This window comes from Triticum aestivum, chromosome 5A, assembly GCF_018294505.1.
Source record: "Triticum aestivum cultivar Chinese Spring chromosome 5A, IWGSC CS RefSeq v2.1, whole genome shotgun sequence".
Taxonomy (NCBI): Eukaryota; Viridiplantae; Streptophyta; class Magnoliopsida; order Poales; family Poaceae; genus Triticum; species Triticum aestivum.
The window spans coordinates 579582103-579654191 of record NC_057806.1 but is presented as its reverse complement, the minus strand read 5'-3'; the positions used below and the strand labels follow the sequence as shown (position 1 = coordinate 579654191).

Genomic DNA, 72089 nt, shown 5'->3' with positions numbered 1-72089 from the left:
GTAAACGGATCGTGTTGGGTACTATGTACACAGTGTGCGATGTTTTCAAGGGAAATGAAATGCGCGAGTGTTTGATGGTGGAAGATGGCGTGATCCTGGACAGGGAGTCAAGTTGAGGTTAGGCTTGATAGAGGCGGCGTCGGGCTAGAGTGGCGAGGTAGTGATGGTGCATGCATGGGCCCGTATTTGAATCTCTAACCCGGTGCCAAATCGACGGCCCGTCCTTTTGACTCTGACTTGATCGTCGGCAAAGCTCGATCTCTCGATTTCCATCTTAGACTTATAGTGGGAGTAAATTAGCTAGTAACATAACGCATTTTAAGAAATTTTTGCTTATGTGGCAAGTATTTAATGTGAGATAGTAACATAATATGTTACTGTAACATAACGCTTCTCAAGACAACATGATTCTACAAGCTAATAAATAAAGCCATATATGACACTACTATTATGTTACTTTGCATTATGAAGATAGTAATTTAAACTAGTGTCATGCATATGATACTAGTCTAAGTTACTCCCCACTATGACCAGCCTTTAGTCCAACTTATGTGCGGGGACCGGATACCAGGATACGTGGTGCAGCAACCATGTACGTATGACTGTGTGAAAGCCCATGCCGTCACGTGGTATTTGCGAGACTGCCACTGCTGGGCGCTGGCTGAGTGGCTCCAGCATTCTGATTGGAACCGTGCATGGCCGCGGAGCTCCCGTAATCCGGCCTCGCTGCTTGATTGGTTTTCAGGATGCTGCTAGTGCTCCTCTGTAGGGCTCTAGGCACACAGGTGGACATTACAGTTCAACCCTAGCCCAGTGGTCACATTGCCTACGTGGCCCGGAGCAGCTGCTGGTCCCGTCCATGCAGACCCGTCGGATCCCATGTCCCCTCAGCACGAGAACCGGGAAATCGGCGACCACGCACGGCGTGCGACGACGACGACGACACGCGACAAGCGCGGACGGACGGCCAGCTCGCGGCGAACTGGAACCCAATTCCACCCTCGTGCAGCCACCTCGATTTCCGTTTGAACTGCTCACCCACCACGCAGTGCCACTGTGCAGCGGTAGGCGGCACTGCGCCCGTACGTACACAGCTGAATACGGTGAGATATTTTTTTTCTCACGTCATGTCAGGCTTGTAGATCCGCGGTTGCTAGGCTTTGAAATTTTATGTATCAAGCGGTCACGTCATGTCAGGTTTGTATAGTGCAGATGCTATTAGCCCCTCAATAATACGCTGATACTTACGTTTACTTTCCCATACGGTCCAGGTTATCTGGACAGACCGGGAGTCATTTTCGGATGCCGTGGTGAGAGAGAGATGTGGTAGTACGTACTTGGTACAACGGCGTCTCACGCAAGGAGATGTTTAAGGCGGGTTAGCTAAAAGTGGACGATCGAAGATCAATTAGTGGCTTCTTAAGGCAAAATCACGGCTGTCATGCACTGTGCACGGTGGTGCTCCTATGCAGTATAGCTCAAGGCTGGCTAGATTGGGCTGCTGAAAGACAAGCATAGCTGCAAAAATAGACGAGTTCACACTTATCTTTCAGTCGCAGCATTCACGTACGAATAAACACACATGTCCAGTTCCTGTCAATTTCCAGCTGCATGTTCTCTTGATTAGCCCTTTCACGTATCCAGCCAACATGCATTCCATCGTAGGAACGGCCGCCCTGTTCATACTTCACAGTTCACACTGAAAAACACATAGCATTTCGCGTCAATATATCGAAAGTTGAAAACTATATATTGCGGACTAGCTCTGTCTTCGGCAGCCCTCCGCTCCACGGCTCTTCTCCTGGAGCGGCCGGAGCGGAGCGACCTGTAGTGCATTTTTCTGAAGTTGGAAAACTGACGCTCCGTCCGCTCCCATATTATACGGAGCTGAAGAGCTGCCGAACAGGGCCTAGACATTTGTGCCCTGTGTTCAAGATGATCGATCAAAGCGGTCACATGTCAACCCCTTTCAATTCCGGTAGTTAATCAACTGAAAGAAAACCAGTAGCAACACATTCTGCCATTTCTTAGGGCGTCTGACACTTTTTACTCTCCATAAGTTTCTTGAGAAGTTTTCTCTTTTTTTAGGAAACCTCTCAACTTTATTAAATCACTTACATAAAAAAAACTTGATTAAATCACTTTAGCTATATGTAAATCGTCTAAAAATTGATTATAGGTACGTCGATTTTTTGGTCATTGATTTGGCTTTGAGATCTGTGCTCGTCTTTTCCTAGGCTGTTTTGCGAGCTGGGTTGGGCATTTTTCTTACTGAGCACATTTTTGGGTCAGTCAATGTGCTACTAGGCTGACGCCCATTAGCTGGGACGAGACTTGCCTGCTCCTTTCCCATACTCCCATCTGTGCTCCCGCATACGTGGTTTAATTTGATTGGAACAAAATAAGGCCCAGCCCCATCCCCCTTAAAATTTGGAGGGGGGGGAGATGATTAGATTAGAAAGAGAAAAAAAAACAGTCGTAGGATGAAGCGGAAGTACGGATGGGAGCATGAGGAGAGAGCAGGCAAGCCGAATCCCATTAGGTGTGCCGCCCAACCCTGCCCTCTCTTCATTTTCCCCCTGTTTTTATGTGTATCTCCTTTTGTTTTTAGCTTTTTTATTAGTTGCTATTCTAGGTATTTATGGGATGTTGGATGAGTATAAATGTATACATAGAAATACGTGTGAAATTACACGATTATATTATGGGTTGTTGCATACTACAAAAAGTGCAATTTTATTGCAAAGTAGCGAGAAAGTTTGTGCAACATTTTTTTATATTTTTTCTTTCTTTTAAAGAGTAAAGGCATCTCCAATGCTAGCCCCTAAAAGGACACTGCAAATGTCCTTTTTTCGGTCCGGGCATGGTCCGTGGACATGATGCGGGAGGGAGTCATCCAATCCTTAATAAAAAAATACATATTTGTTCGGTTTGGAGGAGAGAGAGAGAAGAAGAGGTGGAGCATGCATGTGGTGGATATATGTGTGTGGTGTGAAGTTGGAAGGAGAGAGAGAGAGAGAGATAACAGAGTAGGACCATAGTCAAGTGGATGCCCGGACTCCCACATAGGTACTCCCAAGTTGCCGCTGGTCTGCGGGAAAACGAACGTCTAAACCACCCCGCGGACTAATAAGGGTCTCATTGGATTACAAAAGTTGACAAAAATGGGTCGGACACCAGAATCCAAACATATAGCGGAGCTTTGTGGGTTAGATGCCCTAATACCAATGCCACTAATTCATTGCTCCTTATAAAACTTGATTGCTTTGATATTGCCTTAGTATTATTTTATTTTCTTTATTCTCTATATAAGGGTAAGACCAATGCCACAAATTCAATTATTCTTAGGAAACTTTTTTCTTCTGAAATGTCCACTATTATATGCTTACTTTCTCATACTTTTAAAGTGTAATTCTTTTGTATATTGTGCACACATTTTGTCATTGTTTGTTTTTATTTTATTTTATTTTATTTCAAAGGGCAGTACAACTGCCACCAATTCATTCTTTATTAGAAAACCTCATTATTTTGATTATTTTGTTTTTCGTTTTTATTTCATTTTTTTTCTTAAAGGGTAATACCAATGACTCTAATATTCATTCTTTCCTAGAAATTATTATTGTTGTTGTTGTTGTTTTACTTTATTTCTTATTGAATGGTAATACGAATTTCATCGGTTCATTCCTTCTTAGGAAACTATCATTTTGCGACAATTCCACTATCGTATGCTTATCCTTCAATATTATAAAAAGAACTCATAATTTGGGTGGATATTGTGTGAAAATTTTGTCAGTACTTGTTTTATTAATTTCATTTTCTTTCTTCTCAAAGGGTAATACCATTGACACTATGTTATTCCTTCTAAGGAAACTTTTATTTTGTGAAAAATTATATTATTATATGCCTATTCAAGCATATTATAAAAAATTACAATTTCTTGGTATGTTATGTGGACATTTTGTCATTATTTATTTTCACCTCTTCCTTTTCTTTCGTCTTAAAGGGTAATATGAATGCTGCTAATACTTTATTTTCTTTAATATTATATATATATATATATATATATATATATATATATATATATATATATATATATTCTTTGTTCTTAAAGTGCAATAGCAATGCCACTAATTCATTCCTTCTTTGAAAACTTTTTTTTTGCAAAAATGCTACTATTGCATATTTATTTTTGCACATTATAAAAGCGCAGTTCCTGTGTAAATTGTATACTATTTTTTGTCAATATTTGTTTTAGTTGTTTCCATTTTATTTTGTTTCAAACGGTAATATCAATGCCACTAATTCACTCTACCTTAGAAAACTTCATTGTTATCAATTTATTTTAGTTTTAAATTTATTTATTTTTCTAGTTTGAGTGTAAAACCAATTCCACTAATTCGTGTTCTTAGAGATTGCACTTTTTTAATCAAAAAATCCAGAATTATGTATTTGCTCTTGTATATTGTAAACCCCCAAATTTTTTGTCATTATTTGTTTGAGTTTTTTTGTTTCTCTTGAGGGGTAATAGCAATGCCACCCAATATATTCTTCCTTAAAAAGTGTTTTTTATTTTATTTTATTTTAGTTTTATTTTCTTCTTCTTTTAAGGGTGATATCAATGTCATTATTTCACTTTCATTATTTCGTGGTGGTATTACATGATCTACCAGTTCGCCGACGGGACGAACATGGCAACTAATTTCATTCGTCGGTTGCTAGGTGACAGACGTGACTATTGGCTCTTGTCCTTTCTGTAAAAGACACATCTTGTAACACAACCTTTTTTTTGAGTAAATTGTAACACAACCTTTGAGAGGGTATAAATACCCACATCAATGAATAAGAAACAAACGGTTCACTATTATTGTTCTCTGTCTCTTTACTGCGCTCGCTGTCGCAACTTGGCAAAGCTAAGGCCTTCTTTGGTTCATATGATAGGAATTTTATAAGAATAGAAAAATCATAGGAAGTGAGATGAAATGCATGTCAATTCCTATAGAGAAAGAGATGTCATTTGATGCATAGGATAGGATTTTTTTTCATTAAGTCTAGGCTAATGTTTTTTTCCTCCAAAACATGAAGGATTGATTCCTATCCTACATAAAAATAAAAATCCATTCTTACAAATCAAAGGACTTTAAAGGAATTTTTTCTTTGCAAATCATATCCTATAGAATTCCTACAAAAATCCTACAAACCAAACAAATATTCCACGGATGAGCTGACAGCGGCAGCCGAGGACGAAGCCGCCGATGGATAATTCGTTTTCCCGGGGCCGGGTTTATTATCTCGCCATGCACCCGGTGACTGATCGATGTGGCCGGCGAACAGATTCGTTCCGGCCAGTCCTGGGGTCCGGATAAAGGCCGTACGTCTTTGAGACCTCACCTCGTCGGCTCCAGCATCCAGATCTAATGCTATGCTATCTGAGACGGAATAGGTTCGGCGTCGAGTTTTGCAGGAATAAAATCCCCTCTCTGTTCGTCGATGCCAACAGTTTGGATCGACTTCTCGAGCTGAATATGTTCCTGTACAAAACGCATCGCGTATGGATAAGTAGAGGCGGCCGGCTAGCAGAGTTAAAAGTGATGGCCTGATACGACAGTAGTGCGGATCGACCGATCGGTGGTAGACAACGAGTCATTGTCAGCCATTGCTTTAGTATAAAAAGTACGTAGAGTAGTTAAAGCAAACTACTTGACGTGCACGCACCGGCCCGTTGGAAAGGCTGGGTTTATCTGAAGTGGATTTTCATCTCGATCATCGCATTTCTACGTGCTATTCCTCGAGGCTTGAGTAGTGGCTCAGCTGGCACGTACGAAATGAAGCGCCTAGCAACAGCGGGGAGTTGCAACAGTGGTTACGTGGCAGAGTGATGCACGCCGTGCTTGCGTAATCAGGCCTCCTAAACTGATTTTGAATCTCTTTCTCTTTGAGACTTCACCTTTTCATGTAGACTACTTGTTGCAGGTAGGTGGAGGCCGTGGCCACTCATGTGTCTATAGGGAATAGGGTTCTGGGCACGCACTCCGTTTAATGTGAATGGACAGATCTCGCACGCCCTGCATGTTCGGCGCGTGAAACAAGAAACAAGACGAGGAGGCATGGACTGCTTGCTCTGTCAAGTCTTCCTTCTACCCTCACAATCATCGGTGCATGCATGAAACGATCGAGCAAGAAAAGTACTATACCAAGACGATTCGACTAGACCAGCGAAGCCGGCCAGCTCGTTGCGAACTGGAACGCGACCAAATGAAACCACCGGCTGTCCTACACCCACCCAGTTTGCCTGCCGTTTTCAACCGCAACGATGCAGCTGCCGTCCTACAGTGCAGCTGGAGCGGGCAGGTACGCACTAGTACGCACTCCCTTGCAAAGACGAGTAGCAGTGCGTAAGCTTTGACAAAGTCGGCCTTGACATTGTGCCAACTCCCAAAGCAGCACGTACGTGCATGCATGCACGGCAATTTCGTCCCGAGCAGGCAGGCGAGCCCGGCCTCGGCCGTGGTTTAAACCAAACTCGTTGATGATGGCACAGATCGGAACATTCTCTCACACTGATCCACATATCTTTTCACTGGCTATGTTCATTCGGTTGGATCGGGAGTCCTTATCGGTTAGCAATGCACGGCGACAGGGAAAGGGATTGCGCGCGTGGTACGTGCGGTGCACATCCATCACGATTACTTCGTCGTAGATGTGCAGTGCGCCAAAGTGCGCTGCGCCCTGGCTAGCTATATGCTATAGCTGCCTTGAGCCCTAGTGGTTGACAGTTATACGGATGCCGACCGTGTCCACGGACGGATCTGTGAGCGAACGTGATTACTCCTTCCGTTTCTAAATATTTGTCCTTCTAGACATTTCAAATGACTACTATATACAGATGTATGTAGACATATTTTAGAATATAAATTCACTTATTTTGCTTTGTATGTAGTCACTTGTTGAAATGCCTAGAAAGACAAATATTTAGGAACGAAAGGAGTACATTGGTGGTATTTCTTGCAAACCAGTAAAACGGATCATGATGGTTACTATGCACACAGTATGCGATGTTTGCAAGGGAAATGCGCGAGTGTTTGATGGGGGGCAGACACATGGAATTAAGCTGAGGTTAAGCTTGAGAGGAGACCGGAATGTGTGCATGGCCCATCCTGGAATCTCTGACCCTGGTGCCCGATGATGGCCCGTCGTCGTTTGACGATCATTGGCTTGGCTCAGCAGAATGCAAAGCTCGTTCTCTCCTCTCCCGTCCTAGTCCAACTCGTCCGTGGAGGACCGGATATGTTGTGCAGGAAGGCCATGGACGACTGTGGGAACGCCCATGCCGTCACGTGGTATTTGCGAAACTGCCACTGCTGGGAGCTGGCTGATTGCCGAGACAGGATTGCGAGACTGCCACTGCATGGGCATGGCCGCAGCGCTCCCGTAATCCGGCCTAGCTGCTTGATTGGTTTGGTTCTATTCTGCTCTCGATGCTGCTAGTACGTGCTCCTGTGTAGGGCTCTAGGCACACAGGTGACATTCCAGCTCAATCCGGTCCATGCGGTCGCATTGCCTGCGTGGCCCGAAACGTAACGTCACAGCAGCTGCTGGTTGCGTCCATGCTGACCTGTCGCCTCAGCACGAGAACCGGGAAATCGGCGACCATGCACGGCGTACGACGACGACGACGACGACACTAGACATGCGCGGACGGACGGACCACCGCTGGCGTCCTCGGCCAGCTCGCGGCGAACTGGAACCCAATCCCTCGTGCAACCACGTCGATTTCCGTTTGTACTGCCCACCCACCACGCAGTGCTACTGTGCAGCGGTAGGCGGCACGCCCGTACGTACATAACTCAATACGGCCAGGGCCCTTTTTCACATCATGTTGTAGATCCAGTTGCTACATTTTAAATGTGTACTAGGTAATTGCTACGTGAGCATATGATCTAGTTATTCTACCATGTATACTTAAGTTGACAGGATATGGAAACTGAGTTACAGACATTTAAAAATGTAAATCAAAGCATACTTTTGTTTGGACAATTGTACAGTTTGATCACACAGTAAACTTTCACGCTGATATGATATACTGTACATCAAGGACCTTTCCAGAGGAAATATTACAGTTGTCAACTTATCATGGGTCAGTGGAAGTTATTCACAGCAACACACCAAGATTATGGAACCCCAGAATCAAGCCATGCATGAATAAACATGTGAAAAAATCCCGGAATTTTGACTTCGGGTTCACTTCATGCTTTCATGGCTGCCGTAGGGCAGTTGCATATGCACCTGCGACGCCACACAAAAATCATTAGAGGAACAAGCTAGCAAAAGCTACACTAGTGCAGAACCGGGCAATAGCACCGGTTCGTAAGGCCCTTTAGTGCCGGTTCAGTAACCGGCACTAAATTATGGGCACTAAAGCCCCCCCTCTCCTTTAGTACCGGTTCAGCACGAACCAGTGCTAAAGGGCAACCACGTGGCACGAGGCAGCTCCGTGCGCGCATAGGACATTAGTACCGGTTGATAACACCAACCGGTACTAAATATTTGGGTGTGTTTTGGTTTTATTTTTTATTTTTACTTTAATTTTGTGTTTTCAATTTAATTTAATGATTGTTTTACATTATAATGAGTTGTTAAATCATTAGATGAATGTACCGCAGATTACTTTGACTGGATGCGTGGATACTAGCTAAGTCATCAAGTATATGTCATATCCATATTATATATACTTGATCACCTAATTAAGTGATCGAGATAATATGGATATGGCATATACTTGATCACTTAGCTAGAATCCATCCAGTTAAAACTAATATGCAATTTCTTTCATAAATGATATATTAACTCATCATCATCATATTAATATAAAAACTCTTGCATCATATATATCATCACCAACGGTTTTCATAGCAAAGATATTATCGAGTTCAACATGGTAATGATATTATACGCGTTCATAACACCACAAAAGCAAATCACTCTTTGAGATTAAGTTCAGGACGAAGAACACGGACATGAGAGGACAAGTACTAAGAGCATGAACTAGCTAAGTAATCACTTCTGCTGCTCTCTCTCAGGTAAAATAATATAGAACATGTATAGCTTTGCTGATTCATCATATTGTAGCATGCAGATGAACCTGTCTCCTAATCGTGGGTTGCGCTTCTGATTGCTGCCCCCTAGTACTTCTCTGTGATCGTTCACAATTTTGCTCCAGTCTTTTACTATCAAGCATTCCTCGCTATTAGAAATCCTGAATGCACTAAAGTGCATTGTAGGATATCTTGACTGTAAGCTAACAATATTCATGGTACCTTTAGTCTCGATCCAATCAGGCACAACATTCATCGGAAGTCCCTGTTGAAGAACATCGTGTAGTAACATACTTACCAATGAAGTTTAGCTTAAAAAAATAATGTATCCAAAAGATGCACTGAGGAGAAATAGTAGAAATCTTACCATCTTTCCTAAATATATGTGATCGTAGTTCAGTACGAACACTATTGGTCGCACGTTTTGAGTACTAACATTTCTAAGTGCAGAAAATAAATTTGTCTTGATAGCATCAAGATCCTCAAGCCATAAAACATAATGACTTGTCTCCTTGCAGTTTAATTCAGCCCCGGGACAGTGAACGGTCCTGTCTACCAAGCGTCGGACATGTTTGCTTGATTGGAAGTAAGCTGTCAATATAAATTGAGATCTATTAATTATTCAACTGGTTCAAATAATCTTATATTGAAGACATAAATATGGTTGAGAAACTCACATAATGGTAGCACTGGAGGCGTCTGCACATCGACCCAGATGTCTCTATTACCTTCAATATCATCTTCCGGACGAATATCAAAGGAGATAACCATATCAGGCTCAAATGCATAAGCCTTGCATAGTGCTTGCCAAGTTTTGCATTCAAAATAGGTGTATGTGTCTGCATTGTATAATTTGACGTTGAAGGTATAACCATGCTCGGTCTTCAAGTAAACTCTTTTTACCTTCATAGTTTCGTTAGGACTTAAACCTATCTTATCCAAGACAAAAATTCTTGTATGGCAGGGGACACGCTAGTAGAATAGTGAAAAATTAAAATTAAAAGTTGAAGCAAATGAAGCATAAGTCATGCTTAATTACGGAAAAAAACTTGTCGTTGTGACTTACTGTATCCACTTCGAAGTTCTCATCCAGCTTGATGCTGAAGCGTCTATCATCAACTAGAAAGTTTCTGCCGCACAGGCCGCGCTGGTCTTCGCAGTATTCGCACATAATGAAATCGTGTTCGTCATCAGACGACATTCCTATGTTCATAAGTGAAACATTAAATACTTATTAGTTCTATTAATTCAACTAATTCTGTTAATTCAACTAGTTCAACTAATTAATTGAACTAATTCAACTAAGCACTTACGAAAAATATACCTAATTAATTGAACTAATTCAACTAATTCAACTAAATTAGTTCTATTAATTTTCTTACTAAAAATAAGGTAGCTACTTCTATATAATAAACTGTTAATTAGATAATGAAATCTCATATAACTAAATTAAATATATACCAAAATTTCTTACTAAAAATAAACTTTTTCTATTAATTTTCATACTAAAAGTAAACTAGTTATATTAATTCAACTAGTTCAAATCTCATATATATACCTAATTAATATCTAGCTATACTAATTCAACTTGTTCTAATCATCTAAAATTGATATTAATATTTAACATCTTTTCCATATAACTCATCTAACATGCATTAACATTCTAACATTATTATCTACGTAATTTATCTAACATTAATCTAAACAACAGAAAAAAAATAAGTAAAAATAATGTGTGTGTGTGTGTCTGTGTGTGTGTGTGTGTACGAGCGGGAGGCGGCGGCGTACGTGCGGCGGTGCGGGCGATGCGACGGGGACGGGCGGCGGGCGAGGCGGGGGCGACGACGGTGGCGGCGACGACGGGTGGCGGGGCGACGACGTTGACGGCGACGATGGGTGGCGGGGGCGACGGCGGTGACGGCGACGACGGGCGCGGCGAAGAAGTTGGATCGACAAGAAGTGGTAGTCGATGAAACTGATTTTTTTCGTAAGTGCCATATATATAGGAGGGGTCTTTAGTACTGGTCGGAGCCACCAACTGGTACTAAAAGCCAATTTTCGCCAGGCCAAGGGGCGGGAAACGACCCCTTTAATACCGGTTCGTGCCAAGAACCGGTACTAAAAGCCCAATCATTAGTACCGGTTGGAGCCATCAACCGGTACTAATGATTGTGCGCTGCCACCGGCGGTGCACAATGTTTAGTCCCACCTCGCCGAGCGAAGGGCAGCCGCCCTGGTTTATAAACCCAGCCGCGGCTGCTCCTTCGAGCTTCTCTATATATTTGTCTTCTGTGCCTAAATAGGGCGCGCTGCCCTGTGAGTCTGCTGGCCCTTCTGGGCCTGCATTTGCACACCCTAGGTCTGGCAGGCCCAGTGGGCAGCGCTCCAACAAATTTTTTATATAGTTTTTTCTTTTCTACATTATTTATTTTCTTCTATTGATTTTTGAGTAATTTTTTATATAGTTATGCGGGTGTAATTTTTTATATAGTTATGGCAGGCCCACTCTTTCGCACATGCTATGCGGGTGAAATGATGATACAATGCCAAGTTTCAACATTTTCAGAGTTCATTTTGTAGTGATTTTCAATTTCACGGTCATTTAGCTCTCTAAACAATTAGGTAAATGACCGAAAAACAACAAATGATGTCAGAACATGTTGGAAATTGATGACGTCGCTTTGAATGCTGCATACTGAACCCAAAAGAAGTCTGGAGTTCAAATAAGTTTAAAAAACATTGAAGTGCCCGTGTAACAGATGAGTTCTCGTCCGAAACCCTGATACTCCGAAAGAGTTTGTCTAGTTTGTACACGAAGTGCTTCCAGTTTTTGCCGTGACCCTCTCTACTTTTTCGCACCGCTATGCGGGTGAAACGATGATACCATGCCAAGTTTCAACATTTTCAGAATTTATTTTGTAGTGATTTTCAATTTCACGGTCATTTAGCTCTCTAAACAATTAGGTAAATGACCGAAAAACAACAAATGATGTCAGAACATGTTGAAAATTGATGACGTCGCTTTGAATGCTGCATACTGAACACAAAAGAAGTCCGGAGTTCAAATAAGTTTAAAAAATATTGAAGTGCCCGTGTAACAGATGAGTTCTCGTCCGAAACCTAATACTCCGAAAGAGTTTGTCCAGTTTGTACACGAAGTGCGTCCAGTTTTTGCCGTGACCCTCTCTACTTTTTCACACATGCTATGTGGGCGAAATGATGATACCATGCCAAGTTTCAACATTTTCAGAATTCATTTTGTAGTGTTTTTCAATTTCACGGTCATTTAGCTCTCTAAGCAATTAGGTAAATGACCGAAAAATAACAAATGATGTCAGAGCATGTTGGAAATTGATGACGTCTCTTTGAATGCTGCATATTGAACACAAAAGAAGTCCGGAGTTCAAATAAGTTTAAGAAACATTGAAGTGCCTGTGTAACAGATGAGTTCTCGTCCGAAACCGTGATACTCCGAAAGAGTTTGTTCAGTTTGTACACGAAGTGCGTCCAGTTTTTGCCGTGACCCTCTCTACTCTTTCGCACATGCTATGCGGGTGAAATGATGATAACATGCCAAGTTTCAACATTTTCAGAGTTATTTTTGTAGTGATTTTCAATTTCACGGTTATTTAGCTCTCTAAATAATTAGGTAAATTACCGAAAAACAATAAATGATGTCGGAACATGTTGGAAATTGATGACGTCGCTTTGAATGCTGCATACTGAACATAAAAGAAGTCCGGAGTTCAAATAAGTTTAAAAAACATTGAAGTGCCCGTGTAACAGATGAGTTCTCGTCCGAAACCCTGATACTCCGAAAGAGTTTGTCCAGTTTGTACACGAAGTGCGTCCAGTTTTTGCCGTGACCCTCTCTACTTGTTTGCACATGTTGTGCGGGTGAAATGATGATACCATGCCAAGTTTCAACATTCTCAGAATTCATTTTGTAGTGATTTTTAATTTCACGGTCATTCAGCTCTCTAAACAATTAGGTAAATGACCGAAAACAACAAATGATGCCGGAACATATTGGAAATTGATGACGTCGCTTTGAATGCTGCATATTAAACACAAAATAAGTCCGGAGTTCAAATAAGTTATTAAAAATAAAAAAGAGGTGCAATGCTGGTTAATTTGCTTCAAGCCTTTCGGAATAGTGTAGACTGCACTGCACATAGCTCAGTACAATCTATGCTATTCCGAAAGGCTTGAAGCTAATCAACGTGCAGGTGAGCATTGCGCCTCTTCGTCATTGTCTCTGCACTCACAACTTATAAACCGCTCATACTGCCTCTCTCTTGGCGAGATGGGACTAAAAATCAGCTTAATAAGAAACTCTAGTATCGGTTCATGCCATGAACCGGTACTAAAGGTCTTCGTGGGGCCCCAGCCTGACCACAGCCGCACTGGCCTCATTAGTACCGGTTCGTGGCATGAACCGGTACTAAAGGTTGCCCACGAATCGGTACTAATGATGTCCGCCCGCCTAGCCGTTGGAACCGGCACTAATGGTCACATTAGTGCCGGCTCAAATTCAACCGGCACTAATGTGCTTCACATTTGACCCTTTTTCTACTAGTGCTATAATGGACGGAGGCCAGCCACTTTGCAGGAGGGTCCAATTGTGAAGTGATATTGTCAGATAATAAATTCATATCAAAGGAATTTTTACATACATCATATATTCATATATAAGATAAAAGGCAACCAATGTTCACAATTCTTACATCAGGAGGCACCAGGAATGGTTGTGAGGCGGTAGCAAAAGTAGTCACCTAGCCGTGCCTCGCATCGGCTCCACCACAAGGCATGGCATAAAGGGTCTGTGTTAGCAACAACTGAATTAAAATTAGCTTTGTTCTTTTTCACATCATGTTGTGGATCTAGTTGCTATATTTTAAATGTGTATACTATGTACCGAACGGATGTCAAGTTTGTATAGCGCAGGTGTTATTAAAGCATCTACACTCACATATGACAAATATGAATCCTTAAATGTCCAGAGGCACACCCGGACGCGTTCGCGGACAGTGACCACGCACACCTCAAATTTCACTTGTTACATCCGGATATCTTATAATAGACTTTTAATTCCATACAAAGACATGCAAATTAAATAACCTACGTACTATGCCGATCACCTAGCTACTCATCTCGGAGATGTCGACGATCTTCGTGCCCGACTCCAGTAGCATGGGCGGCGGCTGCTGCTGCAGCTCCTCCGGCTGCTCCGCTCCGGCCTCCTCCGCCTCTATCTCTGCGTCGAGTTCGGCGAAGAGCACGTCGGACTCCACCTGCAACCGCCGGAGGAACACCCGGCTGTCCTCCACATAGGACTCATCCTGGATGGACTCCAGGATGACCTGCTGCTCCGCCATCTCGTCAGACTGGGCGACGACGAACTCTGCCTCCGCCTGCTCCATGTTGAAGGTCGGCGGCTGCTGGTCCGGCTCCTCTACCTCCTCCACTTCCATAGCGCCAGCTCCTCCTCCCCGTCCCCCCCGGTTGCTCCTCCTCCAGCTCCGGCGAGTCCTGATGCAGCCCGACAACTATGCGGCCGCGCACACGCTTTTCTCACCCACGGCAGCATGCATACTGTACGTGCGATGCCTCCAGGCAGAGTCGTTGCTCTTCCCAGTGATGACCATGCGATGGAGGAGGAGTGGCCTCTCTCGTCAGGGCTGGCGGCGAGCGCACTCCTCCCGCTGAGCATAAAAAGGGCCGAGAAGAGGAGATGACGTGACGGCGTGAGGGCGAGCAGAGGTGGCGGCACAGCAGGGAGGCGGGGGCGCGAGGGCGAGCGGAGGTGGCAGCACGGCGGGGAGGCGGGCTCGGGCCTAGGGTTTGGAAGAAGAGAGAGAGGTGAGGCGGGAGGAAGGAGGAGAGGGAGGCGCGGGTGCGGGAGAAGGAGGCTGCGGCCAGGTCTCCCTTGAGCCGCTGCAATATATACCTATAAGTGAAATGACGAAAATGCCCTCGATGGGGCATGGAAACTACACGCGGTGGCACGAAATGGGAGGGCACTATCCATTGCTAAGCGTATGTTTTTTATCCGGCGGCTGAGATTCATCCAGAGCGAGATCCGACGGCGGAGAACGCATCAATCAAACAATCGGACGGCCGAAAGTTGCCAAACTCTCCCAGCGTCCGACGGGTGCTTCGTTTCTTCTTTTTTGATGCTCTACGTTAGCATGGTATGGGCCAAGCAAAGGCCATTTCGGTAAGAGGAAGACGACATGCAAACACCTTTTCTCAGCTTTTCTATCCATCCTCTTGCGCCCGACATGGCCGGCTCCCGTCGCCCGGGTACAGCACGCAGCACTGCTGCCGCCCGCCCGCGAGCCAATGGGCGTGGATGGTGGCCGGGGCGGATCGGTCGACGTCTCGTGACCGTGCGCTCGCCGTCGCAACTTGCTAGTACTGCTTGATATTCCACGAGCTGACAGCGGCAGGCCAAGGTGATGCCCGCCGAGGTTCATCCCGCCATGTACCTGACGGGTGATGTGCCCGACGAACATATTCGTTCCGGCCCGGGGTCCGGATAAGCGCACTAGAAAGAAGGCCGTACGTCTTTGAGACCTCTGTCTCGTCGGGTCCGGATCCAATGCCATGCTATCTGAGACGGAACGTCGAGTTTTGTCGGAATAAAATCTCTACGTTGGTCGACGCCAACAGTTTGGATCGGCTTGACGAGCTGAATATATTCTTGTACAAAACGTATCGCGCGTATGGATAAGTAGAGGCGGCCGGCCAGATCAGTATACGAGACGGCAGCACAGTTAAAAGTGATAGCCTGATACGACAGTGGTGCGGATCGAGCGAGCGGCGGTGGACAGGCGAGTCATTGTCAGCCATTGCTTTAGTATAAAGTACGTAGATAAAGCAAACTACTTGACGTGCACGCACCGGCCCGTTGGAAAGGCTGGGTTTATCTGAAGTGGATTTTCATCTCGATCATCGCATTTCTACGTGCTATTCCTCGAGGCTTGAGTAGTGGCTCAGCTGGCACGTACGAAATGAAGCGCCTAGCAACAGCGGGGAGTTGCAAGGAGCAGGTGGGCTGGGCTGGCGGGTGAAGCCATGAAAGCTCAACTCATGTAAGGCGCTAGGCCCGTCTAGGTGTGGTGGTATGGTATAGCCCATGCCGTCGCGGGGTATTCGCGGATCTGCCACTGGGAGAGTGATGCACGCCGCGCTCGTGTAATCAGGCCTACTAAACTGATTTTGAATCTCTTTTTCTGCATGTGTCTATAGGGTTCTATGCACACAACTCAGTTTAATTAATGTGAATGAACAGATGTCGTACGCCCTGCATGTTGGGCGCGTGAAACAACGAGCGAGACGAGTAGGCATGCACCGGTTGTTCTGTCAACTCTTTCTTCTACCCTCACAACCATCGGTGCATGCATGAAACGAGCAAAAAAAGTACTACGTACTATACCAGCTCGATTAGACTAGACCAGCGCGGCCGGCCAGCTCGTTGCGAACTGGAACCCAAATGAAATGAAACCACCGACTGTCCTATACACCAACCCAGTGTAGCTGCCGTTTTCAACCGCAACGATGCAGTGCTACTAGTACTACTGTGCAGCTGGAGCGGGCGGGTAAGCAGTACTCTCCCTTGACAAAGACGAGTAGGAATCCTTTTGTATAACAGCAGTGCTACATGCACGACACTGGCCGGACGACATGCAGACGATATAACATATCCCACCATCAGAGTCCAAGGCAAAACATCTCCAGCGGTTGGATTAGCTGCCGTCCTCGTGTCGTTCACTGGAATTGCCGTGTGTGTAGTAGTTTCGTTTGTATAACTGTTCTCAAATTACAACTGCATCGGGTGAGCGTCTCCGGCGGCGCCGCCCGATCTCCTTCCTCCAGCATCCCCTGCTGCCGCCGAGACCAGATCCGGAACCACCACGGCGCCTTCTCTCTTCTGCCCCTCGAAGGTCCGCCCCCCCGCAACGGCTGCGTCGCTGTCTGCTCAGGCGCCCGTGACGGCCCAATGCTCACGGCGGCCGCGCCGTCTTTGGCGGCCCCTCCGACTACGGCCATCACGCTCGTTGCGGCCTCCCTCGCCGCCCGCAAGGCCGATCCCGCCGTTCAGGGATGCTTCTCCACCTCGCGCAAGCTCCCGTGCACGCCATCGGTGCCGGCCAGTCTGCCTCCTCTGCCAACCGTCCCCGTCCTCCTTGTCGGCGCCTCTTCCGGCCGGCCGACGGCGCCCTCCGGCCTCCTCTGCTCGTCACCAAGCTCCCAACCGCCCCGGCCTGGTATGGATCGGGGGCCTGTGTCCCCGCCGCCGGAGCCACGTTTGTGTTCTGAGGACGTCATCGTGGAGGGGCCAGAGACCATTGACGGGTCGCCGACACAGCTGGCCTGCCTGGGCGGCGGCCGACCACCTGTTGCCCTGTTGAGCTCCAGCCCCTGGTCTCTGGTCCAGACGCAGATGCAGACTTCCTCGTCGGGCCGGATGCGACATGCGTGGGACTCGTGGAGAACGCTGCAGGCTGGAAGCTTGTCCAGTCCCGCAGTGCACGACTGGCACCTCAGCCATCTTTGGCTTTCATGCCTTATCAGCGCCCCCGGCCGCCCGCGTGGCTCTGGAATAGATGTTTTCGTTGCTTCGGAAAAGGTCATCGAGCGGCCGAGTGCAGGGATCCAATCCGGTGCAACCAATGCTTTCGCTCGGGACACCGTGCACGAGATGGCTGCAAGCCGGTGCAGCCACAGCCTTCTGCAAGTTCTGTTCGTCCGCTAGCTCATTCTTGGGCTTCGATTGTTGTGCCTTCATCAACACCTGAGAAACATAAGGCCCCGTCCAACATGAAGACTCCTTCTGTCCCGATAGATGTGACCCTCCAGTCTGCTCTAGGGGTGCACTCGAAGTTGCTAGGATCTGATCTTCATTGCATGACTTCCTCACAGATGGAGGAGGCAATTAATCCGCTTCGCGAGGTCGCCGACTCCTTGCAAGGCTGGATGGTGCGTATTGGGAGCTTTCTGGAGCGCGCGGAGGCTACTCTGCAAAGGCTCCCCCTTGCACAGGCTCCCGTGGTTGAGTCTTCTGTTGGCTTCATGGATGAGGCGGATACGGAGCTCTTTGGTAGCTTCTCGCCTTGTGTTGGGTCTAGCTCGACGCCCCTTGTGTTGCCGGACTTCGTGGGGAGGCATCCACCGAGGTTGTGTCTCCGGTGCTGCAGATCATGCCTGAGTTGCAGGTGTTGTGTGGGGAACATGTTTCGCCTGTGTCGATGGAGCAACTCAAGTTGGGCTCTCTCACATTGATAATGGTACAGATAACAGATCGGAACATTCTCTCACACTGATAGACAGATGGAAGCGACTAACCACCAGTCGGCTGGTCGCTAACCATCAGATCCGCACGATCCCTTCGATGGCTGAAACAACGCTTCACATCTAGGTGCAATCTCGCATGCAGCGTTGCGGTGCAATCTCCCATACACATATCTTTGGTTTGCATGGAGTGCATGTCCTATTAAACCCAATTAACAATGCATGCATGTAGATAAGAAAAGAAGATGATGTCAGCAAAGATTCCATTAGAAATTGAACTTCAAAATGTTTTGTAGGCTCAAACCGTAGGTTCGATTGAAAAACCGTTTTCACATAAAAGATTCGTCGCGACGAAACCTTCAAAACTAGATCCCATGTTGGTATGTTTTGATGATTTTTTTTCTGGTGAAAAGTTACCAGACCTAGACTAAATAAGTTATCACCTGTGTGGTACGTCAGTTACCATCATGTTTACATGAAAATTACCGGGGCATAAAAATTGCTCCTCCAACATTCTCTCCTCATGCAAAAACAATAGAGCACAGAAAACCTGATGTAATTGTAAATTCTCACTATTTTGAAGATGTTTTATAGCTCAAACTGTCATTTTTGATTGAAAAATCGTTTTCACATAAAAAATCCACCATGATGAGAACTTCAAAACTAGATCTCCCGTTGACATGTTTTGATCACTTTTTTGGTCAAAAGTTACTGTAAAGTTATCAGTTATGTTATATGTATATTAACATGTTATTTATACAGAAGTGCCGGAGATGTGTTTTAAACAACTTCTTCCCCCCGGGTCAAATTTACCGTGGTATTTATATCTAAGTTATCAGCTCCCGGATGCATACATTACCGTTCTATTTGCACATAATGAACCGGGGTATGATTCAATAAATTTTTATCCGGGTATAAAGTTACCGCGTTGTTTATACCTACGTTATCAGGTCTATGATGTGTGAGTTACCATGATATTGACAAAAAATTTAACGAGGTATATTGCATCAACAACCCTCCAGCACTCCTCACCATCGTCGCCAAACTTACCAGGACTGGGGCACATAAGTTATCAGGTCTGCGATGTGTGAGTTATCATGTTATTCACACAAAAAATTACCATATATTTCATCAACCACCCTCCGCCCACCCAGTCACCGAATTTACCAACGAGTGGGGTATATTAGTTATCAGGTCTACAAGGTGTGAGTTACCGTGCTATTCACATAAAACTTATCGGGGATATATTTCATCACCCCTCCCTCGCAAAAAGTACGGATGCATAAGTTTCAGGTCTCCGATGTGTGAGTTACCATGCTATTCACATGAAAGTTACTGGGGGATACTTGATCACCACCCCTCACCCCCCCCACACACACCAAAGTTATCAGTCTATGATGTGTGAGTTACCATGATATTGACAAAAAAGTTACCGGAGGTATATTTCGTCAACAACCCTCCCCCATCACTCACCACCGTCGTCAAAGTTATTAGGACTGGGGCACATAAGTTATCAGGACTGTGATGTGTGAGTTATCATGTTATTCACACAAAAAGTTACCAAGGGTATATTTCATCAACCACCCTCCCCTCACATGGTCACCAAATTTACCAAAAAGACTGGGGCACATAAGTTATCAGGGTTGAGATGTGTGAGTTATCATGTTATTCACACAAAAAGTTATCAATGATATATTTCATCAACCCCCCCCCCCCCCCCCCCAAACCAAGTTATCAGGTCTATGATGTGTAAGTTACCATGATATTGATAAAAAGGTTACCGAAGGTATATTTCATCAACAACCCTCCCCCACCCCTCACCATCGTTGTCAAAAGTTACCAGGACTGGGGCACATAAGTTCTCAGGTCTGCAATGTGTGAATTATCATGTTATTCACACAAAAAATTACCAAAATATATATTTCATCAACCACCGTCCCCCCACTGAGTCACCAAATTTACCAAAAGGTTGGGGTGCATTAGTTACCAGGTCTACGAGGTGTGAGTTACCGAGCAACTCACATAAAAGTTATTGAGGGTATATTTCATCACCCCTCCCTCACGAAAAGTACCAGGACCGGGGGGCATAAGTTATCGGGTCTCCGATGTGTGAGTTACCATGCTATTCACACGAAAGTTGTCGAGGCATACTTGATCACCCCTCCCTCCCGACAAATTTATCAAGACCAGGGTACATAAATTATCAGGTATGTGATGTGTGAGTTATCGGGGTGTTTGTGTGTAAGTTATCAGGTCCGCGGTGCGTTAGTGACCACGTTATTCACACAACATTATTGCGGGATGTTTCAACAAAAAAATGAGGTCAAAAGAATCACGTTAGTGGGGAAATCATTGACCGGACCACTATTTTTTAATGGTTCAAATTCGTATGAACCAAGAACAAGTATCATGTAAACTTGTTTCAAAAACAACAAGTCTGAAGCTGGGCTAGTGGTTTGTGTCTGTAGAAATTACTACTTGAGGAACAGGGTTCGATTCTTATCCAGCACAGGAAGCTATTAATTTTTTTTGGAACGTGTGCAAGGATGCGATCGGTAAATGGTCCTCTTAATTTAGGAACATGGGCCGATGGGATGTGATGATGTGAGGAAAAAAAGTAGTGGGAACGGGCCTGCATCGGGGAAAAAAGGAAGAGGGAACGGGCCAGCGTCGGGATATACGTGGGTTGTGCGTGCGATCCGGACGGGGTGTTTGGGGTCGTGCGATCCACAACGAGCAACGATCAGGTCGTACAGATCTATCGCTAACTTCCAGTCGAGCTTTAGGAATTGGCGCAAGTACTACACCACGCAACAATTCTTCAAAAAAAAAATCATGTCCCTCGTCACAATTCTCGAGTCTGGAGTTTGTCTCTAGCTCCCAGCAAAAAAATTCTGGAATTAGCACAACTTTTATTTTGACACTACAAGGTATAAAAGGTTAAGTTCTTATGTTTTTCAGTTTGAACAACTAAGATGCTGTAGCTTGTTGGTTGATGGGAGCATGCGGAGCCTGTGCGTCCTGGGTTCGATTCCCATCAGGCACTTGCAGGTATTTAGCTTTGTCGTAGACAGATACTTTCACTCAGGCGTGTTATACATCGGTATCTCACATGCTAAGCAGTAAACGGATTGTGATGGTGGACGATGGCGTGATCCTGGACAGGGGATTAAGCTGAGGTTAAGCTTGACAAGTATGCATGGCTTGTCCTGGAAGCTCTGACCCGGCCGGGTGCCCGATGATGGCCCGTCGTCGTTTGACTCTGACTCGATGATTGGCTCAGCAGAATGCAAAGCTCGTTCTCTCCTCTCCCGTCCTAGTCCAACTCGTCCGTGGAGGACCGGATATGTGGTGCAGGAAGGCCATGGACGACTGTGGGAACGCCCATGCCGTCACGTGGTATTTGCGGAACTGCCACTGCTGGGCGCTGGTTGATTGGCTGGGCAAGTGCTGCATGGCCGGCCTAGCTGCTTGATTGGTTTGGCTCTCTTCTGCTCTGGATGCTGCTAGTATTGTCTAGGCTCTGGGCACACAGCTGGACATTCCAGCTCAGCCCGGCCCATGTGGTCGCATTGCCTACGTGGCCCGGGACAGAGAAGGTGACAGCAGCTGCTGGTCACGTCCATGCTGACCTGTCTGATCCCTTGTCCCCTCAGCAAGAGAACTGGGAAAATCGGCGACCATGCACGGCGTGCGACGACGACGACGACACACGACAAGAGCGGACGGACCACCGCTGGCGCTGGCGTCCTCGGCCAGCTCGCGGCGAACTGGAACCCAACTCCTCCTGCAATGCAACCACCTCGATTTCCGCTAGTACTGCTCACCCACCACGCAGTGCTACTGTGCAGGCAGTGCAGCGGTAGGCGGAACGCCTGTATACGTATCTACTCCCTCCGTTCGGAATTACTTGTCTTGAAAATGGATGTATCTAGAAATTTCTTTTTTCATATCATGTTGTAGATCCAGTTGCCACACTTCAAAAGTTTATATGCACCAAACGGGTGTCAAGTTTGTATAGTGCATATGCTATTAGCTCCTTGATAATACGCTGATACGCACACATTTACTTTCGAATACGGGCCAGGTTATCTGGACAGACCAAGAGAGGAGTCGAGGAGTCATTTTCGGACACCGCGGTGAGAGAGAAATGTGGTACTACTACATACACCCCTGCATCGACATGATAATTGCTCTCGTCGCTGTCGCCTTGCAGACAAGGGCGGCATGCATACTGTAGGTGCGTCGCGTCCGGCGTCCTGGCTAGCCACAGTGCCGGACAGTGTTACAGACCCCGACCGGGTCGACGAAATGATGCATCGGCCCGCAGATAGCATTCTGGGTGTTGTTGGTACAATGGCGCGCGCTCACGCAAGGAGATGTTAGCATTCACGAAATGATGCATCGGCCCGCAGATAGCATTCAAGGTGGTTAGCTAAAACTGGCCGACGCTGGAGGCTGGAAGATCAAGGAGTAGCTTCTTAAGGCAAAATCACGGCTGTCATGCACACCAGCTGAAGGCTGGCAAGATTGGGCTGGTGGAAAGACGCGCATAGCTACGAAAATAGAGGAGCACTAGCAGGTAGTGCGCGGCGGCACGCCGCGCCACATGGATTGATAAACTATTTGCTTTTTTTGTAACATTTGGTAGTTCGTTTCAAGATTTGATTCATTGCAAAATAGTTCATAGAAGAAAATGATATATCTAGTTGGTACACAGAATTGCGAAGCTCTTGTTCTCTTTTTATATATGAGATGTTGATCGTCCAACTCAGTTTGTCTATGTGATGTTGTGGTAAAGAGATGAGGCTAGTTCTTGGTGGTTTGTTCCCATGTACACAATGTTGAAGTTGCTGCTGGACGCACGTCCTATCTCTTGACGAATTGACGCCGTCGATGGACAAGGCAGACTGCGTCTCCATCGCGGCGATGTGGGTTGGGCTTGACGACATCTCCCGTGGTGGGTCGGGGACCAGAGGTGAGGATTGGGAGCAAGGGTGGAGGACGGCGAGGGTCCAAGTGCGGGAAAGGTTGAAGGGCAGCGAGAGGAGGACGAAGGGTTTAGTGGATTTGATGCAATTTAGGATGGGGTCGGGCTGTCGGGTCCAACGTTACGCGCATGCCCGGGCGCCCCATATCCGCCCTATATTTGGGCTGGATATGGATGGTGCCGGTTAACCCAGCGTTTGGGGCCAGTTTAAGGCGCTCGTCCGGGTCAAAAAATCATGACCGGACCGTGACCGGGCGGCCGGCTATAGATGCTCTTACCATGCAATTTCTCCTTTTTCCATTGCTCTTCTTTTTCTTGTCCGTTTCTAGCACCTGAAAGGACAAAAGTGTCCCCGATGCTATCTAAGCTTATCTAATGCGAGTGGAGTGGTTGGATAGGATTGCTCTCGGGCTAGCTCGTCGCCATGCCTCACTGCCGCCTGCACAACCCAATGGAGCTCTCCGCCCTAGCTTGGCCACGCATGTGCGAGTAACCATAGCTCCCCGCCGGTGCTCGCCCACGCCTTGCTGATGCCTGCGCGACCCACCGCGGCTCGTCGCCGGTCCTCGTCCACATCTGCAGGCGCCGGCGGAGCTCATCCTCGCCCCTCGGATGCCTATGCGGGCCACCGCAGCTCGCGGCAGGTTCTCCCCCATGCCTGCGCGCGACAGCGCAGCTCTCCACGGGTGCTTGCCGTTTCGTGCGTGCATTGGTGCAGATCGCCCTCCCTACTGTAGAAGCGTTCTAGTGGCGAGGCTGGTGCTGAAAAGATGTATGCCTTGTGCAGGTCCTGAGCAAGTGGCTTGATGGCAGCAGCGACCAGAGGAGGAGATGGATGCGCGTGAAGGTCCTGAAGATGTTGAATGCAAGCAACATGTAAGTCATGTTTGTTGTAATCTTTTGCTTGATTATGGATTGCAATTTGGAAATTACATCAAGAATAGCATGGCATGTTTAGTTTCACAGCCAGAATCAACTAATCGACAATACAACAAATGAATAATACCGCAAATTTCAGTCCATAAGCTACTTGATGCAATCTGTTTTGTTGCACTTGATGTAGCTTATTCAAAGACAACAATGGAATTGTAGTTAGAAGTGGCAAAAGAATGGAATTATACGAACACTTCAACCATGATTCATAGATGAATATGAAATAAGTTCACATCTCCCAAAAAACATGATGAATTCACCTAATGAGTTCATAGATAAAACTAAAATGAGTTCACAACGCAGAATATATATGAGCTCACGGCTGATATAAGCTCACGACTCAGGGAAATTGAAGAAATTGAGTTCAAGTAGAAGAAAACTACTTGATGAAATAAGCCTGGAACTCGGTAATTGGAACTTGATTTATGTTTAATAATATGGTTGTGTGCATCATTGTTGCAGAGCCCAGGGTAATACCCTTTTCAAAATAAAATATGTGTGACATCAATTTCATAGGGATCAATCATCCAATTTGTAGCTTTCTCTTTGGTCTGGATATGTGGTGTTGGAATGAGACTAATATTAGATATCCCAATAAATGGTATGTGATAGCAAGCCTTCCCTATGTCGACGGGACATATTTAACTCATATTTGTCCAGGGGACAATTCAGTGATTTAGAGACGTACTGAGAGAGAAAAATTCCCCACTCCACAAACAGTTGCTGTTCTTCCAGGTCGCTGCAGTGGCAGAGTCAATTACAACACTGGCATGAGCACAAAGGCAACCGGCCGGCGGTCATATGCCCATGGAAAAAATACTAATTAATTTCTTTTTGTAATTTCAGTGATGACTTCCAGGCAGAGCCAAGGCGGCCGCCTGGCGTTGTCGAGCAGTAGCTCTACCATACTAATTACTTAATATTTCTTTTTGTAATTTCAGTGATGACTTCCAGGCAGAGCCAGGGCGGCGGCCTGGCTTTGTCGAGCAGTAGCTCTGCCACTGAGTCGCTGGATCTGCCTATTACTTGCAAGTAGTGGAGCGACCTAACTCATTCAGATCCGTAAGCATCATTTGTTTCCTTCTTTTTGGTTGTTTGAATCGTTTCATTCCACTTTGTTTTCATTGCAAAGAAAAATTACCACCAGTTAGATCAACCCGTGATGATAATATATGTTATTAATTTATCTTTGTCATCCTCGTGTTCTTGTACGATCAACATCTACCGCTACATCATCTATTTTTGGAATGAAGAAATTTAACTGTTGTATATATACTTTTCTGTCAGGTAGTCTGATTGTTTAGCATCTGTTGCCATGAATGACAGAGTTTTCTGTTTAATTAAATAGGTAACAATTTTTTTCGTATAGACCGCAACAGTATCTCTGCTGAGAATATTTGAGCGAATTATTTCTTATTATCCAATTGTTTGTCACCATGGCTATACAGTAATAAAATGAGTTTATTAGCCATTGTTCTATCTGATGGAGGCAATCTGATGCTACCATATATTCTTTTGACAGTAAGACTCTTGGCACAGAATAGACTAATACTTCTGTTTGGATAAAAAGCAATAAAGAAAATTAGTTTGCTAGATTTGACACTCACAACCTGGCATTTTAGCGTTTAGTGAATTGATAGCATCATCACAAACACCATACAGACCGAGTTTTTCTGTCTAATTTTTTTTGTCACCATGGCTATACACTGGGTGAAGTATGTGTTCATCATCCCTCTGTCTAATACTCATTGCAAGCACCAAAATAAATTACATTGAGTCTAGTTTTGTATAACTGATGAAGCTAGCATAACTTCCAAATGTCAGTCTTGATAGGAACTCCCATACTACTAACCTGGAAAAAAAAGAAAATGAAAAAAGATTAGTAAAATTCAGAAGCAATAACTACGCAAAAGATATGTTTTCTCCAACAATTTTTTTTCTAATTACCAACCGAGAATTAATTATGTCCTTGTTAAGACCTACTGGTGAAGCGAGCATAACTTCCAAAAGCCAGTGTTGAAAAAAACTCCTAAACTACTAACCTGAAAAAAGCATATCCATATAGAGAGGAAAGCCGAAAAACCCTTAGCCAAAATCATCAGTAGCAAAAAGAAAATCCATATAGAGATGGCAAGTGGAAGTTCTTTATACTGAGAGTCGGGAAAAAAAATCCGAGTATTGTGGTGACTAAATTAGCTACAGAATATGACCAAGCTGCCACATTAGTGTATGCCTAAAGAATACATCTGAAAACAAAGGATGATGAAGTCAAGTGTGACATACAGATCACATATCAATACCCTAATATCTTATTATCAGAATGCATCCCAATCCATGATGATCCCAGCGACAGCTCTAAAAATGGCAATCATGTGTGGATAGTATATACATACTTTTTTCCGAAACGAAAGTATATAGATACTCACTTCACAGTGCAATGTACTGTATATTTAATATCATGTCTTCAGTATATAGTACCCTATAAGGCTAACAAACCTACATTAGATCTTTTTAGTATAAGAGAAGATTTTGTGAAGCTTCTTAAAGAAATTGATAATGCCTCAATGGCTGAGCGCCCTACTTTGGGCAACCTTGCTCAAAGGATTAAAAATGATCCATTCTACTTTTAGGAGAGAGAAAACTATCACAAAAGGAACAACAAATACCTGAGAATAATGTAGTACTGCAATAGTCATCAAGATGTAACATTTCCTATGTATGTCAGCTATTCAGCACATCATGTCCCGTCCCCCGTGCCGTTCCCTTCCTTCGCCGTCCTTCTCCCTCGCCGTCGCCAGGGGACGCCGACGGGCAAAGCCCGCGCGTGCGTCGGTGGCGGCGGGGCTTCCTCCCTCCTCGCGAGGCTCCTGGGCGGCGCGGGCCGGCCGGCCCTTGCGGCGGCGCTCGGCTCGGCGGCAGGTCGGGTCACCGGCGGATCTGCGGGACTCCCCTTTGGTGGCGCTGCGGCGATGGCGGCGGCGTGGTCTGCGGGGGGCGGCGAGGCGCGGGCTCCTCCTCCTCCTGATCTGATGGCGTCGCGGTGGCGCCGGCGCTCAGGCGTGCGGCGGGGTCCGCGAGGGTGGTCGGCGCGCGATGTCTCCCTCCCTGATCTAATGGCTCCACGGTGGCGCCAGTGCTCGGGCGGAGGTTGGCGTCGGTAAGCGGTGGCGGGCGCTGGGACCTCGGCGGCGCTCCGGCGTGTGCAGGCGGCGGCGGTCCCTGTGCGCGGTCGGCGGCTCCGTCTCTGACCCGGACGACGCGGGGGATGGCGGCGGCCCTGTGTGGCCGGCGATCTGGATGCGGTGGTGCCGGTGGCTCGCTAATCTGCCGGTACTCCAGGGTCTGCCTGGTGGTGCTGGTGGTGACGGTGGCCCGTGCACGAGAGTTGGATTCCTTCGAACTGATCTGGGTGAAAACTTGCCTTCGGCTTCTGCTAAGGCCGGCGATGGCGGCGCTATCTGCGTCGTTCCCTTCTTGAAGTCATCGCCGTGGAGAAGTTCAAGGCCACTCTCTGCTACCTCCGGGGGAAACCCTAGCTCGGATGATCGGATGACGGCGGCGCTCTGGTGTCGTTCCTCCCTTGGGGGCGTCATTTTTGGAGGTACACACGTGATCGAGGGAACAGAGGATGGATTCTTTGGTGGAGCGGTGCTTCATCCTACACACTGATGGCGACGGATCTTGACAGCGTGGCGCAGTGCAGATTCGGAGTTCGCTGTGGGAGGATGGACTCGCGCAGGAGGACGATGCTGTCGGGCGTCGTGGTGGCGTCGATGGCAGAGAGACCTGGCACGGTACATACAACAGTATAGCTCTGAAGATGGATTTGTGGCAGGTGGCTGCGGCGGCCTCATAGGTTGAGGAGTGCGCCGGACTGGTAGGTGCCCTATACCCGGCAGGCGTTCTGGTTGGGACCTTAGGTCTTAGATGTTTAGGTTTGGCTGCGATGTCTGTTTGGTATTAGGCCCAGACTATCTGCGCCCCTTTATCAATTGGATAGATGTAGCGACAATTGTTGCTTAGACGGTGGCTTTAGTCTTGCTGTTGTATGGCTTTGTAAGGTTTTGTGTTAATAATTAATAAAGTGGCCGTATGCATCGCCCAGATGCAGAGGCCGAGGGTCATCCTCCTTTTCTAAAAAAAGGTTTCAGCACATCATGTGTTTATTTGTTTAAACATCATGTGAAATTAAACCAGAATTACTTCCATCAAGAAAATGGAACACAACTTAATGGAGAGAAATATAATATGTTATATTAAAGATGCAGGCTCTAAATTCCTTGCACATTCACGCAAGGACCTGGACCCCCAAATTTGTGTCCTCACCACAGACCTGCACGCAACACCTGAATATTCTTCTTAGATTAAGAATTTGTAGCATATGCACCCAACTTTAGATCTGATGAACTTGTAATACTAATAACTCATCTACTTGTTTAAGGAAACCACGTAGACCAGAGGAGAGGAAATGCAGATGCGATGTGTACCTTCGCAAGGAACAACTTGAAACTGAAGTAGCGAGGCAGGAACCGCGGCTGTGGGGCAGGTGGAGGGGACCTGCTGCCAGGGCCAAAGCTGGGGAAGGCCGAGGGGAGTCGATTAGGATGGAGCGCAACAGGGTAGGAAGCTATCCAGCGTCAGCTGCAGGCGTGCCACCTTGGACCATGGGGAGGCCACCACCATGTATCCGCCTGGGAGGCCAGGGACGGAGCCGAAGCCGAGGAAGATCCATGAGGAGAGGATGGCACGCACCTCCCAGCCGGCCAGCCGGAGCGGCGACCTAGCATGCCGCGGGATCTCGGATGGAGGTTGGAGGGCAGCATCAGGAGGAGAGATGGAGACCCAAAAGTACACATGAGAGAAGAACACAACAAGGAGCTACTTATAGGCAAGCAAAGAAGGACCCAGAACACAAACGTGTGCAAACCTGGAATTACAAATATGCAAAGGTGGACATGCATGCATGCATGAGCCATGCAGCAGCACACGTATACCAGCCAGGCCATGCAGCTAATATTTCTTTTTCACATGAGACAAAATCAGCCCATACAGTCAAACCATCTTTTCACATGAGACAAGATAAGCCCATGCAGCTCTAGAAGAAACAGGCACAGTCCAAGAGAGAAGAGACCAACCACTTCATGAAAGCCACCATGCACACGTGTCGCTCAATCGGCAGGCGTAAAAAAAATTCCGAAAAAACCAGAAAAATCGAACCCTTACGGGCCTAGTCTTCTTAGTATTTACACATGGAAGGGATTATTATCGAGCTTCCAAGTCCACAGCTTGCACGTTAAAGGCGCTTACTTACCCACCACGACCAAGGTTTATCTTTCAGTAGCAGCATGCATGCACGCACCGACGTACGAGTGGGAATCCAGTTCCTGTCAATTCCAGCTGCAGGTTCTCTTGATCAACTCTTTCTCTGGGTACGTATCCAGCCAACGTAAATTTCAACCTATGAAACTGTACCCATGTTCATACTTCACACTGAAAATCGCGCAGCATTTCACGCTTGAAATGTGGAAACCATGCATTGCGGACAGGTGTGACCTGTGTTCAAGACGATCGATGAGAGCAGCCACATGTCGACCACTTTCAATTCCGGTAGTCAACTAAAGAAAAGAGAAAATCCGGTAGTAACACATTTTACCATTTTTAAGGTGTGTGACCCATTTTATTTGCCGTAGATTTCTTGAGCAGTTTTCTCTTTTGGTGGTTGGGTTAGTGGACTTCTTTCCAAGCAAGATTTCGCTGTAGCATTTCTTGCGTTTTGTTTTTCTCTCTGTGTTTTTTTATTCTTTTGCCCGGTTTTCACTGTTTTGGCCAGGTTTTTTCTGTGTGGTTTATCTTTTGTATGGTTTACACTGTTTGGGGGCAGTTTTTCAAGTTTTTTCTTGTTTTCTTTTGTATTATCACTGAGATTTTCATTCCTTTACCTTTTTTTTCTATTTCCCTTTTCGTTTCTTCTTATACTTCGGTTTTCTTTGTTTTCACTGGTTTTTATTCTTTGTTATATGTTTTTTTATTTCTCGTTTTCTTTGTCGGTTTCATTGGTTGTTTTTCTTTTTAGTTTTCTTTACTTTTTCACAGGTTTCATCATTTTTTTCCTTCTATTTTCTTGTATTTCACTAATTTATTTTTATTTCTTTCATGGTTATTATTGGTGTTTTTTTCTTTCATTTTCTGTTGTTTCATTCTCACGTTGCATTGGTTTTTTTTCTTACTTCCTTTCTTCATTTTTTTTCATTTTTATTGGTATTCTTCGTGTCCCTAGCTACATTTTACGTTGCATTAAGAATATTATTTATATATCGGTTTAACATTTTTTAAATACATCATTAAGATTTGTTTAAAATTTGTATTGATTTGTTTCTACTTTTTTCCATGCACATTTTACATTGTTTGTATACATGTTAAACGTTTTCCATATACGTATTAACACTTTTCAAAATTGACATTAATTTAGTTCTATACTTTTTTCCATACACATTGTACATTTAATGTATACATGTTTAGCATATATCAAAAACATTAGCATTATTAACATTTTCAAAATAATTGTTTAAAATGTTTTTATAAGATATATATTGTGAATATTTGGACGTATAAACAAAAGTAAAACAATAAGAAATCTAAAAACTAAAACAAAATATTTGAACGAATAACAGTGAAACAAGAGGGCTTTGGAGGCCTGTGGCCTCCAGCGTGCTTAGCCGATCCAATCAAGTGCTGGCTTAAGGCGAGGCTACTCTATGTCTCGCTATAAGTGAGAGATATGCGCTCCCGTAATCCCCTATTATTCACTTGTAGCAAAGGATAAAGAGTAATTCGTAGGAGTCGCGTACCCAAATGCTCTATAGGGCCGGCTCATTTAACTTTGCAAGATCGCGTCATAGGAATCTGCTACCAGCCTATTTAATTTTTTCTTCAAGTCGGCTATCTTTTAGTCCATATGGTTTTAAATAGCGGATAGCAGGATGGTAGCGGATTGGGTTCCGCGTAGCGGAATGCGCATATCATGCGATATTGCTTGCACTATGTACGGGTAGGGAATTTGTAAAAACACTAGCTTATTATGCATATTTGTAGACCATTAAGAAAAAAAGTAATGTCATTTAATTTGAGCAATAGCGGTCGCTATTGCCGACACAATAGCGACCGGTATCTCCGCTATTTAAAACTGTGAGAGTCCACCCACCATCACTCGGTAGGGACTCAATTCTCATTCAGTACGAGCTGTGATTGTTTCTTGTAATTTTCAATAGTTTACTTCCTTTCTTCTTTTCCTTTTTTGTTTTCCTTTTTATTTTATTTTACATTTTTTCCTAAAATATGCGAATTTCTTATAACTTCACAATTGTTTTCAAATCTATCTTTTGAAATTTATGAAGTTTTCTAAACTTATCATGAATTATTCTAAACTTATCATGAATAATTTCTGAAGTATGAAATTTTTCTTATATTCACATAAAAATCCAATAAAATTGTGAACACTTCTTAAAAATTTGTAAGTGATGAGTATGAGATTCCCTCACCCCCTTTCTTGTGTTTCAACATGGGTGGGCTACCAATGGCGCCCGTCAGCACCTTGTTGTTTTACCTTTTGTAAATCCAAAAATATATTTTCACATAGTATGAAAGCATAGTAAAACATTTATTAAACAATAAAATTATTATATATTATGGAAAATATGTTCATGTATCTCAACGTAAATATTTTAATCATGTCAAAAGTTACACATATTTTATGAAAATTCTTATTATTGAATAAAGAATGTTCACTTTAAAAAAATAATATTCACAATCATGAAAGGAAATATGTATACAATTCAAAATAAATTTCTTGTATTTAAAAGAATTTTTCATTTTTTAGAAACTATTGTTCTTGAAAATGAAAGTTTAAAATAGAATATTTATATAATATTAGAAAATAGAAAGAGAAAAAAAGAAACATAGATACATATCCAAAACTAGAAGAAATAAAGGTAATAGAAAAATGAAATGAAAAATTGTACCAAATCTTGTTGGGTCAGCTTACTACGCAAAAAGTGTGTCTGTCGGCCGAAAAGTGACATCTGAACACAGGGATTGGAGCATGTTTATTTGCAATTCAAAAAAATGGATTTGTATGTCTTTAAAAAATCTAAATTTTTGGGTACATGCATGTATAGTGGTGCAGCATAATTATGACGACCAAAATTTCACCAATATACCTGCTTGCATGTGAGAGATAAAAAAACAAAATGCAAACGTGGGGCTTGTTTTTTTTGTTGATTTTAAACAGATGTCCTTTTTGTGCAGCGTACAATACAACATATTATTGAGCGAAATTTCACAGGTACTTTGCCATATGTATGAGTATTCAAGTAAAAAACAAAATTTTCAAAATTATTAAGCACTTGTTTTGGGGTGGTAAAAAAAAGTGCTCCAATGCCCCCATGTTCCTAAAGACCACTTTAGTGTGTGAGACTGTCCTGTTTGCCAGAACATGCGACAAGTTTATATATCCCAGGGATTTCATATTTGCCGCGTTTGGGAGCACGGTGGATCAGCCTAAGCGAAATGATAATGGGACAGCTGCTGGCGCAACCCTTATTTAAAAGAAAATCTCCAAAATACTCTTATATTATGGGATGGTGGGAGTATATGGCAAAATTATAAATGACCAAATACATGCATATTCCATTTCATGCTTAAAAAACTTTCTACAAAAAAATATCAATGTATTTTAAAAAATGTTTATTTGGAGATTTTTTGAGAAATATATTTGAATAAATTTTGCTCATGTGTGTCAGAATATTTGTTATGGTATTTTGTTTATAAAAATGTCAATAGAAATAGGAAAAACAAGCAAAAGATAAAATTATAAGTGAAAAAGGGATGAAAAACACATGAAAAAAGATCACCGGTTATAAAGTAACTCCTGGGATTGCGACTGACGCCTCTATTGGCAACACATGGAGACATGAAGGTACACATCCACATGGTCGACACGTGTTGAGGTCGATCTGTGTTTTTTTGTCCCAATCGGATTTTCCCTTTGGGCCAGGGTTGGGGCGGGGGGGGGGGGGGGTGGGGTGGTGTTGTTGCACTTGCTTTTCTTTCAAAAAAATATTGAAATACATTGTGAATTGAGCTTACAAATTATGAACCATTTTCACTATTGTATTCCCCGTTACGATATATTCAATATATTCAGCACTACCAATGAGTTTATACTTTCCAAGTGTGTAATTTTTAAAAAAAATTCAACATCACGATGACACGATGAACATGATTCAACCTATGTCACCCCATCTAAAGTGTTGTGCAAATTGACACATATAAGACCCATGAGCCAGCGTAGTCGATATTACACATCTAAGAATATAGTTTTAGCACATAAATCAATTGAAAACAAAAATAAAAACACAGACCCGCATAGGCTGGTGAGTTCCTCCCAAAGAGATTGAATTGTGGGGCAATAAAGAAGTGGGTGATCGGTAGTCTCAGGATCAGGGCAGAAGGGGCGCTAATCTTTGCAATGCCTCTCCTGAAATGAAAGTCGTTGATGAAGAGATGATTCTTGTGGGCGAGCCATAAGAAGGGCCTTCATTTGTTGGGTGCAAAATTTCTCTAGATGGCTGTGGCGAAGAGGTCCACCAATTTGGACTCCCACAATGCTTTGTGAGCCGATCGTGTTGTGAGAAACTTGCCATCGATCCTGCCAATATGTTGTTTGATACCTGTAGATTCTGTTTTATCGAGTCCAAAATAGCATGGAAAAGTCAAGTTTATTTTTTGCGGTATCAGAGAGGTGAGGCGGAAGATCAAGGATCAATGAAGGGTCGCACAAAACCCTGGAAACAGAGGCATCCAACATCAAGTGATGAGAAAAAAGAGTAGGTGGTTGCGAATGCAGTAGAGGTTCGTCATGGATCTCTACCTTAGTAATACCACAAAAAATCTCAATGCGATGAGCCAAATCCCGCCAGACGATGGAGTTGTGATGAGCGTTTACCCTAGATCTTGTTTTTCCCTTATGCTGTAGTTATGACGAAGCGAGACGTGGATGACCAAGCATAAGAAGAAGACACGGGGAAGAAAAACCAATGCCCTCCATGTATAAACGAAACATAGAATAGGAACATCCATGATAAGAGTGAGTACGGCTAACACATGAGAAAAAAATAGAGGGATGAATATATCATACCCTCCTTTCGGAGAGGCAAAAGTCATGTCGGCGGAAGAGGCTCAAACAACCTTCTTGTTCACGGTGTTGTGCTGTCAGTGGGAAGGCCGATGTAGTAGCCAAAGTCGTGGATGTAGTCGAACAGTTGCGGGCAGTCGTGCCGAGATGCCTCCCAAAATCCTTATCACTCATTTCCTGGTGTAGGATCACAAAGGACAAGGTTCTAGACAGTGGCAGAGCATGAAACAAAGTGAAGGCGGGCCTTTACCTTACTCAGTGGGCAATATGCTGTTCTTGGGCCGGATTTGTAGCAAATTCTAAGAGCAACTCCAAAACAAAGGACGGGTTGTGGACCGGTTTGCTCCCCACAACGCTCACCCTTGGTTTCAGAGGCCTGCTCTGCTGAGCATCCATGCAGTGGTCTTCTGATGGAGTTGGCCAGAAGTAACAACAACGAGAGGAACGAAGATTGTTTTGTGCGCAAGAAGGTAGAGTAGTTGCAATCTATTTTGCGTGACGACTAGGGTTGCTAATGGATTTGCCTCCAATATATTGGTGGTCGGGCATGGAGACGCGGTGTTAGGCCCACGACCGAGTCGGTAACAACCCACAATCCAAACCAACTAGATCAGATGTTGCTATTCGTAAAGCATTTGCTAAAATCGTAATTAATTACCAATTAGTTATCCATTTCCATCTAGCAAAAATAACAAGCACACATGACATATGTTTGAGCTTAGGTTGTTCACGAAACACAAGACACACACACGTGGCATGGTGAGGCGGGCGAGTGAGGAGGATAGCATGTGTGCCAGTACTCTTCTCATGCTCCAGTAGGACGTGGAAGAGAATCTCTTATATGTAGGTCCCAACTCTCCTCAACTTTTGGGGGCATACTAAAACTTCTCACCATGTCATGAACCCCACATGTGCCTTTGAGATTTTACATGAATAATTGTTTTGGGGAAACCTCAGATATGAGATCTTCCCAGATCGAATGATGACAAAGCTCTATATCGAACATCGTTCTTGGAGCCACGCTGGCTGGAGGAACCGATGGTCAGTGATCTGGACTGATGGCTGCCTCGATTTCATCCAAGGTCATGTGGGTCGCTGCTTGTTGCGAGGATGCTCGGGTGGCGACCCTGGTTCGGAGTTGTGTGGCTTCTTGTCCAGCAACGATGTCAATTTCAAGTGGAGTTGGTTTGATGATAGGTGCAAGCCCGTTGAACGAGTTCATGCACGAGGGTGGCCCACTCCTCACTTCGTAGGATCGAATCAAAAGGGATAACTAGTTGCAAGCAGCCGCGTAATTAGTTTTATACCTGCCAAGGTTGGATGTAACCCGTACGTTGGGGATGGCTGACCGGATCTACAAGAACTCCAACCCACTACCTGAACAATCGCAGAAACCACAAACCGGAACTAACCCACACAAAACACATGAAATTGTAGAGCACGATTTAGGGGAAACCAAAGGCTCCTTCTCGCGAATCCGTATGAACTCACAAGAGCAAAGGTAGTAAGGATCTCTCAGATCTCTAGCAGTCTTGCTGCATAAGCTTGTAGCTGAATAGTTTGACAAAAGGTCTCAAAGGATGGAGGAGATGGGTTTTATAGTAGAGACAACTCCCCTTAGCTAGGTGTGAAAAGGTTTAAATAATAACTAGCTTTGCGTGGCTTACTTGGGGGAATAAGCAGTCAACTTCGGGAGTTGTTGGAGAGCTCCTCGAAAATTCGCGAAGCCTTGACAGCATAGACACCTTCCACGAGAATGACTAGAACGTTTGACTGACAACTCCAAATGATGTGAGGTTTCTTTGCATTGGAGAGTAAATTTGATGTAGCTTCTGGTGATGTACCTGTATGGCCCGTCTCTCGGGTGTGACACAATAAAACATTAGAGCTAAAAACTGATAGTAGAGCTAAAGTCTGACAATATCAGCTTCACTTGGAACTTGTTTTCTTCAAACCGGTTCCTTCAAGAGCTCATAGGTTGTCCGATTTCTTTTATATGATACCCAAGTTCAACCAACAACAGTGGGGATGAAAGCATAGTTGTGTCATCAAGGTTACAAGGTAAACTTCAGTTAGCGTCTTAGCGATCATCTGGTCACTTATTAGTTTGGCGCGACTTCTTGTGATAGGACCCATAATTGTTGGGGACTTGTCGATGGTTGTGGTGTCCTCACCAGTTGAGGTGGGGGTTTGGTAGTCGGTATCATCCGATGTGTTCGAGGAGTTCTCGTGCCTCATCGCGTCTTTGTGGATCGGAGTTGCGGAGGAGGTGCGTTAGCGGTGACGATGGCATGAGATCGATGTTCGCTTGCAGGGCCTAGTTGGTGCTGGCTCAACGCTTTTCTCATGCAAGGTTCATCATCTAAGTCTCAGGTGTCTCATCGCCAGCGCAGGTGGTAGACTGTCTGATGAGGGTTGCGTTGGTGGTCGTCAATGCTGAAATCGAAATTGATGGCTCGCAGAGGAGTGATGACAATACTGGTTGGTTATAACCTCGACGATGCTTTCTTTTCAATAGTGTGTGTCTTCGCGTGGGTAGCTAGGTTGGCCGATGTTACGATGTCGCGCGCGCCACACTGCCTCTTCCCTCCCCTAAGCGGCAGTGCGACGGCGAGTGGCGGAGCAGAATCCGCGCGCGGTCGGAATAGGGAAGAGCCGACGCCGCGGCGCCACAGGTACCGTCACTCACGCCTTCGCCATCGAAAGCACTCGGCCGCCCATCCCAGTCGATGCCGGAACGCGGCCACTGAAATTTCGGGAGGCAACGTGAAGGTGAAACGCACCACGAGTTTTTACGTGGTTGATCACAAAAGAGTACGAGAGTCGCTCCGAAATGATTTTTGCAGTACCTTTTCTTCCTACCCCGAGAATCTTTATTGACATTGCTCTCAAGCTACAAATTAAACCGCTACGAGCAGTGAGGGAAAAGACGAAAAAGGCACAAGAGCATCACAGGTTTTGGTTTTTCTATTAGTAAGTACTACTTCTTGCTTCGCTAACTTGAAATGAAAGAACAAACGAATATTGCATGTTTTGCAGTGACATCGGACACGTTCACGCGAAGGAGGCTTGCTTGTTGCATGACTGCGGATGCGCCGAGAGCCTGGACAGCAGGAAGACGCCGGCGGAGGAGGCGAGCACGGCCCCGGCGAAGCAGGTCATGTCGAGGCCGGTGACGAGCGGCACGCTCTTGAACTTCTCGAGGACGCCGGCCTGGAGCAGCAGGATCACGGCGTGGCCGAACCTCGACTTGGCCTGCGTGACGGACCGGATCCTCGCCCCTTTCTTCAGCCTCTCGTAGATGGGCTCCTGGACGCGCTGCGAGCCGTAGAACATGCCGTACATCCCCATGGCAAACGTGAGCAGAGCAGTGCCGATCAGAAACATGTCTGGAAGAAGAGGAATTAGTTTGTCCCCAAGTTAGTAACATGGAGTACTATGGTTTGCGCAAAGCTCATGTTGAAGCGAACGCCAGATGAAGAACATGTACCTAATGCTTCGATGAGCAGTTTGATGATCTCGGCTGGATCTACTGTCTGGGACATGGCTCGGAACTGCAAGAAGAACGACTCAACAACAATACCACAGCCCTATACAGTCACAAAAAAAAGTTTGATCAGTCTTGGACGTCCTGATTTCGAACAGTATTTGCATCACATAAATGGTTACACTTGATTGAGAAGTGAGTGACATAAAGGGTCATTTGTCGGAATTACCTCGAGAAAACATGGGACTGAACCGAGGAGCGATCCTGCGACGCCGATGAGCGTGAACGATTGGCATCTGACGATGCCCTGGTGGACGACGGCCTCGGCGACCTTGGCCCAGCGACGCCGTGTGAGGGCCAGCCACGTCTCCCCGAACTGCCTGAGCACCAGCCTCCTGGTGACCTCGTACGCCAGAGGCAGCAGGAGATCTACGCTGCTCGCTTCCCCCGGCAGGAGTTGTTTCTCCTCCGTGGTGCTGGCGCTGGCTGCTCCCAGGGTGATCAGCGCCGCCCTCTGCTCGGCGGCGCGGCTGATCTTCCCTTGCCTCGCCTTGGTGTCCCACAGGAACGGGAACTTGAGAGACGGGATGCGGCACGCCGGCCGGCTGGCCGCCGGGGACGACGATGGCAGACGGCTGTCCTTGGCGGTGGTTGCTCTGAGCAGCCGGCCGGTACATGCAGCCCTCGCCGCCATTGCTGGACTCGGTCAGCTCCTTGTTCAACCAACGTTGCCCGTGCTGCGTTGCGTTGAAGTTGAAGTATTGACTGTTGCAGAGGACCTGTCGAACCACGAGGCCGTATAAATACTCAGAGGAATGACATGGAACATGTGCAGCAACTAGAAGGCGGGGAAGGTTCCAAGAATAGACGGGGCGAATGAACCGTGGCGGTGAAGGAGCTGGGCGTGTGGAAGATCAAGAGCGGACGATTCCAATGGCGGGCGTCTCGTTCCTGTGGCTGGAGAAGCTTTGTCGCGGCGCCGAACCGCACCAACGGTGCCCAGGGCTCCGTTGACGTGTTAGTGCCCGCGCGCGCGTACTTTTTCCGTGCCGCGGCGGCATCGTGCTGGTATCTCGTAGTACAAACTCTGAAACGATGCCTGGTTAAGCAGCGTAGTGGTCATATGGCGCGAGAAACGACAGGAACGAAGAGTCGCTGTATGTACCTACCGCTCGTCGGAGTAGCTAGAGAGAGCGATGGGAGGAAGGAGGAAAGGTTGTCTGAACCTGCAACTTCGTGCGCAAACTTCCTTCCGGCCTCCGGGGCAGAAAGATCTTTCGCCGGGCGGGAACGCTGGCTCGCCCGTCTAAACCTGGCCGTCTGTTAGGAAGGGTCGGCCGGACGCGCGCGTGGGCTCGTGTGTCACGGCAGGTACGAGAACGAGATGGCAGCGGAAGGCGATACGAGGTGGACGGGCGAGCCGCCGGGCGGACGGACGCGTGTGCGGCGGCGGCGCGTTCCTTCCTTGGCGCTCCGGCCTCGTCCGCGGGCACGTGACGCAAAGCGCTCGCCGTCTTCGTTTTCTCTCCTGCTGGTACGAGGACGGAGCGCCGAAAGGTACGGGCACAGACTCTCAAGTTTCAAGCTTGAAGTTTTTCCGGCAAGTGTGTGCTCGTTCGTACATTTGTCATTCTCGCGGCGTGGGGGCTGCATTTGGCGTCGCTCCATCGGGCGCTTTTGTCCGTCCAAATGCTGGTTCTCTAGAACCTATCTAGTACCAGCTGGAGCGTGTGGGAAGGGGCTCCTGCTCGGGAGAGTCCGAGGTCCCAACTAGTCACGAGAGCTTGTGTGATGCCCGCGTACATCTGGATCATGCGGTTCGAACGTGTTATGTCATCCAATTCAAAATTGTATCGATCCATCAAGCTGTCCGAACGTATTTTTTCCCGCAAACGCGAGACAAACTAGAGGCTTTGCTCGAGTCCGAAGAGCAGACACGTAGGACTCCGACACCCCCGGCCCACTCAAAACCCCACCAAAATCCCTCCCGGACCCCGCACCTTCATCCTCTCATTTTCTCTCCTTCCCCTTTTCTCTATTGCAATCGCCACCGCTCCACCATCCAAGCCGCCCTGGCATAACTAACGGTGTCCTGTACTAGGAGGTACTCACCACGTCGTCTTCCGACCAGCTGGATCGGGCCGAGGACCCATGACGGTTCACTTATGGGCCACTTCGGATAGCTCATGCCGTATACAAGGAGGATTACATAAGACTTGACCCCCAAGACAAGGACTCCTCTAAAACCTAGGCCTCTGGTGCACTATATAAACCGAGGCCAGACTAGTCAATAGATCAACTAATATTCATTAGACCAATCTCGTGGTAGATACATGTACCCTGTACAACACCCATATGAATACAATCAAAAGCAGGACGTAGGGTTTTACCTCCATTAAGAGGGGCCGAACCTGAGTAAAATCCGTGTCCATGTTACCATCGCTCCAAGACGCCTAGCTTAGGATCCCTACTACGAGATATGCCGGATTTATAACCGACAATAACCCTTGCCGGTACTCGACGAGTCCGTTACCTCCGGCGGTACACAAGGGATCAAAGCCGCTTCTTCTCCACCGCCGTTCCACACCTCTCCCCCAAACCGCCGAGCAGGTACCATCAGCTCCTACAGTACTCACCATGCCCGGCAACTGTTCTGTGAAATGCCGATGCTAATTCTTTTTGCCCTTCTTCTTTGAAGCAATGTATTCGGATATAGGGTACATATACGAGCACTATATTGAGTCGTCAGAGACTCGTCCGACGAGGAGGACTACATGGATGAGAGGCGATGATGTAGGCGGTCCTTGTAGACGTGGAGAATGCGGAAGAGCATGTTCTCAATTTCAGGGGACCGATCAAGGGTCATCGAGCGCTCAACCGCCACGGGCGAGGGAGACCTGGACTAAGGGGTCCTCGGACGTCCGGCCTGTTGGACATGGGCCGGACTAATGGGCTGTGAAGATACAAGACCGAAGACTCTTACCCGTGTCCGGATGGGACTCTCCTTGGCGTGGAAGGCAAGCTTGGCGTCTGGATATGAAGTTTCCTTTCCCTGTAACCGACTTTGTACAACCCTAGTCCCCTCCGGTGTCTATATAAATCGGAGGGTCTAGTCCATAGGGACAATCATAATCATACAGGCTAGGCTTCTAGGGTTTTAGCCATTACGATCTCATGGTAGATGAACTCTTGTATCAAGATCAATCAAGCAGGAAGTAGGGTATTACCTCCATAGAGAGGGCCCGAACCTGGGTAAACATCGGGTCCCCTGTCTCCTGTTACCATCGACCTTAGATGCACAGTTCGGGACCCCCTACCCGAGATCCACCGGTTTTGACACCAACATTGGTGCTTTCATTGAGAGTTCCGCTGCGTCGTCTCTAAGAGGTTCGATGGCCCTGTTAATCATCTACAACAATGCCGTCCAGGGGGAAGTTTTTCTCCCCGGCCAGATCTTCGTATTCGACGGCTTCGCACTGTGGGCCAACTCGCTTGGCCATCTAGAGCAGATCGACAGCTACGCCCCTGGCCATCAAGTCAGGTTTGGAAGCTCGAACTATGTTGCTGATACCCGCGAAGACTTGATTTTTGACGGATTTGAGCCCACGGCAGCCGCTCCCTGCCACCACGATGAGCATGACCTAAATCTGTCATCGGACCATACCCAGGAGATAGCACCTGTAAGTGCTCCGGCCCTAGATCCGGAGCAGATTGCGCCATCCGAGGACAAGAAGCTCAATCCCGCCACGGGAGCCGCAGACTCAGCAGCACTGGAGTCGCACACAGACCCAACCTCGAGCATGATCTATGTCACCGGAACCTCGCATTCGTCTCCGGCCACAGGTTCTGAACCACGCGCGCCCGCGCCCGATCAGGCCCCGGTCGTCGAATTCGGCGCCGCGGTCATCTTCCGGCACTCACCTTTAGGCGATGTGCTGAACTCATTAAAAACCCTTTCCTTAGCAGGGGACTCACAACCGAATTATATCCGGTTTGAACTGGGGGTTGATGACGGGGAATTTCGCTTCTCACCCACCTCCCACTTCATAGCCACTGTTGAGGACTTAAACCGATATGCTCGATTACGGCTCCGAAGACATTGATGTTGGGGAACGTAGCAGAATTTTAAAATTTTCTACGCATCACCAAGATCAATCTATGGAGTCATCTAGCAACGAGGGAGAGAGGAGTGCATCTACATACCCTTGTAGATCACGAGCAGAAGCGTTCAAGAGAACGGGGTTGATGGAGTCGTACTCGACGTGATCCAAATCACCGAAGATCCTAGCGCCAAACGGACGGCACCTCCGCGTTCAACACACGTACAGAGCGAGGACGTCTCCCGCGCCTTGATCCAGCAAGGAGGAGGGAGAGGTTGAGGAAGAGGGCTCCAACAGCAGCACGACGGCGTGGTGGTGATGAAGCTGCAGTACTCCGGCAGGGCTTCGCCAAGCTCTTATGGAGGAGGAGAGGTGTTGGGGAGGGGAGGGGCTGCGCCTTGGATGTCGTATGCAGCCCTCCCCTCACCCCTCTATTTATAGGGGAAGGGGGAAGGGGGCCGGCCCCCTCTAGATGAGATCTAGAGGGGGGGCAAGGGGAGGGGGGCTTGCCCCCCAAGAAAGGGGGCGCCCCCCCCTTAGGGTTTCCCCCAACCCTAGGCGCATGGGCCCTAGGGGGGTGTGGCGCCCCAGCCCACTTGGGCTGGTTCCCTTCTCCATACAGCCCATAAGGCCCTCCGGAAGAGGTGGCCCCTCCCGGTGGACCCCCGGAACCCCTCCGGTGGCCTCGGTACAATACCGATATGCCCCCGAACCTTTTCGGCGACCGTATGACAACTTCCCATATATAAATCTTTACCTACGGACCATTCCGGAACTCCTCGTGACGTCTGGGATCTCATCCGGGACTCCGAACAACATTCGGTAATCACATACAAGTCTTCCTAACAACCCTAGCGTCACCGAACCTTAAGTGTGTAGACCCTACGGGTTCGGGAGACATGCAGACATGACCGAGACGACTCTCCGGTCAATAACCAACAGCGGGATCTGGATACCCATGTTGGCTCCCACATGCTCCACGATGATCTCATCGGATGAACCACGATGTCAAGGATTGAATCAATCCGTATACAATTCTCTTTGTCAATCGATACGTTACTTGCCCGAGACTCGATCGTCGGTATCCCAATACCTTGTTCAGTCTCGTTACCGGCAAGTCACTTTACTCGTATCGTAATGCATGATCCCGTGATCAACCACTTGATCACATTGAGCTCATTATGATGATGCATTACTGAGTGGGCCCAGAGATACCTCTCCATCATACGGAGTGACAAATCCCAGTCTCGATTCGTGCCAACCCAACAGACACTTTCGAAGATACCTGTAATGTACCTTTATAGTCACCTAGTTACGTTGTGACGTTTGGCACACCCAAGGCACTCCTACGGTATCCGGGAGTTGCACAATCTCATGGTCTAAGGAAATGATACTTGACATTCAGAAAATCTACAGCAAACGAACTACATGATCTTTGAGCTAAGCTTAGGATTGGGTCTTGTCCATCACATCATTCTCCTAATGATGTGATCCCGTTATCAATGACATCCAATGTCCATAGTTAGGAAACCATGACTATCTTTTGATCAACGAGCTAGTCAACTGGAGGCTCACTAGGGACGTGTTGTGGTCTATGTATTCACACATGTATTACGATTTTCGGATAACACAATTATAGCATGAACAATAGACAATTATCATGAACAAAGAAATATAATAATAACCATTTTATTATTGCCTCTAGGGTATATTTCCAACAGTCTCCCACTTGCACTAGAGTCAATATTCTAGTTACATTGTGATGAATCGAACACCCATGCAGTTCTGGTGTTGATCATGTTTTGCTCTAGGGAGAGGTTTAGTCAACGGATCTGCTACATTCAGGTCCGTATGTACTTTACAAATCTCTATGTCTCCATTTTGAACACTTTCATGAATGGAGTTGAAGCGACGCTTGATATGCCTGGTCTTCCTGTGAAACCTGGGCTCCTTGGCAAGGGCAATAGCTCCAGTGTTGTCACAGAAGAGAGTCATCGGGCCCGACGCATTGGGTATGACTCCTAGGTCGGTAATGAACTCCTTCACCCAGACTGCTTCTTGTGCTGCCTCCGAGGCTGCCATGTACTCCGCTTCACATGTAGATCCCGCCACAACGCTTTGCTTGTAACTGCACCAGCTTACTGCCCCACCATTCAAAATATACACGTATCCGGTTTGTGACTTAGAGTCATCCAGATCTGTGTCGAAGCTAGCATCGATGTAACCCTTTACGACGGGCTCTTCGTCACCTCCATAAACGAGAAACATTTCCTTGGTCCTTTTCAGGTACTTCAGGATATTCTTGACCGATGTCCAGTGTTCCATGCCAGGATTACTTTGGTACCTTCCTACCAAACTTACGGCAAGATTTACATCAGGTCTGGTACACAGCATAACATACATGATAGACCCTATGGCCGAGGCATAGGGGACGACACTCATCTTTTCTCTATCTTCTGCCGTGGTCGGGCATTGAGCCGTGCTCAATCTCGTACCTTGCAATACAGGCAAGAACCCCTTCTTTGACTGATCCATTTTGAACTTCTTCAATATCTTGTCAAGGTACGTACTCTGTGAAAGACCAATGAGGCGTCTCGATCTATCTCTATAGATCTTGATGCCTAATATATAAGCAGCTTCTTCAAGGTCCTTCATTGAAAAACACTTGTTCAAGTAGGCCGTTATGCTTTCCAAGAATTCTATATCATTTCCCATCAACAGTATGTCATCCACATACAATATGAGAAATGCTACAGAGCTCCCACTCACTTTCTTGTAAATGCAGGCTTCTCCATAAGTCTGCATAAACCCAAACGCTTTGATCATCTCATCAAAACGAATGTTCCAACTCCGAGATGCTTGCACCAGCCCATAAATCGAGCGTTGGAGCTTGCACACCTTGTCAGCATTCTTAGGATCGACAAAACCTTCCGGCTGCATCATATACAATTCTTCCTTAAGGAAACCATTAAGGAATGCCGTTTTGACGTCCATTTGCCATATCTCATAATCATAGAATGCGGCAATTGCTAACATGATTCGGACGGACTTCAGCTTCGCTACGGGTGAGAAAGTCTCATCGTAGTCAACCCCTTGAACTTGTCGATAACCCTTAGCGACAAGCCGAACTTTATAGATGGTCACATTACCATCCGCGTCTGTCTTCTTCTTAAAGATCCATTTATTTTCTATGGCTCGCCGATCAACGGGCAAGTCAGTCAAAGTCCATACTTTGTTTTCATACATGGATCCTATCTCGGATTTCATGGCTTCCAGCCATTTGTCGGAATCCGGGCCCGCCATCGCTTCTTCATAGTTCGAAGGTTCACCGTTGTCTAACAACATGATTTCCAAGACAGGGTTGCCATACCACTCTGGTGCGGAACGTGTCCTTGTGGACCTACGAAGTTCAGTAGCAACTTGATCTGAAGTTTCATGATCATCATCATCAACTTCCTCTCTAGTCGGTGCAGGCACCTCAGGAACATTTTCTTGAGCTGCGCCACTTACCGGTTCAAGAGGTAATACTTCATCAAGTTCTACCTTCCTCCCACTTATTTCTTTCGAGAGAAACTCTTTCTCTAGAAAGGACCCATTCTTGGCAACGAAGATCTTGCCTTCGGATCTGAGGTAGAAGGTATACCCAACAGTTTCTTTAGGGTATCCTATGAAGACGCATTTTTCCGATTTGGGTTCGAGCTTTTCAGGTTGAAGTTTCTTGACATAAGCATCGCATCCCCAAACTTTTAGAAACGACAGCTTAGGTTTCTTCCCAAACCATAATTCATACGGTGTCATCTCAACGGATTTCACGGAGCCCTATTTAAAGTGAATGCGACAGTCTCTAAAGCATAGCCCCAAAATGATAGCGGTAAATTGGTAAGAGACATCATAGATCGCACCATATCTAATAGAGTGCGATTATGACGTTCGGACACACCATTACGCTGAGGTGTTCCAGGCGGCGTGAGTTGTGAAACTATTCCACATTTTCTTAAGTGTGTGCCAAATTCGTGACTCAAGTATTCTCCCCCACGATCTGATCGCAAGAACTTGATTTTCCTGTCACGTTGATTCTGAACCTCACTCTGAAATTCCTTGAACTTTTCAAAGGTCTCAGACTTGTGTTCCATTAAGTAGACATACCCATATCTACTCAAGTCATCAGTGAGGGTGAGAACATAATGATAGCCACCGCGAGCCTCAACACTCATTGGACCGCACACATCAGTATGTATGATTTCCAATAAGTTGGTTGCTCGCTCCATTGTTCCTGAGAACGGAGTCTTGGTCATTTTACCCATGAGGCATGGTTCACACGTGTCAAATGATTCATAATCAAGAGACTCTAAAAGTCCATCTGCATGGAGCTTCTTCATGCGTTTGACACCTATGTGACCAAGGCGGCAGTGCCACAAGTATGTGGGACTATCATTATCAACCTTACATCTTTTGGTATTCACACTATGAATATGTGTAGCATTACGCTCGAGATTCATTAAGAATAAACCATTCACCATCGGAGCATGACCATAAAACACATCTCTCATATAAATAGAACAACCATTATTCTCGGATTTAAATGAGTAGCCATCTCGTATTAAACGAGATCCTGATACAATGTTCATGCTCAAAGCTGGCACTAAATAACAATTATTGAGGTTTAAAACTAATCCCGTAGGTAAATGTAGAGGTAGCGTGCCGACGGCGATCACATCGACCTTGGAACCATTCCCGACGCGCATTGTCACCTTGTCCTTCGCCAGTCTCCGTTTATTCCGTAGCTCCTGTTTTGAGTTACAAATGTGAGCAACCGCACCGGTATCAAATACCCAGGAGCTACTACGAGTACTGGTAAGGTACACATCAATTACATGTATATCACATATACCTTTCATGATGCCGGTCTTCTTGTCCGCTAAGTATTTGGGGCAGTTCCGCTTCCAGTGACCACTTCCCTTGCAATAAAAACACTCAGTCTCGGGCTTGGGTCCATTCTTTGGCTTCTTCCCGGCAGCTTGCTTACCGGGCGCGGCAACTCCCTTGCCGTCCTTCTTGAAGTTCTTCTTACCCTTGCCTTTCTTGAACTTAGTGGTTTTATTCACCATCAACACTTGATGTTCCTTTTTGACTTCTACCTCTGCTGATTTCAGCATTGAATATACCTCAGGAATGGTCTTTTCCATCCCATGCATATTGAAGTTCATCACAAAGCTCTTGTAGCTCGGTGGAAGTGATTGAAGGATTCTGTCAATGACCGCGTCATCCGGGAGATTAACTCCCAGCTGAGTCAAGCAGTTATGCAACCCAGACATTTTGAGTATGTGCTCACTGACAGAACTATTTTCCTCCATCTTACAGCTGAAGAACTTGTCGGAGACTTCATATCTCTCGACCCGGGCATGAGCTTGAAAAACCATTTTCAGCTCTTCGAACTTCTCATATGCTCTGTGTCTCTCAAAACGCTTTTGGAGCCCCGGTTCTAAGCTGTAAAGCATGCCGCACTGAATGAGGGAGTAATCATCAGCACGTGTCTGCCAAGTGTTCATAACGTCTTGGTTCTGTGGGACGGGTGCGTCACCTAGCGGTGCTTCTAGGACATAATCTTTCTTGGCAGCTATGAGGATGATCCTCAGGTTTTGGACCCAGTCCGTATAGTTGCTGCCATCGTCTTTCAGCTTGGTTTTCTCTAGGAACGCATTGAAGTTGAGGACAACGTGGGACATTTGATCTACAAGACATATTGTAAAGATTTTAGACTAAGTTCATGATAATTAAGTTCATCTAATCAAATTATTCAATGAACTCCCACTCAGATAGACATCCCTCCAGTCATCTAAGTATAACATGATCCGAGTTAACTAGGCCGTGTCCGATCATCACGTGAGATGGACTAGTCAACATCGGTGAACATCTTCATGTTGATCGTATCTTCTATACGACTCATGCTCGACTTTTCGGTCTTCTGTGTTCCGAGGCCATGCCTTTACATGCTAGGCTCGTCAAGTCAACCTAAGTGTATTGCGTGTGTAAATCTGGCTTACACCCGTTGTATTCGAACGTTAGAATCTATCACACCCGATCATCACGTGGTGCTTCGAAACAACGAACCTTTGCAACGGTGCACAGTTAGGGGGAACACTTTCTTGAAATTTTTACGAGGGATCATCTTATTTAAGCTACCGTTATTCTAAGCAAATAAGATGTAAAACATGATAAACATCACATGCAATCAAATAGTGACATGATATGACCAATATCATTTGCTCCTTTGATCTCCATCTTCGGGGCTCCATGATCATCGTTGTCACCGGCATGACACCATGATCTCCATCATCGTGTCTTCTTGAAGTTGTCTCGTCATCTATTACTTCTACTACTATGGCTAACGCTTTAGCAATAAAGTACAGTAATTACATGACGTTTATGTTGACACACAGGTCATAAATAAATAAAGACAACTCCTATGGCTCCTGCTGGTTGTCATACTCATCGACATGCAAGTCGTGATTCCTATTAGAAGAACATGATCATCTCATACATAACATATATCATTCATCACATCCTTTGGCCATATCACATCACAAAACACTTGCTGCAAAAACAAGTTAGACGTCCTCTAATTGTTGTTGCAAGTTTTTACGTGGCTGCTATAGGTTTCTAGCAAGAACGTTTCTTACCTATGCCAAAACCACAACGTGAATTGCCAATTTCTATTTACCCTTCATAAGGACCCTGTTCATCGAATCCGATCCGACTAAAGTGGGAGAGACAGACACCTGCCAGCCACCTTATGCAACTAGTGCATGTCAGTCGGTGGAACCGGTCTCACGTACGCGTACGTGTAAGGTTGGTCCGGGCTGCTTCATCCCACGATGCCGCCGAATCAAGATAAGACTAGTCACGGCAAGCAAATTGACAATATCGACGCCCACAACTACTTTTTGTTCTACTCGTGCATAGTAACTACGCATAGACCTAGCTCTGATACCACTGTTGGGGAACGTAGCAGAATTTTAAAATTTTCTACGCATCACCAAGATCAATCTATGGAGTCATATAGCAACGAGGGAGAGAGGAGTGCATCTACATACCCTTGTAGATCACGAGCGAAAGCGTTCAAGAGAACGGGGTTGATGGAGTCGTACTCGACGTGATCCAAATCACCGAAGATCCTAGCACCGAACAGACGGCACCTCCGCGTTCAACACACGTACGGAGCGAGGACGTCTCTCGCGCCTTGATCCAGCAAGGAGGAGGGAGAGGTTGAGGAAGAGGGCTCCAACAGTAGCACGACGGCGTGGTGGTGATGAAGCTGCAGTACTCCGGCAGGGCTTCGCCAAGCTCTTATGAAGGAGGAGAGGTGTTGGGGAGGGGAGGGGCTGCGCCTTGGATGTCGTATGCAGCCCTCCCCTCATCCCTCTATTTATAGGGGAAGGGGGAAGGGGGCCGGCCCCCTCTAGATGAGATCTAGAGGGGGGGGGGCAAGGGGAGGGGGGCTTGCCCCCCAAGCAAGGAGGCGCCCCCCTTAGGGTTTCCCCCAACCCTAGGCGCATGGGCCCTAGGGGGGTGTGGCGCCCCAGCCCACTTGGGCTGGTTCCCTTCTCCATACAGCCCATAAGGCCCTCCGAAGAGGTGGCCCCTCCCGGTGGACCCCCGGAACCCCTCCGGTGGCCCCGGTACAATACCGATATGCCCCCGAACCTTTCCGGCGACCGTATGACAACTTCCCATATATAAATATTTACCTCCGGACCATTCCGGAACTCCTCGTGACGTCCGGGATCTCATTCGGGACTCCGAACAACATTCGGTAATCACATACAAGTCTTCCTAACAACCCTAGCGTCACCGAACCTTAAGTGTGTAGACCCTACGGGTTCGGGAGACATGCAGACATGATCGAGACGACTCTCCGGTCAATAACCAACAGCGGGATCTGGATACCCATGTTGTCTCCCACATGCTCCACGATGATCTCATCGGATGAACCACGATGTCAAGGATTCAATCAATCCGTATACAATTCCCTTTGTCAATCGGTACGTTACTTGCGCGAGACTCGATCGTCGGTATCCCAATACCTTGTTCAGTCTCGTTACCGGCAAGTCACTTTACTCGTACCGTAATGCATGATCCCGTGATCAACCACTTGATCACATTGAGCTCATTATGATGATGCATTACTGAGTGGGCCCAGAGATACCTCTCCATCATACGGAGTGACAAATCCCAGTCTCGATTAGTGCCAACCCAACAGACACTTTCGGAGATACCTGTAATGTACCTTTATAGTCACCTAGTTACGTTGTGACGTTTGGCACACCCAAGGCACTCCTACGGTATCCGGGAGTTGCACAATCTCATGGTCTAAGGAAATGATACTTGACATTCAGAAAAGCTACAACAAACGAACTACACGATCTTTGAGCTAAGCTTAGGATTGGGTCTTGTCGATCACATCATTCTCCTAATGATGTGATCCCATTATCAATGACATCCAATGTCCATAGTCAGGAAACCATGACAATCTTTTGATCAACGAGCTAGTCAACTAGAGGCTTACTAGGGACGTGTTGTGGTCTATGTATTCACACATGTATTACGATTTCCAGATAACACAATTATAGCATGAACAATAGACAATTATCATGAACAAAGAAATATAATAATAACCATTTTATTATTGCCTCTAGGGCATATTTCCAACAATCGACGGTATGGACGACGATGCAGGAGACGAGCAGGCCCAAAACCCGATGTTTACCGGTCGCTGGTCGGCCACCTCTTCGTATGATGTGTATATGGTGGATATACCCAAAGAAAATAACGGCGATGACAAAGAAGACCCAGTCGAGGATAAACCTCCTGATATACAGCCAAAGCACGGGCGTCAGCGGCGCCGTTCTAAATCACGCTGTAGAAAAAACAGCAATACCGGCACAGGAGAAAACAATACTCCAGACGATGCCGAAGACAATGAAGACCCCGTCGAGCCAAATTCTGAATAGGACAAACGAGAAGACGGGCAAGTTAGCCTTGATGAACAAGCCATAAACGAAGACTCGGAGGACAGTAATTATCTTTCGCTTTCCGAGGATGAGGTGAGCCTCGGCAACGAGGATTTTATCGTGCCCGAGGAACCTCTCGAGCAGGAGCGCTTCAAGCGCCGGCTAATAGCCACTGCAAGGAGCCTGAAAAAGAAGTAGTAGTAGCTTCAAGCTGACAAAGGTTTTCTCAACGATAGATGAACTAATAACCTGGCAGCCGAGGAATACGGCCACGAGCGCCCAGCCAAAAGTTATCCGAAGCACAAATTGCTACCTCAGTTCGATGATGAGGCGCTAGAGCCCGTACCATCATCGCGCAATGCGGCTGACCGACCACCACGTGGCCAGGACAAAGCCGTAATTCAAGCCGAACACCAGCCCGTACCACCTCACCGTAAAGGCAAAGATAAAACAGCTCAGAGACATACATATGACCTGCAACAGGATTTGGACAATAGAGCAGGTTAGAACAGATCGATCTATGGATCGCAGGGACATGCCCCGACACGCGACAACGGCTACATAGCCGGACGCAACAATCATAATCACGCCCGGGCCGAGAACCGCAGACGGACTCCATCCGAGCTACGTCGCGATGTGGCCCGATATAGAGGCACCTCACACCCCCTTTGCTTCACTGACGAGGTAATGGAGCACGAATTCCCAGAAGGGTTTAAACCCATAAACATCGAATCATATGATGGGACAACAGACCCCGCGGTATGGATCGAGGATTTTCTTCTCCATATTCATATGGCCCGCGGTGATGATCTCCATGCCATCAAATACCTCACACTAAAACTCAAAGGACCAGCTCGGCACTGGTTGAACAGTTTGCCCGAAAACTCGATTGGCAGCTGGGAGGACCTGGAACAAGCCTTCCTTGACAACTTCCAGCTTGGACCGCATACTCGACCGTCCATGTCAGATCCACGGCACCCCTGATAAACCAACCAATCACACCAATAGAGGCAGTTGGGTTTTCAAACAGGCCGGCAAGTTAAATGCCGAAAACAAGGAGAAGGGGTCGCAAAGCAAGGACGATGACGAGGAGCCCTGTCCACCGAACACAAGGGGACAAAAGAAGTTCCCCCCTTAGGCCAAAACGGTGAACATGATATAAGCTAATCATATCCCCAAGAGCGAGCGCAAGCGCGCACTCAGGGACGTCTATGCGATAGAGCCAGTCGCCCCAAAATTTAACCCATGGTCGTCATACCCGATCACCTTCGATCGCAGGGATCATCCAACCAGTATCCGCCATGGCGGTTCAGCCGCACTGATCCTTGATCCAATAATTGATGGATTCCACCTGACGCGAGTCCTCATGGACGGTGGTGGCAGCCTCAACCTGCTCTATCAGGATACAGTGCACAAAATGAGCATCGATCCATCAAGGATCAAGCCCAGCAAAACTACCTTTAAAGGAGTTATACCAGGTGTAGAGGCCCATTGTACGGGCTCAATCACAGTGGAAGTTGTCTTCGGGTCCCTGGACAACTTCAGAAGCGAATAGTTGATCTTCGATATCGTCCCCTTTCGCAGTGGCTATCACGCACTGCTCGGACGAACCACATTCGCTTGATTTAATGCGGTGCCATACTACGCTTATCTCAAGCTCAAGATGCCCGGACCACGCCGGGTCATAATAGTCAGTGGAAACACGGAGAGTTCCCTCCATACTGAAGAACACATCGCGGCCCTGGTAGCGGAAGTATAGAGCGGCCTTTTAAGGCAGAATTTTAATTCAACAGCCAAGCTCCCGGACACTGTCAAACGAGTCCGGACTACTCCGCAGCTTGACAGTCCGGCTCGTCAGAAGTCAGACTAGCAATTCGGCCTCCATCTCAGCCCTGACCAAATGGCGGCATATGTACTGCACGCACATAACTACGCACTGAAAATACCATGGGCAGAGACGGAGGCATAACCAGACTGTGGTCCACAATACGGCTTCGACCTTCCCCGGACACACATACTTTCACTTTTTCTTTTTTATCCTTTTCAGGTTTCTCTTCCACAGGCCCCTCGCGGCGGCCTGCTCAGCTGTCCTCTCGAAGGACGGATACACCAAGGCGGCAAGTAGCACAAACGTGTGGGGGAATCTCTAGACGTTCTCTTCGACGGTCGTCCTACCTATTTTCAGGACCCGCATGCAGCTCTCCCTTGGTCTCGTCATGTTAAATAGCCAGGTTGCTTATCACACTACTTGTACAAATACGCTTTGACATATTAATCAAACTATAATGGGAACATTTTGCGGCCCAACTTTTACGGCACTAGCTTACTACTTCATTTTTTCCTTGATAATCTTATCAATTGCACCTGTACACTTTGGTACGCCTTAATTTGCCAGGTGCTTCACTGCGCCCCATACTACGGCAACAAAGTCCGAATACCTTTTACAGTATAGTTCAGCACCCCGAATTTAGCATTATATGCATTGGCTCCGAATCATGTCTTTGGTCAATAGTTGGGTTGCCCGGCTCCTGTGGTTACTACCTTACGTTCCGCTATATCGGCTAGGGTAGTAAAGGGAGAACTACTGTGATTGTGTCCTGGTTTATCTGGATGAGCACCTCAGTAGAGAAAGCCAAAAACTAACTGTCATGATGCGGTGTGAGCCGGTCAGCTGTTCGGAGGTTACAAATCTTTTATGATTTTTCCTGCATTATGCGACGAATCGGTCTTTACCCGATCAGGTGTTTACATCACCCTAGTTCAGACTCACGAATACTAGGGGCTGTGCCTATATTTTTTATTTTTCAAACTCCTATGGCTAAGTGAGGGTGATAAAGCCACATAGTCCAATTGCCTAGTTCTATGCGCTAAACACCTCCTAAAAGGACCAAGTTTTTGGATCAAGAGTGTTTAGATTCCACCCCGAACACCCCCGTACTACCTACATGGGGGTTGAAGCCGACGACTGGACAACTCTCAAGATTTAATAAAAATGGCCGCACAGGAGGTAAAATTTTAATAATAACAAGCATTATATTACATAATAGCTTTGTTTCATCATACAGGACAGGATAACATGAATGTATTCATTCAAAAATAATGTCCTTCGCACATTGCTCTGCTATAGTGCGGGATCCCTCCAGGACATCATCAAAATACCGCTCGGGCGTGCGGTGCTCCTTGCCAGCGGGCGGTCCCTCGGTCGCGAGCTTGACGGCGTTCATCTTCGCCCACTTCACCTTGACGCGGGCGAAGGCCATCTATGCACCCTCGATGTAGACCGACTGTCGGTGTCAAAACTGGCGGATCTCGGGTAGGGGGGCCCAAACTATGCGTCTAAGGTCGATGGTAACAGGAGACGGGGGACACAATGTTTACCCAGGTTCGGGCCCTCTCTATGGAGGTAATACCCTACTTCCCGCTTGATTGATCTTGATGAATATGAGTATTACAAGAGTTGATCTACCACTAGGTCGTAATGGCAAAACCCTAAAAGTCTAGCCTATCTTACTATGATTATGACGATATATGTCTACGGACGTAGCCCTCCGGTTTATATAGACACCAGAGGGATCTAGGGTTACATAAGGTCGATTAGAGAGAAAGAAATCTTCATATTTGGTCGCCAAGCCTGCCTTCCACACCAAGGAGAGTCCCATCCGGACACGGGTAGAGTCTTCGGCCTTTGTATCTTCACAGCCCATCAGTCCGGCCCATCTCTAATAGGTCGGACGCCCGAGGACCCCTTAGTCCAAGACTCCCTCAGTAGCCCCTGAACTAGGCTTCAATGACGAGGTGTCCGGCGCACAGATTGTCTTCGACATTGCAAGGCGGGTTCTTTCATGGGTTTGTCACGACAGATGTCCTTGTGAAAGGACTTAGTCGTGGAGCCATCACAACGGTTTAGCTTAAATGGATTAAACCGGACAAGAGGACACAGGGAGTTTTATACTAGTTCGGCCCCTTCGAGGAAGGTAAAAGCCTACGTCTAGTTGTGATTGGTATTGCTAGGGTTTCGAAGGCCAGGCTCTCGAGTTGTTTTCTGTCCCTTGAACCGCTGCTGGGTCGTCCCCTTATATACATGGGTGGCGCCCGTCAGTTTACAGAGTCCTGAATCCGGATCATAAACGTTTCCGGTTCGGTCTCTACACTTCCTATCTTACAAAGCAAGTTACATGATTAAGTCGGTTTACATCTACAGGCCTTAAGTCACTTCTGGGCCTTGGGCCTTCGTAAAGCATCATCATCTTCACATCTTCATAAAGTTAATCCGGCTACTCCTGGCCGGTTTAGGTCCAATAGTAATATCCCCAACATTAGGCCCCAGATTGATTTGAACAGGGTTCATGTCAATCCTTAGTAAAAACTTCGTCTTCCACATCTTCTCATACTTTGGTAAACCGCCATCACGTCATCTTCTCGGACCGTGGTAAACTGGTGTGACGTCATCTGTAAAACTGCGTATGACACATCTTCATTAAATGGTCCTCCGACAATCGAGGCGACAGCTCCGCCTCTCTTCTATGTTTTGGCTCCTCGATTTTCGCGCCTGACACCTATCCCTTGCCTTTATAAATAAGACCGAGGGGTCATTTCACTTTTTCCCCCTCGTGCCTCCTCGTGTCGTCTTCCTTGCGCTGCTCAACCTCCAGAGCTCCGCCGCCACCGTCGACTGTCGCCTCTGCTCCGACCCCGGCTGCTGCATCACCCTGAACGCACCAGAATACTGTGGCATCTCTCCGCCGTTCCTGTGATACTGGTAACCCTTTTTCCTTCCACCCTAAATCTTGTTTTTAGGGTTTCACTGCTCGTCGGAGTTCATCGAAAAACTCAGTGCTGTTCTTCTCGTTTCTTCTCTGTAGCATCCCAGGCTAGGTTGGATCTGTTATCCTCGCGCGACCGTAGCCATAATCATATTCTCCTTATTAGACTCTCTCTTTATACGAAGAACAACTTATCTGAATCTGCTGAACTGTCTAAATATATGAAGCTTGAACCTGAATATATTCCAGTTTCTGTCATACCTTAGATCCGAAATTTTCATATAACTCTGTGAAATCTGCTTCCCCTTACTTTGGTATTTTTGGATCTGTAAACCTCACACCAATATAGGCGGTTTAACTTTGTATAAGCAATCTATACCATTAGCCCTCTGATAAACCGGAGGAGCCTTTTACCTCCATAGTTATACTCCGGTTTAACAGTGTCTGGGTACCCCTGTTCTGGTATTGCCTTTTTACCCATTATTGCATTGGTCTCCGGTTATGCAATTTCACATATCAGTATATCTTTTACTCCATTGCATCTTGTATATCATCATGAGTGATTTATAAACCGGCCTTTCATTTCCAGCTTGTTTGTTTCGCAATGGCCAAACAATTTACCGCTTGCAACTGGGCTCGTTCCCGGGTCACCGAGGAACAATTGAACTATATGGTCAGCATCGGCTCCTTGCCTAAGAAAACTGAAATTAAATGGCGAGTTCCAGGAGCAGAAAATCCTCTGACCCCAAGGCAGGGTGAGGTGGTGGTATTTGTTGACCACATAAGCCGTTGCTTCAAACCGCCAGGGTCAAAGTTTTACCGAGATGTGCTTGCCAATTTCCAACTCCATCCTCAAGACATCGGGCCCAACTCAGTATCCAATATATGCAACTTCCAGGTCTTTTGTGAAGTGTACCTACAGGAAGAACCAACTGCGGAGCTGTTCCGGGACTTTTTTCACTTAAACCGGCGCACGGAATTTGTAAATGGCCCCAACACTGAACTTGGTGGTGTCTCAATTCAGAAGAGGAAAGAAGTTGAATTCCCTCATGCCAAACTGCACAGCCACCCAAAGGAATGGAACCAGACTTGGTTTTACTGCAGAGACACTTCTCCTGAAGATGAGAATCCCCTCCCAGGCTTTCGTGATCATCGGCTTTCCAACACCCATCTGATGCCGCAACGCTTAAGTTCCACAGAAAGGGCGAAATATGCCCCTCAACTCGCCAAACTCCGGGCTTTTATGGCCAATGGTTTAACAGGTGTTGATTTCATGCGCTGTTGGATATCTTGGAGCATCTTGCCGCTAAGCCGGTGTCCCAGTTTAATGTGTGAGTACACCGGTGAGGTTGACGACCCTCAATGCCATTGCAACATTCAAGTGACTGATGAAGAAGTCACTGAAGGTGTAAAGAAAAAATTGAATGAATCGGAACTAGTCTGTAGTCAAACCGGCCTGAACCCCTTCTATACTAAGAACAGACCGCCTGCTGTAAGTACTATACTTCCCTTTCATCTTTGATATCTTTAATTTGTTCAACTTGTAATCCTTTTCTGTGTATGTATGTATAGGGTGATGATCCCTTCTGGAAATGGAAATTCGTAGAAAAAGTAGTAAAGCCAATTGGGGATAAAGCGGTCAACCATCTCGCCCCAAAACCAAAGCCGTCAAACGGACGTCAAAACGGAAAACGGCTGACCAGATCAACATGGAACTTGACGATGATACTGATGATCCGGAAGTTGAGGTAGAACTTTACTCACTTGGCTCCCTTTTCATGCATCTCATTAACAATGATCTTCCTCAGGAGGACGCAGAAGGTAGTCAAGCTGATGATGTAGAGGTAATTACCCTTTCCTCTGGTTCAGACTCTAAGCCAACACAAAAAACCCGTCAAGCAGTCCGGAAAGTAAGCTTTTCTCATCCTCTTGCTCATTTGGATCCAAAATTTATTTTGAATACTCAGCAACATGAAGCTCGCCGGACAACCCGACACAGTGGCCAACAGGTTACTTCAACCGGTTTACCTGACACCCCGGTTCGGAAGCGCCGGTCTGAGGTCTCTCCTACTCCTAACATACCCCAAGGCAGGTTATTTCAGACAACCTCTTAATCCGTCCAATTCGAATTATCAGGTGACACCTCCCTCATCCTCTAGTGAATCGACAGCAACTCAACTCCCCCTCTGAAAACTATGGCTGGGTAAGCTTTGTAACCTTTCCTCTCAATGTGTTGTAAATCTGGAATAAAATGTTAACCCTCTTTTTAATTTTGCCTGCAGAGCCAAAGCCAGACCCAGCAAGAAAGCTCGGGTCAACAATCCACCCGAAGACCCAGCCACTTTTGAAGAAGAACCAATAGGTGACCCGGACCAGACTTGTGAACCGGAGGGCCCTCATCCTGAAGCCGCCTCTGATGAACCGCCCCTTCAAGGCCAAAACACTATTGAACCAACAGACGCTGAGCCTGCCGCACCTGATGCTGAACCGGCAGAACCAAAACGGGCTAGTCCGGTGAAAGACGCTAATACTCCATTATCACCAGCCAAAAACACTGAAGGCCAAGGAGAGGACGTTATCATTAACAGAATGGGCCAGAACTCTCCTGGCCACCCCGTAGTCTTGGCTCAACATAGTGCCAAAGAAGAACGGGCTGCTAGGGAAAAAGGCAAGTGGAGTAGCGATTTATCAAGTTATACTCATCTCAACACTGAAGAGCTTCACTCTGGCTTCCTGAACCGTCTACACTCAAACCGGGACTATGAAGCCGGTTTGGTGAACTTGATGAAGGAGCGATATGAGGTATTTTCATCTCCCTTTGTTTGTTGATTCATAGCTGAAATACTATCCCAAGTAGCCCCCAAGGGACGTTTTATGATGTTAATCATAAACTGGGTCTTTGTAGCACTTTAAGTTTCTCTTCACTGATCCTCAAAATGTCCGGTCACTAATAAGAACCAAAACTCATCCTTTAATAATTGGACAACTTTCCGCAGCGTAGCCCGCAAAGGCCGGTTTAACTTGACAAGTTAATCCGGGTTTTAATCCATGCATCCGTTTTTAAATAGACGTACATTAGCCCCCAAGTGTCAAGGATAATGCTTGCATTGTTCTGGAGACTTGTATAAAATGTAACAATTTAAAGCAAGTAGGCATTAGCCCCCAAGTACGAAGTGCATAACTTGTTATATGCTTTGTACTTAGAACATATATATCCTGTTGTTTGACATATCTTCAATGTTGCAGGCTGAACTGAGGAATAGAGATGCCCAAAACGCTGACTTGCAAGAGAATGTGAAGTCACAACAGGCAGAAGCTGCAAAAGCCAAAGAGGAGCTGACTCAAGCCCTGGCCGTAATGGAAAAACTGAAAGAATCTTTCAACAAAGATCGTGCTGACTGGGAAACCGAAAAATCCGGTTTAACCAAAAGAGCTGAAGACGCCGAGGCAGCCCTGAAACCAATTGTAGATGAACTAGCTGGCTTGAAACGGCAAGTCAACGCTATGACTTCTGCTATCTTTGGTAAGTATCTCCTTATGTGTTTTGCGCAATGCAATGAACCTTATCATTGACCAGAAGGTTGACATAAACCCTTGGCAGGCACTCGGATTGCTCATCTTGGTACAGACATGCGGATGAAACTCAAAGTGGCGTATACTTTGATTGAACAGTTATACTCTGGGTCTCAGCGGGCTATTTGCACGACGGCTTACAACAAACCAGCACCAACCCTGATAAAAGAAACACTTGAGAAGCTGGCCATGTTACCAGACCGGATTGCTGAACTGAAGAAGGCAGCCGCAAGAGCAGGAGCTTTAACCACACTTATTCGAGCCAAAGCCTGGATTCCATACCTTGAAGCGGAGGATATCATTAAAGGATACCCAGGCGAGAAGGAGGACAGTTCAAACTTCGACAATGATGACCTCCGGCGGCTGACCAAAGAGATGCGGCCAATAGCTAGCAAGCTGGCCGAAGACACGGACTTGTCCCATATTCAACCGGCCTATGACGCTGAAGGGAAAAGACGGCCTGCCTAAATCCATGAAGTTGAAGAACTTGTGCCTCCGATTCGTAAGCATACTTACGCTCCTAATATTAATCCATCCAGTCTTATCCATGAAGAGGCAGTATTTCAAGCTTTAACAGGAATCGATTGGTCGACGGTTGATTTCCAGTGTCTGGGGAGGGATGAAGAGGTGCCCACACCAACTGACCCTCAACCATCAAACCGTCCAGACGAAGCGTCTTAAATCGGTCGCCGGTTTACTAGCTATTACGTACCGATACTTTGAAAAACAATTATACAATTGGAGCCGCTTTGAAAGCTTCTTGTAATAGGATAGCCAAAACTCCGTTATCTGTCATGCCATCGAGCATGTTTTGTAATACCTCGTGACAGCCTGTTCCACCTTTTGGGATATATTTATGCATAGCCCATGATGAATTATGTTCCTGGGTACAACAACTTAAAAGTATCTAGCGGTTTATCGCTAGATGGGTCATGATGCCCAACAAGTATACAATACTTAGATGAATAATCGAAGTGTTTGTATAAAAAGCAATATGTACATCATACCTCATTGGTTTACCAACGGCATATACGGCAAAGGTTTTAATACCAATCTGGAACATTGATAACCCCTGTCCTTATTATGCCGGATTATGATAATAAACCGCACTGGGATATAATAACCACCAGGTTTCCTTTATAGTACTGGTGATTTAGTCAAACCAGACCGGAGCAACAAAATGCCGGTTTATAACTGATCATGGATGAACAACCTGTAGTTGAAAACCAAGCCGGGTCAAGGACACTGGATTATCAGAACATAGGATGAACCGCAATAAGGGCGAAAGAGTTAACAAATAAAAAAAGAAATATTCAAGGCTTTTTACGAGCTGCCAGGCTCCAAATTGAGGCTTTTCATGGGCTGCCAGGCCTCTGAGTTAAACCATTTAGCAAAACCTTTTAAGACGGGCCTCCAATTAACCAATCGTCGTTTTAACTTTGACAAGTTCAGGGTCTGTAGAAGATTGACTTGTCAAACGTTCGACGGGTCATACCAGGATTACCTGGACAGGAGTGGCTTACTTGATGAAGGCAGGTTAACCCAGGGTTTTAGGTGAATACACCAGGCTTCCAAGCCGTGGCTTGATAGCCAATTACAAGGGTCCTTTCAAACTCTTTGTTGCTTTGCAAAGAGCCCCCATGTAACTTTGTGAGCTGTGCTCAGTGTGTGCCCATGTTTGAGTTTGTGCTTTGTGCAACACTCTCTTTGGCTCCACATATTTTTCTTTTGTGGCTTAAACGCCTATCAAGAGGTGTAGCTATGGTGTGACAACAACCAAGCCCCTAGTGATATCCCTTCGTGGCTTCAAACCGATCAAGAGGTGTAGCTATGGTTCAGATACGACCAAGCCCCCTAGTGATTTTCTTTATATCCGTGCGGCTGCTGAGTCCGGATTAAAAAAACTCCGCTTTGTTAGTAAACTCTTGTAAGCACACACATGATGTAAAAAGAACAGATACCCCGCTGTAACGGAGGCTCTGGTTTATCATATAATATATACATCGTCATAAATATGTACACATGAAGAGCCTATGCCTTCAAGTATAGTAAGGCCGAAGAAGAGCTATGTTCCATGGCCGCTTGGTCTCCTCCTCCGATTTACGTGAGTCTTTGTGTTCTCGAACATCAATGAGGTAGTAAGACCCGTTGTGCATATTCTTGCTGACCACAAAGGGTCCTTCCCAAGGTGGGGATAACTTGTGCATATTAGTCTGATCCTGGATGAGCCGGAGCACCAAATCGCCTTCTTGAAAGGTTTTGGTCTTAACCCGGCGGCTGTGATAATGTCGGAGATCTTGTTGATAAATCGCCGAACGTGCTGCTGCAAGATCACGCTCTTCATCCAACAGGTCCAGGGAATCTTGACATGCCTTCTCATTATCAGCTTCAACGTAGGCTATCACACGGGGCGAGTCATGACGGATGTCACTAGGAAGAACTGCCTCTGCTCCATAAACCATGAATAAAGGTGTGTAACCCGTAGACCTATTGGGTGTGGTGTTGATGCTCCATAACACAGAAGGTAGCTCCTCAACCCAACAACCCAGTGTCCGCATTAAAGGAACCATAAGCCTGGGTTTGATACCTCATAGAATTTCTTGATTTGCCCTCTCCGCTTGACCATTAGACTTGGGGTGAGCCACTGATGCTAGATCGAGCTGGATGTGCTCACATTGGCAAAATTCCTCCATCTCCCCTTTTGACAGGTTAGTACCATTATCAGTTATAATACTGTGTGGAAAGCCAAACCAGAATATCACCTTTTTGATGAACTTAACCGCCGTGGCCGCATCACACTTACTGACTGGTTTTGCCTCCACTCATTTGGTAAATTTATCAACTGCTACTAACAGGTGGGTCTTTTTGTCCTTGGATCGCTTGAAGGGTCCAACCATATCAAGCCCCCAAGTCGCAAACGGCCAAGTTATTGGAATCATCCTCAACTCTTGAGCCGGAATGTGCGCACGGCGGGCAAATTTTTGACAACCGTCACATATCTTGACTAAATCCTCCGCATCAGCATGCGCTGTCAACCAGTAAAAACCATGGTGAAAAGCTTTAGCAACCAAAGATTTTGAACCGGCGTGGTGACCGCAATCTCCTTCATGGATTTCTCGCAAAATCTCACAACCCTCTTGAGGAGAAACACAACGCTGAATTGCTCCTGAAACGCTGTAATGATGTAACTGAGTATGGTCATGGACTTGGAACACCGGATTATCTGTCGAGCCAACGTTTCATCGTCTGGTAACTCGCCCCGGTTCATGTAAGCCAGATATGGGATTGTCCAATCCGGTATGACGTGCAGAGCTGCCACCAATTGAGCCTCCGGATCCGGAATAGCCAACTCTTCTTCGGTTGGTACCTTGACTGACGGATGATGCAATACGTCAAGAAAGACATTTGGCGGAACCGGTTTACGCTGAGAACCGAGACGACTTAAAGCGTCCGCCGCTTCATTCTTTCGCCGGTCTATATGGTCCACCTGATAACCCTTGAAGTGACTAGCCACTGTGTCCACCTCTCGCCGATATGCAGCCATGAGTGGGTCTTTAGAATCCCAAGTGCTAGACACCTGTTGAGCCACCAGATCTGAATCCCCGAAGCACTTAACCCGGATTAAGTTCATCTCCTTAGCCATCCGAAGACCGTGGAGCAAAGCCTCATATTCAGCTGCATTGTTAGTACAAGGGAACATTAAACGGAGGACATAACAAAATTTGTCACCTCGTGGGGACGTTAGTATGACTCCGGCCCCCGAGCCCTCCAACTGTTTGGACCCATCAAAATGAATAGTCCAATATGTATTATCTGGTTTCTCTTCAGGTGCCTGTAACTCCGTCCAATCATTGATGAAGTCCACGAGTGCCTAGGATTTGATTGCTGTGCGGGGTATATATTTGAGCCCATGAGGTCCAAGCTCAATAGCCTAGTTGGCAATCCGGCCAGTTGCTTCTCTGTTTTGAATGATATCTCCCAGAGGGGCTGAACTGACCACTGTGATGGGATGGCCCTGAAAATAGTGTTTAAGCTTCCGACTTGCCATAAACACTCCATACACTAGCTTCTGCCAATGTGGATACCTCTGCTTTGACTCAATGAGCACCTCACTGATATAATAAACCGGCCGTTGAACCGGATATTCCTTGCCGGTTTCCTTGCGCTCTACCACAATGGCCATGCTAACAGCTCGAGCATTAGCAGCCACATATAGCAATAACGGCTCTTTATCGATCGGCGCTGCAAGCACAGGCGGTTTAGCTAACTGCCTCTTCAGATCCTCAAACGCTTTATCAGCTGCCTCGCTCCAGACAAAATTATCTGTTTTCTTAAGCATCTGATATAAAGGGATGGCCTTCTCTCCAAGGCGACTGATAAACCGGCTTAAAGCTGTAATCCGGCCGGCCAGGCGTTGAACGTCATTGATACACGCCAGTTTAGCCAAAGATGTAATTGCTGAATGTTTTTCCGGATTCGCTTCAATACCTCTGTTTGACACCAGAAAACCCAAGAGCTTGCCTGCCGAAACACCAAAGACACATTTCTCCGGATTGAGCATCATCTTGTAAACCCGGAGGTTGTCAAAGGTTTCTCTCAAATCATCTATCAATGTTTCCTCCTTTCTGGACTTGATCACAATATCATCCACATATGCATGAACATTACGCGCAATCTGTGTATGAAGGCAATTCTAAACACAACGCTGATAAGTTGTCTGGGCGCTCTTCAGTCCAAAGGGATGGAGACATAACAGAAGGCTCCAAAAGGAGTGATGAAGGCTGTCTTCTCCTGGTCCTTAACTGCCATTTTGATCTGATGATAACCAGAGTAAGCATCCAGAAAACATAAACGGTCACAACCCGTCGTAGCATCAATGATCTGATCAATACGAGGGAGGGCAAAGGGGTCTGCAGGGAAAGCTTTATTCAAATCTGTGTAATCCACACACATCCGCCAAGTGCCGTTTTTCTTAAGAACCAGCACTGGATTAGCCAACCACTCTGGATGAAAGACCTCCACGATAAACCCTGCGGCCAACAACCGAGCTACCTCTTCACCGATAGCCTTACGCCTTTCTTCATTGAAGCGGTGGAGAAACTGTCGGACCGGTTTAAACTTAGGATCAATGTTGAGTGTGTGCTCAGCGAGTTCCCTCGGTACACCTGGCATGTCAGAAGGTTTCCATGCAAAGATGTCCCGGTTCTCACGGATGAACTCGACGAGCGCGCTTTCCTATTTGGGATCCAGGTTAGCGCTGATACTGAACTGTTTGGATGAATCGCCAGGAACAAAGTCAACCATCTTAGTATCTGTGGCCGATTTAAACTTCAACGCTGGATCGTGTTCCGTAGTTGGCTTTTTCAAAGAAGTTATGTCTGCCGGATCAACTTGCTCCTTATAGAATTTCAACTCCTCTGTAGCACAAACCGACTCAGCATAAGCCGCATCACCTTCCTCACATTCCAAAGCGATCTTTCTGCTTCCATGTACTGTGATAGTCCCCTTATGACCTGGCATTTTAAGCTGTAGATAAACATAACACGGCCTCGCCATGAATTTAGCATAAGCCGGCCGCCCAAACAAGGCGTGGTACGGACTTTTGATTTTTACCACCTCAAAGGCCAATGTTTCTGACCTTGAATCTTAATCATCTCCAAAAGCCACCTCTAAGGCTATCTTGCCCACATGATATGCAGACTTACCAGGCACCACACCATGAAAAACGGTGTTTGACGGTTTAAGATTCTTATCCGTCAACCCCATACGGCGGAATGTGTCATAATATAGAATGTTGATACTACTTCCCCCATCCATGAGCACTTTAGTAAACTTGTATCCCCCAACTTGAGGGGCCACCACCAGGGCCAAGTGACCCGGATTGTCAACCCGGGGTGGGTGATCCTCTCTACTCCACAAAATGGGTTGCTCAGACCAACGCAAATACTGAGGCACTACTGGTTCAACAGAGTTTACTGCCCTCTTGTGAAGCTTATGATCACGTTTACACAAACTAGTAGTGAAGACATGATATTGCCCACTATTTAGCTACTTGGGATTGCTCTGGTAACCCGACTGCTGCTGCTGCTGGTTCCCCTGATGGTTGTAACCTCCCTGGTGGCCTTGGTGCCCTTGATTGATGTGTCCGGTTTGGTTGCCTTGAAACCCTAAACCGGAACCGCCACCTCCGTAACCCGGCCCGTGGTAACCACCTCCTGAACCGCTGGGAGGGCCATTATCATACTGGAACATATTGGAGTTCTTGAAATCCCGCATGATATAACAGTCCTTCCAAAGATGCGATGCTGGCTTCTCCTTTGATCCATGCTTTGGACAGGGTTGATTTAACAGGCGTTCCAAATTGGGGCCTGAACCTCCGCCCCTCTGGGGCTGCTTGCCCTTGCGGCACTGGCCATTTTGCTGAGCATTGGCGTTAGCTACAAAGTCCAAGCTGCTGTCGGCCTTGCACTTACCACTGTTCCCATGGCTTGCCGGATTATGCTGCTGACCCTTAGTGTTGCCGTTCTTCTTCCCTTTCCCCGGTTTGTCCTCCTCTGAGTCCGGGTACTTGGTATTATCTGAATCGGCATACTTAACCAAAGCGGCCATGAGCGTTGACATATCATTGCAGTGACGCTTGAGCCTTCCTAACTTCTGTTTGAGCGGCAGAAAACGGCAATTGCCCTCCAATGTTAATACTACGGTATCTGCATTGATACGATCCAATGAGTGCAAAATTGCTGAGACCCGCTTGACCCAATGGGTCGTGGACTCCCATTCCTCTTGGACACAAGCGGCCAGATCCACGATTGACATCGGCTGCTTACAAGTATCCTTGAAGTTCTGGATAAACCGATGCTTCAAATCGGCCCATGATCCGACAGAATTAACTGGTAAGCTCTTTAACCAAGTACGAGCTGTTCCCTCCAACATCATGGTGAAGTATTTGGCACATACCGCTTCATCCACATCCAACATCTCCATTGCCATCTTATAACTTTCAACCCATGCCTCTGGTTGTAAATCGGCGGTGTAATTGGGCACCTTACGAGGTCCTTTGAAATCCTTGGGCAGTCTCACATTACGCAAAGCGGGGGTGAGACACGACACCCCTAAGGAACTGAATACCACCCCTGGTTCTACTGAAGCGGTAGGGTGTACCAGAGTATGTTGACACACTCCGTGTCGAGCTGCTAACTCGGCCTCCCGATGCGCGCGGCCATGATCCACAACATCTTGCGCATTAGCACCTCCCCCTACCGGGTAGTGCCCTCACGGCGAGTTACGGCGACGTGAGCTGCTTGACACAGCCAGTTCATCCTCCACGTGTCTGCTATAGCTCCGGCTTGGACGGGGAGTAGAATGAATCCTCTCACGACTGTGTGAGTATGCCTGCTGCTGGTTTAGCGCCGTTTGAAGGAGGTCTCTAGCCCGACGTGCCTCAATCGCAACTGGTGATTCGCCGTCGGTTGGGAGGGCTGCCAGGCGTGAAGCGGCGGCCACGATATTGTCCAACGGGTTTAAATAATGCCCGGGAGGTGTTGGTACATACTGCAGCACAACATTGTTCCGACGAGGCGGGTCCATCGTGCACGGTTGAACCGGCGCTCCTGTTCCTGGTGCCTCCGTCCGGTTCAGTACTGGCTGGTGGCTAGCTCCTGCTCCTGGTGTGTTGAAGAGGTTTCATGTGTTGGGGAACATAGTAATTTCAAAAATTTCCTACGCACATGCAAGATCATGGTGATGCATAGCAACGAGAGGAGAGAGTGTTGTCCACGTACCCTCGTAGACCGAAAGCGGAAGCGTTAGCACAACGCGGTTGATGTAGTCGCGCGTCTTCACGATCCGACCAATCAAGTACCAAACGCACGGCACCTCCGAGTTCTGCACACGTTCAACTCGATGACGTCCCTCGAACTCCGATCCAGCCGAGCTTTGAGGGAGAGTTCCGTCAGCACGACGGTGTGGTAACAATGATGATGTTCTACCGATGCAGGGCTTTGCCTAAGCACCGCTACGATATGATCGAGGTGGATTATGGTGGAGGGGGGCACCGCACACGGCTAAGAGATCCAAGGGATCAATTGTTGTGTCTATGGGGTGCCCCCTGGCCACGTATATAAAGGAGTGGAGAGGGGAGGGGCCGGCCCTCTCTATGGCGCGCCCTAGGGGAGTCCTACTCCCACCGGGAGTAGGATTCCCGCTTTCCTAGTAGAACTAGGAGCCCTTCCAAGTAGTAGGAGTAGGAGGGAAGGAAAGGGAAGGGAAAAAGAGAAGGAAGGAAGGGGGCGCCCCCTCCCTAGTCCAATTCGGACCAGCCCATGCGGAGGGGTGTGGCCACCCTGTGAGGCCTTTCTCTCCTTTCCCGTATGGCCCATTAAGGCCCAATGCGAATTCCCGTAACTCCCCGGTACTCCTGAAAATACCCAAATCACTCGGAACCTTTCCGATGTCCGAATATAGTCGTCCAATATATCGATTTTTACGTCTCGACCATTTCGAGACTCCTAGTCATGTCCCCAATCTCATCCAGGACTCCGAACTCCTTCGGTACATCAAAAAACATAAACTCATAATATAACAGTCATCGAACTTTAAGCGTGCGGACCCTACGGGTTCGAGAACTATGTAGACATGACCGAGACACGTCTCCGGTCAATAACCAATAGCGGAACCTGGATGCTCATATTGGCTCCTACATATTCTACGAAGATCTTTATTGGTCAAACCACATAACAATATACGTTGTTCCCTTTGTCATCGGTATGTTACTTGCCCGAGATTCGATCGTCGGTATCTCAATACCTAGTTCAATCTCGTTACCGGCAAGTCTCTTTACTCGTTCCGTAATACATCATTCTGTAACTAACTCATTAGTTGCAATGCTGGCAAGGCTTTAAGTGATGTACATTACCGAGTGGGCCCAGAGATACCTCTCCGACAATCGGAGTGACAAATCCTAATCTCAAAATACGCCAACCCAACATGTACCTTTGGAGACACCTGTAGAGCACCTTTATAATCACCCAGTTACATTGTGACGTTTGGTATCACACAAAGTGTTCCTCCAGTAAACGGGAGTTGCATAATCTCATAGTCATAGGAACATGTATAAGTCATGAAGAAAGCAATAGCAACAAATTAAACGATCATGTGCTAAGATAACGGAATGGGTCAAGTCAATCACATCATTCTCCTAATGATGTGATCCCGTTAATCAAATGACAACTCATGTCTATGGTTAGGAAACATAACCATCTTTGATCAACGAGCTAGTCAGGTAGAGGCATACTAGTGATACTCTGTTTGTCTATGTATTCACACATGTATTATGTTTCCGGTTAATACAATTCTAGCATGAATAATAAACATTTATCATGATATAAGGAAATAAATAATAACTTTATTATTGCCTCTAGGGCATATTTCCTTCAGTCTCCCACTTGCACTAGAGTCAATAATCTAGTTCACATCGCCATGTGATTTAATACCAATAGTTCACATCACCATGTGATTAACACCCATAGTTCACATCGACATGTGACCAACACCCAAAGGGTTTACTAGAGTCAATAATCTAGTTCACATCGCTATGTGATTAACACCCAAAGAGTACTAAGGTGTGATCATGTCTTGCTTGTGAGAGAAGTTTAGTCAACGGGTCTGCCACATTCAGATCCGTATGTATTTTGCAAATTTCTATGTCAATAATGCTCTACATGGAGCTACTCTAGCTAATTGCTCCCACTTTCAATATGTATCCAGATTGAGACTTAGAGTCATCTGGATCAGTGTCAAAACTTGCATCGACGTAACCCTTTATGACGAACCTTTTGTCACCTCCATAATCGAGAAACATATCCTTATTCCACTAAGGATAATTTTGACCAATGTCCAGTGATCTACTCCTAGATCACTATTGTACTCCCTTGCCAAACTCAGGGCACGGTATACAATAAGTCTGGTACACAGCATGGCATATTTTATAGAACTTATGGCCAAGGCATAGGGAATGACTTTCATTCTCTTTCTATCTTCTGCCGTGGTCGGGCTTTGAGTCTTACTCAGTTTCACACCTTGTAACACAGGCAAGAACTCTTTCTTTGACTGTTCCATTTTGAACTACTTCAAAATCTTGTCAAGGTATGTACTCATTGAAAAACTTATCAAGCGTCTTGATCTATCTCTATAGATCTTGATGCTCAATATGTAAGCAGCTTCACCGAGGTCTTTCTTTGAAAAACTCCTCTCAAACACTCCTTTATGCTTTGCAGAATAATTCTACATTATCTCCGATCAACAATATGTCATTCACATATACTTATCTGAAATGATGTAGTGCTCCCACTCACTTTCTTGTAAATACATGCTTCACCGCAAGTCTGTATAAAACTATATGCTTTGATCAACTTATCAAAGCGTATATTCCAACTTCGAGATGCTTGCACCAGTCCATAGATGGATCGCTGGAGCTTGCATATTTTGTTAGCACCTTTAGGATTGACAAAACCTTCTGGTTGCATCATATACAACTCTTCTTTAATAAATCCATTAAGGAATGCAGTTTTGTTTATCCATTTGCCAGATTTCATAAAATGTGGCAATTGCTAACATGATTCGGACAGACTTAAGCATAGATACGAGTGAGAAACTCTCATCGTAGTCAACACCTTGAACTTGTCGAAAACCTTTTGCGACAATTCTAGCTTTGTAGATAGTAACACTACTATCAATGTCCGTCTTCCTCTTGAAGATCCATTTAATCTCAATGGCTCACCGATCTTTGGGCGAGTGAATCAAAGTCCATACTTTGTTCTTATACATGGATCTCATCTCAGATTTCATGGCCTCAAGCCATTTCGTGGAATCTGGGCTCATCATCGCTTCCGCATAGTTCGTAGGTTCGTCATGGTCAAGTAACATGACCTCCAGAACATGATTACCATACCACTCTGGTGCGGATCTCACTCTGGTTTACCTACGAGGTTCGGTAGTAACTTGATCTGAAGTTACACGATCATCATCATTAGCTTCCTCACTAATTGGTGTAGGAGTCACATAAACAGATTTCTGTGATGAACTACTTTCCAATAAGGGAGCAGACACAGTTACCTCATCAAGTTCTACTTTCCTCCCACTCACTTCTTTCAAGAGAAACTCCTTCTCTAGAAAGGATCCATTCTTAGCAACAAATATCTTGCCTTCGGATCTGTGATAGAAGGTGTACCCAACAGTTACTTTTGGGTATCCTATGAAGATGCACTTCTCCAACTTGGGTTTGAGCTTATCAAGATGATTTTTTTTTCACATAAGCATTGCAACCCCGAACTTTAAGAAACGACAGCTTAGGTTTCTTGCTAAACCATAGTTCATACGGTGTCATCTCAACAGATTTAGATGGTGCCCTTTTTAATGTGAATGCAGCTGTCTCTAATGCATAACCCCAAAACGATAGTGGTAAATCGGTAAGAGACATCATAGATTGCACTATATCAAATAAAGTACGGTTATGGCGTTCGGACACACCATTACGCTGTGGTGTTCCAGGTGGCATGAGTTTGTGAAACTATTCCACATTGTTTTAATTGAAGGCCAAACTCGTAACTCAAGTATTCGTCTCTGCGATCAGATCGTAGAAACTTTATTTTCTTGTTACGATGATTTTCCACTTCACTCTGAAATTCTTTGAACTTTTCAAATGTTTTAGACTTATGTTTCATCAAGTAGATATACCCATATCTGCTCAAATTATCTGTGAAGGTCAAAAAATAACGATACCCGCCGCGAGCCTCAACACTCATCAGACTGCATACATCAGTATGTATTATTTCCAACAAGTTTGTTGCTTGCTCCTATTGTTCTGGGAGAACAGAGTCTTAGTCATCTTGCCCATGAGGCACGGTTCGCAAGCATCAACTTTTTCATAATCAAGTGATTCCAAAAGCCCATCAACATGGAGTTTTTTCATGCGCTTTATATCAATATGACCCAAACGGTAGTGCCACAAATAAGTGGCACTGTCATTATTAACTTTGCATCTTTTGGCTTCAATATTATGAATATGTGTATCACTACGATTGAGATCCAACGAACCTTTTTTCATTGGGTGTATGACCATAGAAGGTTTTATTCATGTAAACAAAACAACAATTATTCTCTAACTTAAATGAATAACCGTTTTGCAATAAACATGATCCAATCATATTTATGCTCAACGCAAATACCAAATAACATTTATTTAGGTTCAACACTAATCCCGAAAGTATAGGGAGTGTGCAATGATGATCATATCAATCTTGGAACCACTTCCAACACGAATCGTCACTTCACCCTTAACTAGTCTCTGTTCATTCTGCAACTCCCGTTTCGAGTTACTACTCTTAGCAACTGAACCAGTATCAAATACCGAGGGGTTGCTACGAACACTAGTAAAATACACATCAATAATCTGTATATCAAATATACTTTTGTTCACTTTGCCATCCTTCTTATCCGCCAAATACTTGGGGCAGTTCCGCTTCCAGTGACCAGTCCCTTTGCAGTAGAAGCACTTAGTCTCAGGCTTAGGACCAGACTTGGGCTTCTTCACTTGAGCAGCAACTTGCTTGCCGTTCTTCTTGAAGTTCCCTTTCTTTCCCTTTTCCCTTTTCT

The 72089-nt window shown here is 46.2% G+C and overlaps 1 protein-coding gene and 1 long non-coding RNA gene across 3 annotated transcripts; one reads left to right on the top strand and one right to left on the bottom strand.

The window, feature by feature from the left end:
• Window positions 1-23702: 23702 nt before the first annotated feature.
• LOC123107794 (uncharacterized) lies at window positions 23703-25585 on the top strand. Its single transcript, XR_006451756.1, has 3 exons — window positions 23703-24091; window positions 24167-24255; window positions 25254-25585. It is a non-coding gene; the product is annotated as an uncharacterized lncRNA (long non-coding RNA).
• Window positions 25586-37474: 11889 nt separating this feature from the next.
• On the bottom strand, window positions 37475-39086 carry LOC123104956 (uncharacterized). Of its 2 annotated transcripts, XM_044526908.1 has the most exons (4): window positions 38874-39086; window positions 38221-38770; window positions 37995-38094; window positions 37475-37893 (listed from the first exon to the last, which is right to left on the bottom strand). In XM_044526908.1, exons 2-4 carry the CDS (start codon window positions 38683-38685, stop codon window positions 37559-37561), a joined length of 900 nt encoding a protein of 299 aa, XP_044382843.1. In that variant the 5' UTR covers window positions 38686-38770; window positions 38874-39086; the 3' UTR covers window positions 37475-37558. The 2 variants fall into 2 exon arrangements, with proteins under 2 accessions (XP_044382843.1, XP_044382842.1); XM_044526907.1 differs by having other exon boundaries at window positions 38221-39086.
• Window positions 39087-72089: the final 33003 nt, after the last annotated feature.

Excerpts from the sequence above, each read along its gene's own strand:
- LOC123104956 (XM_044526907.1), bottom strand. The coding sequence starts at position 38,685 with ATGGCGGCGAGGGCTGCATGTACCGGCCGGCTGCTCAGAGCAACCACC. Across the intron at positions 38,095-38,220 it reads CAGTCCCATGTTTTCTCGAG|GGCTGTGGTATTGTTGTTGA; the intron begins GTAATTCCGACA and ends GTGACTGTATAG. Across the intron at positions 37,894-37,994 it reads ACTGCTCATCGAAGCATTAG|ACATGTTTCTGATCGGCACT; the intron begins GTACATGTTCTT and ends CTCTTCTTCCAG.